This window comes from Capsicum annuum, chromosome 7 (genome assembly GCF_002878395.1).
Source record: "Capsicum annuum cultivar UCD-10X-F1 chromosome 7, UCD10Xv1.1, whole genome shotgun sequence".
Taxonomy (NCBI): Eukaryota; Viridiplantae; Streptophyta; class Magnoliopsida; order Solanales; family Solanaceae; genus Capsicum; species Capsicum annuum.
This window is the reverse complement of record NC_061117.1, coordinates 108,864,795-108,936,883: the sequence shown is the minus strand read 5'-3', so window position 1 is coordinate 108,936,883 and position 72,089 is coordinate 108,864,795.

The window sequence follows — 72,089 nt, the reverse complement described above, 5'->3', positions numbered from 1 at the left end:
AGGCATGTTTGAGATGCCTGAATTTGATGCTTAGTTCAGACAGTACCACTGTGAGTGGATGACTAGATCTCCCAGCTAGTACAGTCCTATATTAGTACAAAAGTTCTATGCAACTTATTAGATAGAACTCAAGAGGTTATAGCCATAGGGGCATTCATGAAAGGGTAGTGACCCTTTGGTGACTTTGATGATTAGAGGTGCTAGGGTGAGCATATCTACATAGACTATTTCTAGATTTTTGGATGGGCCAGAGTTCCAATTATAAACCAACACAGCTGAGATTGACTAGCGTATGGAGGAGATGCGGAAGATAAAATTAAAGCAGTTTAGTTTAGAAGACAAGATTGCTCATTTTTTATGGATGTCCAGAATTATTGCTATGGAGAAGGAGAAGGCTCCTTGAGTGGCTAGAAGAGTTGGCTCTTTATCTTGGATTACGAAGGTGAGCCTAAACTTAATAGAGAAGGCTAAGTAGACGCTTGTGTATCATATATTGAATCCCATATACAAGGAGAGTATATTGAGTCCATGCAAATCCACCATAAATACAGGCATCATGAAGCTCTATGAGTATTATGTAGCCAAGTGGATAGCAAGTGAGATCTGTAATAGGGCGGTGAGCCCTGATACTCCCCTAGCATTCTCGTGCTTATTGACATTGATATATTTATATAAGGGAGTACTAGATATTCCATGAGTTGATCAATTTATCTGACCATGTAGTACTATATATTTAGGCCTTATTTGAGAACAAAGTAAAGAATATAGAGAGAGTGGGGTTCGTCCATTGGTGCAGTGAGATATTAGAGATGAGTTTAGAGAAATGGAGACTCGATTTAATGGGTTTGAAAAGTGGATTGTCTAGAAACTAGTGGGTGTTTAGTCTCTCAATTTTTTTGTCATATATATGGGGATGGTTACGCTCCAAACCGTGATTGAGGGATGCATACCAGACCTTTTTCGTCGATGCCCACTATTAAAGAGATCGTTAAGAAGGATGTGCCTAATATAGAGGGAGTTGGTGGGATAAACACTATTACTGGAGTTGAGGAAGTTAATAGGCCAAAGAAAAAGAGGAAGAGAAGCAAAAAGAGTGAGAAACTCCATATTTGAGCCTAAATTAGTCCACATATAACCTAAATGACAAATCAAATGTGAATAAGTATCCCTTAATCCCAATTTTTAGCCATATAGACTTATTTTATTATTTATAGCGTTCACCTTCCCATTTATTTCATAATGAACCTATTTTGTCCTTGGTCCTCTTTGAACATTGTACATCTTAACTTTGGCAAATCACCTAAGTTGAGGGTGGCTATTATAGGGGTGCATGATATAAAGTGTGTATAAAGAAGGGTAAAATAAGAGAAAATAAAATAGGGTTGGGAGTGGTAGGAAAAAAAAGAAAAGAAAAATTGAAAAATAGAGAAGAAAGAATAAAAGACACCACACCCAAATTGAAAGTGTATTAAAAGAATAAAAAGAAAGAAATAATAGTGGAATAAAAGAAAAGTTTGTTAAGAAGTGGGCCCAAAAAATTAATTGTAGTGCCAAGGAGGCATAGTCACTTTACCCCATATGTACCATACCATCACCCAAGCCTTTGGTACATGCTTAGTAAAGTCCTATTGTGATCCTAATTTGACTGTCCAAAAACTAGGGTGAATAAAATAAAGGCAAGCCGATGGTATTCTATGCACACTATTGGAACTTCTTTCTGAGTGTAAGTATTTTGTGACGGTCCCTGCAATAATGTGTAAACTTTATTTGAGTGGGACTTCTTTGATGTAAGGGTGTATGAGTTGTGTTGCTAACTACTAGTTTTTTTTTTGGGTAATGTAGTTTGTATATATGTATGGATGTCTGTTACTAATGTAAGTACATAACCTTATTCCTTTGTGTCATGTTGTTGTGCTTCATGGATCCACATAGTTAGTTTTGGAAAGTAAAAGTAGGAGGGGGTAATGCTTTTGAGCTTAAAAGTGAAATTAACTGTCGTAGGCACCTTAGGTTCTTCCTGGTTAAGCATTGTGTTTGTAATGTGTTATTGTTGTGCCTGAAGACATGAAAATGTTCTTGTATTGTGTTATAGTTTTTTCCTGAAGACATCCAACCATTCTAAGTGGTGGTTGTTGATATTCCATGGTTTCATGGAACTTTCGATGCTTAAGACGGGGAAATTATGTAAATACTTAGGCCTTTATGTTGGATCTAATGTGTGTTTTGTGTATGTTGCAGGTAAATTAAGGTTGGTGGTAATATAGATCAAAAATAGATGAAAAATCTCTAGAAAAAGATGTGTGGACTAGGTAACAAGTTGTTTAGTCACCTAATAACTCATGACTCAAGCGTGATGTGAACATTAAGGAAGGATAAATTTTTTAGCAAAGTGGAGACTGAATACGACTTATGATGAGTGATAATGAGTCATGACGTGGAATCATGCATATTAACCAAAAGCCCTGAATATTGACAAGTGACATTCTAATGGAAACGAGTGAAGCTCACAAGTCATGATAGATAATGACTCATGATGGAGAGCCATTCTGAGCATGGAGAAAAAATACTAAAATATGAAAGTCACTAGAGTCATCACGAGTCCTAGCCAATGATTCATTACATCTCATAATGAGTAATGGCCACTGAAGACAAAATAGAGTTATGAACAAAGCTAACGAGTTGTTAACAGACATAATGACTCATTGCCAGATGCGTGACCACTGCCGACCTAGTTTTCCAATTTTTATTTTGTTAGGTTTCCTTTATTATTTTGAGACTCTATAAATACCCTTTGGGTCATAATGTAATAGTTTACGTACTTTTGACATAATTTTACACACTTTATACTCGTGTTCTTGGTTTTTGGGATTAATCAATTTGATACTTTGGATTTTACTCTTTCATTCTTGTGCAATTAATTCTATGCTTTCTTCATTGAATTCCCTGAATTATTTTATAACCATGAGTGGCTAACTTGTTTAACTAGGGTTTTGGGAACCCTGGTGGAAGAACGAAGTAGGGGAAGTGTGAGATTCAGCTAGATCAATATTTACACATATATTGTGATTTCCTTCAAATTAATTGCTTTCTTATAGTGGTGGCCAACTCTAAAAACCAGCCAGTACTCGTGATCATCTGCACAAGAGAGTTGAGATTGGGCAAAGTGGATTACGATAGTGATTTAAGGCTATCAACCCTCTTCTAATAGATTGAAACCCACAAGGTGATAGCTAATATAGGATCGAAGACAAGGGATAGTAGAGTGTCACCTTGAGACTTACAAGGTAAAGGGTGACATTTACCTATGAGCCCACAAAATAGTTTGTAATACAAAGCTTGTTAGATTCTACATGTGAGATGATGAGATAGTTGGATGTAGCACTTCAATTCATTTACTTTCAAAGAATCCAAAATAACAATTCAACTAAGTTGAATGTTCTTGATGTTTAAGTTGGTACTTCAATAAGGCTCAAAATTTCCTATACTTCTGGATTACATTATGTTCAAAAATATAAATTGGCCTTGTTCTTGAGAGTTTTAACTTTGGGAGAGTTGGATTCTTTAAATGTAAGTATAGGGGTGAATTTGGGGTCCTATTTAAATGATAATGAAAAGGTTTTGGAGAATGGAGGATGACTCAATGTTTCAAATGGGTAGAAAATCAATAATGGGATTTAATTTCCCATTTAATATACTGGTTTTTGATCGGGTCGACCCGGACGGCCCACTGGTTACGAGTTGTTGACTACCCCATGATGACTGGAACCTTACTTGGCTCTCTAGTTATAATGACTTATCGTAACGAGTCATTGTCCCTGACAATGACTCGTTTTGAGAGTTATATGACTCTAAAGACGAAATACCTGGGAGTGGCCTGAGCACCATCATCCTACGACCTTGATAAAGAGTTATTAGGAGTAATCATAACTCATTAAGAGAGTAGTGGGGACCTAGTGCAAGAAAACTTTCTTGTCTTTTTCTACAATCTTCAGCCCTGCACACTAAACACACAAATTACTCTACAATTTAGTAAGTACAAGAAATAGGTCACCTCCCATGAAACACTTGATTTAATATCAAAACACGATATGGCTAGTTTGGATACTCAAACTTCACCAAATATCCCATGGGTCGCCTCCCATGTAGTGCTTGGTTGAATGATATGGCATGACGCAATAGCCTTGGTTACTCAGGTTCACCAAGGCCCATATCATCACATACTTTTACCTCATCTTGTTTTCCGAAATGGCGTTTCATCCTTTACCCATTTATCTTAAATAGGGGTTCACTATCATGCTCCAACTAAATAGCAGCATGTGGGAATACCTGAAGCACGGTAAATGGTCCATACTATCTAGAATTCAGCTTTCCAGGAAACAAGTTGAGTCTAGAATTATACAACAAGACCAAATCACTAGGCTCAAATACTTTTTTCTCAATCTTCTTAACATGATAAAGCTTAATTCTTACTTTGTACTTGGAAAAACTCTTATAAGCACAGATTCGGAGTTCATCCAACTCATTCACCTTGTTTAGCCTCAATGGTGCTGCATCATGCCACTCCAAATTTAACTTTTTTCAACTCCAATAGTTTCTTATGCTCAAGTTTGACTAGAAAGTGGCATGCTTTGCCAAAAATAAGCTGATATGGGGAGGCACGTATGGGAGTCTTAAAAGCTATTTGATAGGACAGCAATGCATCATCCAACTTCGTAGACCAGCCATTACTTGATCTCTCTATTAAAGACCTAAACTTGCCCATTCATCTGAGGATGGTAAGGTGTTGCCACCTTATGCTTTACACCATATTTCTCAAGAAGGGACTTAAAACAGAAATTGCAAAAGTGAGACCCACCATCACTTATGATCACACGTGGGGTGCTAAATTAAGAAATGATGTTTTTTCTCAGAAAGCAGGAGACACTTCTACCTTCATTGATGCGTAGCACTGCTGCCTCCACCCATTTAGTTATATAGTCAACCGCCACTAAAATATATTTCTTTCAATAGGACCTCACAAACGGACCCATGAAACAATCCACCAAACATAAAATACCTCTAAATCTAAAATTGGTGTCATGGGGAGTTCATGGTATAGTGAAATATTTCCTTGACGCTAGCAATTGTAATAGGATGATGTATGGTCATGATAATCCTTGAAGATTGTTGGTTAATAATGCCCACAATGCAGAATCTTGTGGGTTGCACGGGTTTTGCTATGATGACCCGTAACTAGTGATGAATGACAAGCCTCAAGGATGCTCATCATCTCCACCTCAAAAATACATCTCCAAATAACATCATCCACATAAATCCAAAAAATATAAGGTTAATCCTTGAAAAACATCCTCACCTCATCCATAAACCTATTACATTGCTCGAAAGATAAGTCTTCTAGTACAAGAACACTTCCCAAATAGTTGAAAAAATCAGCAAAACACGAGATTAATTCTTGAAATGCAGCCAAGAACCACTGAACTGGAAAAGTATCATCTATGTCAAGCTCATCCCCCTAGTTTTTTCATTGCCTTTTCCTCAAGGCAAGACAAGTTATCAGCAACCTGGTTCTCTGTGCCCTTCTGATCTATTACCTTAAATTCACATTCTTGTAGAAAGAGAACCCAATGTATCAATCTTGTCTAGGAATCCTTTTTCTACATAAGATGCCTCAAAGCTGCATGGTCTGTATGGACAATGACTTTGGTCCCAATCAACTAAGATTGACTCTTTTCAAAGGAAAAACACACCGTAAGCAACTCCTGCTCAGTAACTGTATAGTTCTTTTATGTGAAGTTTAATGCCTCGCTAGCATAGTAGATTAGGTGAAGGATCTTTTCACACCTCTGTCCAAATACAACACCTAAGGCCACTCCTATCGCATCTCACATTACGTAAAATGGTAAAGATCAATTAGGGGATACAATAATAGAAGCCAAAATAACCACTCCTTAAGGAACTCAAAAGACTTGAAATATGCATTATCAAACATAAAATTCACCTCCTTGTCTAAAATCTTGCAAAGAGGATTAGAAATCTTAGAAAAGTCCATGATAAACTGCCTATAGAAGACAGCTTGACCCAAAAAATGTTGGATACCTTTGACTAAGATTGGGGGAGGCAATTTTTTAATCGTCTTAATCCTCTCTCTATCCAAATCAATCCCTGTTTTAAGATTTTATGCCCAAGTACAATACCATCCTTTACCATAAAATGGTACTTCTCCCAATTCAATACTAGGTTTCACTCCTCACAACTCTGGGGCAAACTTTCCAAATAGGCCAAACAGTCATCAAAAGAGTCCTCGACTACTGAAAAATCATTCATGAAGACCTCTATTGTGTCCTTCACCTTGTCAGAAAATATTGACATCATACATCTCTTAAAGGTGGTGAGAGCATTTCATAATCCAAATGGAATCCTCTTGAATGCTAAAGTCCTATAAGGGTAGGTAAAAGTAGTATTTTCCTGATCCTTAGGAGTAATAGAATTATGATTGTAACCCGAGTACCCATCAAGAAAATAGTACCAACCCCTACCTGCTAACTTGTCAAGCATCTGATCCATAAAAGTAATAGGGAAATGGTCCTTTTTAGTCCAAGTGTTCATCTTTCGATAATCCATATACACTCATTATCTAGTAACAGATCTCATGAACATAAGTTCATTCTTCTCGTTAAGGATCACAGTAATCCTACCCTTCTGAGGAACACTTTGAACTGGGCTTAACCACTTGTTGTCCAAAATGGGTTAAACCACTACATCATCTAAGCACTTTAATTTCCTTCTTTACTACTTCCTACATTAAAGGATTTAACAAACACAGATGCTCAATGCAAGGAATGTAATCCGTCTTGAGCTATATTTTATATTAACAAATATTAGTGGGATCCCCTCAATATCTACAATGGTCCATCCAATGGCCCTCTTGAATCTCTGCAACACTAATAGAAATGCCTAAACGTGTACCTCTATCAAATTAGCAGCAATAATTATTGGTAAGGTGTTGTCGGCCCCTAAAAATTCATAGTACAAATGTGATGAGAGGGCCTTAACTCTAAGACAGGTGTCTTCTCAATAGATAGTGAATCTAGAGGAGTGATTCTATTCTTTAGATCCAAATAAAGCTTCTTCAGAACATAATTGTATGAACCTCTACCATATAATATGCTCACCATCTCGTCATACTCACCGATGCCATCGCTATAAAAATTCATGATAACGAATGCTAATGCTTCAACCTCTAGTCTCTCCTCACTTGGATAAGTCACTTTATCATCATCAATAGTATTAATAAGGAACACCACTTTCATATCATTTGGTTGTCGCATAGATTGACTAATATTAAAAGTGACTTGCTCATTGTTGAGTTTGTACTTCATCTTCCCCATCTCCATGTCAACCAAGGCCTTCCCGTGGCTAGGAAAGGCCTTCTATAGATAATAGGGACTTTAAAGTCCACCTCTGAATCTAAGATCATGAAGTCATCCAGAAATATAAAGGATGCAACCTTCACCAACACATCACACAAAATACCAACTGATTTCCCAATAGTTCGATTGGCCATCAACAGTCTCATGGATGTAGGTTTGTGTGCCCCAACCCCAAATGTCTGTATACCACCAATGGCATGAAATTGATACTAGATTGTAAATCATGTAATCCTCAATAGATATTAAAGGACCCAAGAGTGCATGGGATGCTGAATGTTCTAGGTCCTTCATTTTCTCCACTAACGATAGGGTAGACACGGCACTACAATGATGCACATTATCCATGGGCTTAAATCTTACTATCGATTCTAAGTGATTATGTCCTTCATAAACTTCGCATAGTCATGCATCTGCTCTATAGAATCTATAAGAGGAATGTTAACATATAACTTCTTTCGCATAGACAAAAACTTATAGCACTTTCCTTCCTCTTTCTTCTTCTCAAATGTCGAGGAAAAGATGGGTAAGGATGTGGGATAGTATTCAACACTAGCTTCTCTACCTTACCTTTACCTTTATCCCTAGCAACTTCTTTCTCAACACATGTCGATAGTTTTAATGAATTTGTATTAGTCATTACTTCCTCTGACTCTGCTTTGGTTGCCTCATCTACATTAATGCTATCATTCTTTAGATCATCAACCATGATCAAGGGTGTCAACCATTGTATTACCACTTTGAATGGTGATGGCAAGACAGTGACCATCGTTCTTAGGGTTTTGCACTAAATTGCTTGGAAGGGTACCCGACTACCTCTGATTTAGGTTGCTGATATTTTACTGAATTATTGATCCAACTGTTTGATTATAGTATCATGCTATTCTACTTTATAGTTCAAACCTAAAATACTTGCCTTAATCTCCTTAAGGTAACTTTCCTGGTCCATGACTTGCTTGGACAATATCACCTCCATCCTTGATTCACTATCTCGACTGCCTATTTGAACATATCTATCCCCTTTCTCCTTGTAGTAATCCTTATGTCTCTATTCATCATTTTGTTCTCTACTCTGATCTCTGTACCTATCCCCATTTTAGTTACAACCTTTGTTTCCTTGCCCCTTGTCTCAAAAAGTAGCTAATTCTCTGTCCAGATATTTTGCCTCTTATTATAAATAAAAATCATATGATCTACAGGCCTTACCTTATGAGCCCGTTGCATTTACCTTTTCAAAATTCAATACTGTGAACTTTTAAGAAAACAACACAACTATTGTCCTTAGTTAAGTAACCTCTTGTCCCACTGTGCTATCGATAACTTTGTGCTTCCTGGAGGCACCAATAGCATAAGTTCCAATGCCTTTCTTTGCCTCCTAAGTATTCTACCCTTAATTGGTGAGAGAGATCTGACCTATCATATCGGATGCTACCTTCCAGTGCAAGAACGTGAATGCCCCACCAAAAACAGTGTATGTCATAGCTCTAGAAATAGTGTATAGGGCTCTATGGAATAATTCTAACAAATTTTGTTCCAAAATTAGATGTTAGGTAGCATCATCAAATTCTTGTTACACCAAAACCATGCCTCATAAATCAACTCAGAATGCAAATACTTGAAGTTATATATCTCATCTTTCAATTGTAGCATCTTGTCTAGAGAAAAAAATAGTATGAATCAATCTCTACAACTCGTTCCAAGTAGTAATGGATCTATAAAGAAGTTCCCCTAACCATAATGTATCTTTATCGGCTAAAGAGAAAGGGAACAACCTAAGTTTGAGAGCCCCCTAATCTACCCCCGGTATAGTGTATGAAGGGCAGATCCAGATAAAGTTTGTGAGGTACATATTTGCATCATCAGTTGGAAATCCCACAAATATACCCTATAGGTTCAACAATGGTATCATAGCACTAATGACATCGAACTTTATATTCAATGGAAATACAGGAGGAATGATAGCTCTTATCTCAACAGGCTCAATGCACCCCAAGTCCTCCTTTGGATCTTTATCTGGTTGCAATAACTTATAGGTTGTGATTACTTGAGCTCTACCACCTCTAAATCTATCTCTATTTCCATTAAGTGCAGCTCAATGATCTGCCTCTTGTCTCTACCTTGCTAGATTTGCCTCTCAAGCTACATACTAAAAATTTGCTTCCTTCCTCTAGTTAGCAATTTCTGCTAATAGTTGCTCCATTTGTTGATCAATAATGTCCTGAACTCTAAAAGGTGGAGGGGCGGGTATAATATTAGGATCATATTAAACCCCTTCAATATGGTCTTTACGTATACATTCTGTCATCGTATAATTAGGGTATAGAATTCTCTCAGGGTTAGGATTTAGTGGGAGTAAGGAATTGCATTCACTCCTACTGTTAGGAATACACCTAAAGAAGAACAAAAAACTAAAACTAAAAATTGCAGTAATTTCAATCTACAACTCTATAACCATATTCCTCTACAACGATGCCAAAATTTTATGTAGCGCAAAACTAATCCTCCAAGAAAGTATATTGTGGTCGATGTCAAATAAAGTAAGCCAACTAGGTTGGGGTCGATTCCATAGGGAATAGGTCAAACTCGTAGCTCAAACTTTTTTAAAGTATTCAAAAGTGAGGAAAAGTAAATAGAGGGTTTGCAATAATCAGTACAAGTAACAAACTAAGAATGCTTTTGGTTGTAAAAAATTTAAGGTGAACACTAGGACTATGTTCCCCCTGGCTTTCTAACTCCATAAGTTTCTCATGTTTCACTGTACTATCTCACCGTCTCACGTGCAGAATCTGATAGGCTAGGTATTACCAACTATTTTATGGACTCATAGGTAAATCTCACCCTTTACCTTCAGAGTCTTAGGGTATCACTCTACTATCCCTTGTCTACGATCCCAGTTTTGCTATAACCATATAGGTCTCAAGCTATTAGATGAGATTTAATATCCTTGAATCACTGTCATAATTCCCTTATCCCAATCCTGATCTCTCTCGTGAAGATGACCTCAAATACATGTTGGTTCTTATAATCGGCCACTACTAAGAAAGAAATTAACTTTAAGTAAATCACAATACACGTGTAAATATTGATCTAGCCAAATCTCACACTTCCCTGCATCATTCATCCACCAAGTTCCTACAACCCTAGTTAGGAAAGTTAGTTTCTCATAGCTATGCAACAATTCATGGATTCAATGAAAAAAGCGTAGAATTAATTGCACAAGAATGAAAAATTAAAATCCAAAATCTCAAATTGAATAATCCCAAAAATAAAGAACAAGAGTATAAAGTGTACAAAACTATGTCAAAAGTATGTAAACAATTACATAAGAACTAAAAGGCTATTTATAGAGTTTCAAAATAACAAAGGAACTAACAAAATAGAAAACTAGGTCGGCAGTGGTCACGCCTCTGGAAATGAGTCATTATGTCTGGTAATAACTTGTTAACTGCTATTGTAGATATTTTTTATCTTCAGTGGTCATGACTCATTCTAAGATGTAATGAGTTATTAGTTAGGAGTCGTAATGACTCCAGAGACTTTCAACCTTTAGTATTTTCTAATCCATGCTAATAATTACTCTCCATTATGAGTTTTTATCTTTCATTGCGACTCTTGTGCTTCACTCATGCCCAGTAGAACCTCACTTGTTAACTTTCAGGACTTTTGGATAATGTGCTCAGAATGATTCCATGCCATGACTCGTAGTCACTCATCATGAGTCATATTCAGTCGCCACGTTTCTCCTAAAGTCAATATCACTCACTGTTCATGTGATGACTTGAGTCACGAGTTGTTAGGTGACTAAACAACTCATTAGCCAATCCATACTTAGCTTTTTCTGGAGCTTTTTCATCTATTTTGATCCATACCACTTTCAACCTAATTCACCTATAACATATACAAAACACACATTAAGTCTGACAAAAAGGCCTAAATATTTATATATTTTCACCATTTTAAGCATCGAAAGTGCCATAAAACCATGGCATGTCGTGAACCAGTTATCTTTTCATATTGAAAAGTTTGATAATAATTTATAATGTAAGCTTTTTTTCCTATGCTGACTACAAATGAATTTTCATAAGATTCTTTTTTGATTATTTTGGGAAGGGTCCACAACTATAGATTGAAACACTTCTATCATTAATCTAGCGATCATATGAATTCCTAATTGGAAATTTTTAACCTTTAACTATTTTTAGTCAGGCCTAAATTTGCTAGCAAATTATACTAAATATTATCTTATGTTAAGATCTTTTAAACTTCACAATTATTATAATATTTTTTTAGGAAGTGACATCCTCCCTAGATGGTTGCTACAGATGTATTGACCATCCAGGTCAGTTTCATAAATTTCATATGTTTCCCTGTTTTGGCCCTTCACATAGTTAGTATGGAGTATTTTTGTTGTGCCAGTCTAGGTTTCCTGTTCTTGCATATTTTGGTTACGTTTAAGTAAGATTTAATATTTTGGAGGTTTTAAACTTGAGAAGTTTAACTTCATTCAACATTCATATCAAAGAGACTCAGATAGGATTTTTAACAATTCTAATAGCTCAATAACATGGATTATGAGTTAAGGGGTGATGTGAGGCTATAATTCATGATTTTATACTATAGTATGCCTTACATCTTAGTTGTTTCATATGATTTTCATTTGAATTTATACTAAATACACTTGCATAGCTTGTCTTGGTGTGTAGGATGAGGAGTGATGGAATTGGCATTATTTTGGAGCATAACTGAATGATATTAGAGTGTTGAAGTCTAAGTAAAAGTTGTGGATAGTGATACAAAGATTCTTCAAGATTGTAGATTAAGATAGGAGCTTAACAGAGGTGGAATAAAGGAAAAACGAAAAGAAAATTTACTACAAAAGGCCCTGGGTGCCACCCTAAGTGCCCTAGGCTAAATGGAAAAACCAAAATTGTCCAACTTAATGGCCTATGACACCGCCCTAGGCATAGAAAAGGGAAAAAAAGACCTATGATACCTAGTTTAACCTAGATAACTTAGATCCAACCCAAAATGCCCTAACACCCTATATATACTGCCCTTATTCTATTTATATTATAGATTACTCTTGAAAGAAATATTAACAAGCCTATGGTATGGTACTCGTGTGCATGATCTACTTTGAGAGTGAGATTGATTTATTTTAATCCCTTGTTTATAACATGATTGCATCATGATAAAAGGGATATTCTTGTTGTGAATTCTTTCGATCACATTTATTGAAAACATTTGTTAACCTAGGCTGATATCTACAAGCATATGCTTGATTTGGTATAAACTAATGAATACATGAGGCTTGTAGCTTGTGAATTTAATGTTTGATAGTATATACTTGTGTCAATACTTTTCAATATCATGAGAGAAAGATAGTTTTCCAAAAGAAGTATGTGTTTAATTCTCTAGTAGTACCATTTGTAGAAAATGTTGGATTTTGTATGTGTACATAATTTGCTCAAGGACGAGCAAGGTTTTAGTTGGGGGTGTTATGTAGGAAAATGGTATTCAACTTGATAAATCTTGAAAAATTAAAAAAGTTTCAAATTTAATTAAAATAGATATGCCACATAATATGATTAAGGAAACTTAAGAGAATATTTAAAAACATAAATATTTAAAATAGAAAAGATTGCAAAGTTTAATAAATTTAGGTGAGTGGTTCAAAATAATACTCTTGAAAGCGTTTTAAGGCACTGAGAGTATTTACTAACTTGTGATTATTTGATCTATTCGAAAAAGGCAACAAGAGTAACTGTGAACTCATGGTTATTCAGTCTATTTGAATATAACTTGTCTAACTTTGATAAAAATGGGTTGTTTATTAATTCTTTTCAAGGAAAAAGTTTGAACATGCATAAAAGAAGTAAGCAATTTGATTTCTTTATTATTTGAGTACACCGTTAACAAATTCAACAATTTTATGAAAAGAGTAAACTTGGTTTAAGAGAAAAATGATTTGAATTGGATCCATTTAGTGTAAACACTTATACCAACTTGCATGAGAATTCTAATTGCTAGAATGAATATCTGTACAGAATTTATATACAATAAATAAAGGAAAAAAACGGATAAAGATTGGGTTGCTAGCCCGTTTCATGGTTGTATCTCCAATTTGAATGGGCTTCGGCCTATTTACTGTTTCTACACTTGACTGTATACTATCTTTGTGTGTCATATACATGATTTGACACCAATCATTTAATCATGTTCTTTTATTTTAACCCGTATAGTATATTCTCTTTCATGGATATGCTTCTTCTGACATTGTTTTCATAGTATATCATATGTATAGCCTGTATATTACAACATAGCAGAAATCCTTTGGGGTCTTGGTTTTGAGACTTAACTCAAAATGATATTGGGTTCAAACAACCCATCGAGGAAATGCAAGAGGTGGAGTCCATTTTGACTCTAATGGGAAGTTCATGTACAAAAGAATAAATAAGGGAATAGGAACAGATGGAATAAGAATTAAACCAACATTTCACAAAAAATTATCACATTAAGAGCCTTTAATATAAAACAAAATATATTCAAGATTTAACATATAATGGAATGGAAAGGGAGAAAGATTACATACAAATTCAGCTAAAAAAAGATGAAATAAATCCACATAATCAAGCATTTAAGTTTTTGATAATGCCTTATGATTATAACAAAATGAAAATATTATGTGATATTAGTGTCCACACAAATCAAGATTGTAGTGCAGACACATAATAGCATAAGAATATAACTAGAACAAGTTTTATTTCTGAATAAAGAGAGAATGAAATCAATATTTCCATACATAAACTAGCACTCATGTTACTCATTCAAACCAGTTGAAGCATTTTTATTACTAGAAAAAACACCAAGAAAAACATGTATCTTAAAGATAAAGAATTATTTAGAGACTTTAGGAAGTTGCAAATTGTGGTCGAGTTTTATAATCTAGTAAAACAGAAATTAAATCTCAAAAGAAGTTTAAAGAAAGCAAGGTTCTATTAAACATATTTATGACCTTGATTTAGAAATAACATGTAAAGACCTAATTTTTTGTGATTTTTGTGAAATATTTATTTCTGTGTGATTTGACCATTTACCTCTTGATACGTATCAAAATATGAAGATGGAAACTACCTAAGGAAACAAGACGCAAACAATACAAGAAAAGAAAGATAAATTTACATAAGAAACTACAAGGAATTAAGAAAGAACGAGGGTATCAAACTCAAAGACACCTAAATCTTATAAAATCAAACACCAATTTCTTACGGTTACCGAAAAGGGGATTAGATCTTCCTCACAACCACCGTTTCTAAGAAAGGTTTAAAAAATGCTTTTCCAAGCACTCAAACACTCCCATAGAGTCTCATGAATACATCATGTAAAAATAATCATCAAAAACTAAGTTAATGAAATGTCTAAGGCACCTATTTATATTAGTTTCCTTTTCAAAACTACCCTATTATAAAAATAGCCCAAAAGTGGCTATTATGGAATAACCTACAAGGGCTCTTTATTCCTTATGCCAAGGCTTTACAAAATACGTTCCAATCTCCAAGCAATTATCTACACATGGGATTATGGGTTTAGGAGTTTAAAGAAGGTCCTCCTAGTGCATTGTTGAGATCTTTGGTTGAGATAGCTCAGACCTCTTTGTGTTGACCTCAAATGATGTGATCAAAATCTTTAAGGCCGGTCAGGAGAAGATCATCCACTCCTTCTCGAAAAGGATTCGACCTCGAATCCATACCTTGAAAAAGCAAAGAAAGGATTTCATCATGTCAAGGTTACACATGCTTTAAATATAACCAAAGATCCTTCTTGTTAAACATTAGAAATCTATTGAAAAATATACAAAGGAGTTGGCTATGAAAATCATCAAGAGGTAAGGAAACCACAATGGTCATAATGGCATCACTAGATCCAAAAGGTAAGATTACCTTTACCTAAGAATCCATAAGACACAATTGCTTCATCACCAATTTAAAAGACCACATCAAGAGTGGTGCCTCAATTGATACTAAAGTCCAAGAAAAGCATATAGCAATGTCACTCAAACAAAAGGACCAACCAACAAATATACTACCTCCATATATGGCAAATCCAAAATTATCATGGATGTCATCATAAGCATAGAGGTAGTATAGGAACGAATCAAGTGTAAAGACTTCATCCAAGGTGGTATCATCCATAAGAATTCTGTTTGGCTCAAAAGATATAGCACATAAAGCACAAGATGATGGAATCAAGACATTTAAGAATATATGAATTCTTCCTTTTAAGCCAATCATCAACTTGGCATCCACAAGTTGGAATTTATGCAAAATGAGCACAAGTGTGTCAAACAAGGATGCACATGCAAAAACAATACACAAAGGAGGCAATGACACATTTGCCCTCAAGTTCTCAAGCACCTTTGAAAAGGAGGTTATCGTCTCTACACACATATTAAAGAAGGGTATCACACAAATGGAGTTTATCCAAAGTAGTTTCAAAAGAAGACTTTTACCTTGACCTAAAAGTGATAAAACATGGGTCAAGACTGGAAGCACACAATGGTGAACTCTCTTGGAGCTTCTCATGCTCCTCTTCTTTAAAAATTCTTCATCTTGGTTGGAGTTCTTTCCCTTGCACAAGGTTGGTCCCTCGAGTGGGTTGTGAATCCCTAAGAAAGACTTTCCATCATAGGTAAGGATACCAACACCCTCATTAAAACTTTGCTTGTCATGTGGACTAAGAAATAAGTTGGGTATGCCAACATCACCATATTTAAATTTAGCATCGGGGTCGAATGGAAAGAGTGGCCATAGACACAAGTCTAGACAACAGTTCTTTTCCCCATAGGTTTCACCCAAATTATAACACATACTCGTTTCATTAGTATAATCATCATCAAAATCAAGAAGAGAGTAGAGAAAGGTATCATTCAAGTCAACTTCAACCAAGGTGTCACCATGTAGATACTTTCCATTAGGTCCAAGATCAACACCATGAGAATTCTCAACAATAGGGTCACACAAAGTAGAAGAGGAGACTATGTCCAAACAATGGATACTTTCTCTTTCCATGGAAGAATCCTCAAGTCGACACATACCACCACTAACATCAAAAGGATTATTACTTAGGCCTTCACAAGAAGCAAGCAATTCATCCTCACATGTATAAAATAAGTATGGGGTTTCAAACAAAGGATCATAACCACAATAATTTTCAAAGTAATAATCACTTATTGGGTTTCTTAAACATTCAAGCAAATAATTGTTATCATCATCCAATTGATTATCCCTTTCCAAGACCTCACATTTCTTTCCCTTAAAAGTACTTTCATCTTCCAAAAATTTCCATCTTTAGGAGGAATATTGTCACACCATAGTGGGTTGGCATATAGGATATAACCTTCAAGACAAGCTATACCTTCAAAATCATTATCATCACTATGTTTATTAGGAGTGATTAAACCATCTTTGAACAAGATGTTATACCTAAAAAGAGAAGGATCTATCCCAGGGGCAGATTTAGAACATGCAAGTTCGCTATCTAAAAGGCATCCATCAAGTTCCAAAGAAGTTTTGTACACATAATCATCCCTATCAGCAAGACAATCCATAGAATTTTCTTTATAAAACATGCTCTAGGGGTCACTCCTATTTTCTTTACCAACACTTTCAAGTTCTTCACTCACTTGAGGACCATTGATTACAATACACATATCCTCAAGTGGTGGACTATTTTCGTACATAAGTTGATCAACACAATTTCCACAAGATGATGCACTATCATTCAACAAAATGGCTTCAACACTAGGTGGACACAAATAGATCTTACAAGAAGATTCAATTCCATCATCAATAGGATCAGCTAATGTATCCACACGCACAATGGCTTTAACAGTATGTGGACACAAATCAATCTTACAAGAAGAGTCAATTTAGTCATTAATAGGATCAACTAGTGTATCCACACTCACAACATGTAATCATCAACAAGATTCAAAAAATCAATAGACTTACATATATGTAAGCTACTACTCACACTCAAAGGGATACTAGCTACATAATCATCACTCATATGAACAAAAGTGTAAAATTTAGATATTTTACCTTCAAGTTCTTCAGCATATTCTTTTTAACCTTGGTGTGAAGGTCCTCCACAAGATTTGTAATCATCTAAGATTACCCCCATCAAATCTTCAAAGGGTTCCTTCTCTTTTATAACTTTTCCTCCTCCACTTTCCATGTTGGTACCTACACAAATGTCCTTATAAATAGAAGGACAAAAAATGTTATCCTGATTTGGTGGAGCCCCCTCACTTCACTCCCTTCAACCTCTTATTTTTCCTCTCTTAGATTACCACCTTACACATCCTTACTCCTCCCAATATTGTGTCTCTCATTTTCATTTGGCTTAGAGTATGTAGCTATCTTGCCTTGATATTTAGGAATGGTAAGTGAAAAGAGATGGTTTCCCCATTGGTCTAATATTATCTTAGTCTAATTTTGCACATTCAAGACTCAATATTGTGCAAACCAATCGGCTCCCAAGCATAAATGACTATATTCCAATGGGATGATGTCATACCAAGCCTCTTCATAGTATCTATATCGTGTGAAGAAAACCTTCACTCTCTTGGAAACCCTATAGGCACACAAGGAATATAGGAAGGACAAGGATTTTTGAGGTACCCCTAGATAGTTAACCAAAAAAGGGGTGATGTAATTTGTATGACACCGATCATCAAGCATAATAATATATCTCGGACTTATTGCAAGCCAAACAAGCTACATTTGGCTTTTCTCATAATATAATCCTTGAAGACTCTCTCACATTGCCATTCCCAATCAAGGTAACTTTGGGATCCTTTTCTCTTTTAAAGGTAGATAGAGTAGGAAGACAATGACTCCTACTATATGTGTCATTTCTACCTTGGTTCTCGCTTCCACATGTTTGGGCACTAGAACAAGAAGAATTAGGTATAGTACCCTTAGACTTTGGAGATGCATACTATCTTCTTCTCATAGGACAACCTCCACTATATCTAGTATAACCATTCACATCACTTTGACTTTAATAAGAAGTACTATAAGGCGAGGAATATCAATCTTCATACTCCATATGTTCACTCTCACCACAGCTCTTATAAGGTGTATAAGGGAGAAGGTTATACTTTACATTGCCTTGATATTTTGAGTGGGAAGTGTAGGCCCTCTTACTTGCCCCATCTTCTTTATAAGAACTCTCACAAGGCTCTTCATCATCCCCATACTAACTATAAGAACTAGGCACTTCATTCATATCACTTTCTCCTTCAATATAGTAACCCTCATTCTTGTCCATGTCTTGATAATGTCTATATTCATAGCCCCCATAATCTCCATCATTGTCGTAGCCATAATATTCTTCACTACAATCATAGTCTCCCATGTCATAGTCACAATTATCTGAGGCTATTGAAGATATGTTCCCCTTATATCACCTTGTACCTACAAAATGAACAAATAAGGTTACTAGTAAAAGCTCCTCACCAACACTCATATGAACTCACCTTTGTAATCTTAACAATTGGAGCGGTGAATGTTGAAAGTTGATTATACTACAGTGGCCAATAAGGTATCAATAAATACATTTTAGAAGACGGAATGGATTCTTGTTTTATCAACTCAAGACACAGAAAAAATCTACTTATGAAATAGAACCAAAGAAGTTACGATGAACTAAAATAAGAAAAGCACACAAAGAAAGAAGACATAAAAAATGGATACAATAACTAATTCAAAACTAAGTAGGTGATTACTAGTTATTAATTAGAATTAGAATCAAACAAAAGAAACTTAGAATCTAAATATGAGCTTTAAGGTAATTTAGACGGTTGATGATATGGTTGCCTTGAATTTAACATTGAATGTTGGTAAGTTTTGGAGATTTTCTTGTTTCCAATTTGAATTCAATCAGTCTTCATCTTGGAGGTATTGAAATTGGCTATGGATGGAAAAATACAAAGAATTTGGACCTTTCAATTATTATTTCAAGCTCAAGAGAGTTTGAATTCTCTTGTGGTCCCCTCCTTGTACTTTTCTTTGTCTTCTTCCTTGAGAATATTCCCTTTTGATGCTTTTTAATCCTTTTCTTTATTTGAAAGACTTGGATTATCCTTGGAATATTCTTTGAGACAAATAATTTCCACACCTTCTCTCACCTTTTTTTCAAACAAACAACACTTTTTGAATGTTCTTCAACAATATATGAAGATGATGAAGAACACCAACAACATTCAAACTTGAACCCTAAGCAAATGGCCTCGGAATTTAATATTTTTTTATTTTCCAAGATCACATTTGACTCCCAAACACAACCAACATATTTTCAAATCCAAAACCTCAACAACAACCTTCCAAATTTGAGATCCCACCTTCAAGTTTCTTCAACTCAAGCTCAACAATGATGGATAACTCAAATCAACCCAAAAATAGCTAAAATTAAAGATATAGACTCTATTAGTGTTAGGGAACAAGGATCTAACACTAGAAACACCAAAACACACAAAAATCTAAGACCTAAAGTTTTGGCCTAGGGGTAAAATGGGAATGCTACTGTTTTTTGAATTTTCAATTTTGAAACTTCTTTTTTGTCGATTTTCAAGAGAAAAAAACTCAAGATTGACTTTGTAGGAATGAAATTAAGCTTAGCTCTGATATCAAATGATAAAAATCAAGATACAAAGATAGAAACTACCTAAGGAAACAAGACGCAAACAATACAAGAAAAGAAAGATGAGTGTATCAAATTCGAAGAACCCTAAATGTTATAGAATCAAACACCAATTTCTTATAGTGACCATAAAGGGTATTAGATCCGCCTCACAACCACCATTTCTAAGCAAGGTTCAATAAATGTTTTTCTAAATACTCAAACACTCCCATGGAGTCTCATGAATACATCATATAAAAATAATAATCAAAAACTAAGCTAATGCAATACCTAAGTCACCTATTTATATTAGTTGCCTTTTCAAAACTAGCCTATTATAAAAATAGCTCAAAAGTGCCTATTTTGGAAATAACACAGAAGAGATCTTTATTCTTTGTGCCAAGGCTTTCCAAAATCTATTCCAAGCTCCAAGCTATAACATCCTATACTTTGCTTGTACTTGTTCTAATTATACAGAACTTTGTATAGACTTGTGGTATAGGTAACGGATAAGATTTGTTATGCGAGTATTAATAGTGTAGATGGAATTATAGATGTTTCCCGTACATTTTAATGTGATACGACCAAGTTAACATTGATAAAACTATTTAAACTTAGGATCATAAGCTAGTATTTGAATCTAAAGTTTAAAGTGACCAAGTATATAAAAGTTTTAAGTAAGATCCAAGGGAATAAGAACTGAAAATGGAATATTTTATTGAAGTGCTTGCTTGACTTAATTAAGCTAGTTGGTGAGTCACCTACTTGAGATATATGGAACAACTTAATGGACCCAAGATTATGGATCAAATTTGATCCTATGTTAAGGTACTCATTTGGGCCTAAATTAAGTAAAAGAAAAGGAAATGAAGAAATGGACCAACACTTACTTCTAAAAAAGGCCCAAGTTAATTGAGCCCAAATAAGAACTTAATCAAGTATGTGCATCACCTACTTTGACCTTTTGAACAACTAGATCTCTTTGAGTAGGTGCATCACCTACTTTGACCTATTTGACCAATTTTGAGGTCCAAAATGCTACTAAATAGGTGGCCAAAAATAGGGGATTTATAATGCTAAGTGGCTGGTTATTTCCTTTAATTCTAAGTCACAAAATTACCATATTTAATAAAGGTCTCTCTACTTTCTCTAGAACAACAAAGATCTACCCTATTCTTCTTCTAAGGTTATTGAAGAAACCCCCAACCTTTGCAGGACAAGGCAAGTAAAAACACTTCTGGTTTAGCTTAATTATCTCATAAAATATTAGGAAATAATGTTATAAGTTCTTAATTATTAAATTATGGCAGAATATAGAACAAGCTTCTCGCTCACTTTCTTTGTTATTAAGAGATCTCTTTTCTTTTTGGGTTTAAAGTGTGAAGGAAAGTGAAAGTTGAAGTTCTTGAGGAGTTCAAATTTAAAGGATAAGTTGCATAATTGACGTAAAGTGACTTCCCCATTTTGCTCTCATTATATATGAATTTGTGAAAGAATTATGGAAGTGTTGTTATTGAGAACTCAATAAATGATGAGTTCAATAACTGATTGCTACAACAAAATGGATTTGGGGCTGTTTTGTGGACTATTTTGTGTGTATATGTTGGGGGCTACCAAGTTGATATTGGGGAAAGGTTTAATTAGTTTATATTGAAATATAGAAGAACGGTGTGGTGGTACACCACCGAACTAATGGTAGTATACGTCTACTGCCTATTTTGTTTTGTGCATTGTTTGGAAGGTATAATGAACCTAAAGTTGTGTCAGAGGATCTTATATGACTATGTATGGTATGTAGATGTAATTGGATAAAATAAGGGTTAAAATAACATCCTTGATTGATAAATTAATGGCTTACTGCCCAGCCACTATTTAGGTAAAATTAAATCTCCCAAATGTGTTGGTTGAATGCTAATATTAGTTTACCATATATTTTACTATAGATAAGTAATCCAAAAGGCGGGAAGTCAAGTTGGGTTAGTATAGGAGTTGTACGACCAGGTATGTAAGTCATACTCTATTTTGCACTCTTTGGCATGAAATCGGACATTTGTTCCATCAAGTAAGCTTCTAAGGCTATCCTATGACAAGTGATACTTAATATCAGCGTATTATATCCCATGTAACCAATAACTTTGTTCCCACTCTCTAACGTGTTAAAACACCTCAATACGTGCTTATTATTAAGCCTGCATGTCTATTTTCACTAAAAAATTTCAGGAGTTCTCTGTTTACTCAAATAAGACCCATGTGTTATTTTCAGCTCCTAAACACTTCATTTGTGTGCCAACATCTCCCTACTTTATTGTTGTTGTATTCAGTACCCATTTACATTGCTTCTTATTAGTAGATTACTGTTTTAAGGTACCATAATGTTATCACCACCAAAGTAACAATCTCAAAGGCTAAATAAACTATGTAATGCAAATCTATATTAAATGGGTGGTCATGGAATAAGCCTAGCATGGGAAAATCCTGATACTTTATTTGTGCAGAAGCTCAGGGGCATAATCCTAGCACGGGTTGATCCCAATATTTATTTATGGGTGGAAGCTCAAGGGCGTAAGCCTAGCATGGCCAATCCCGATTTGTCTATTTACCACTGATTAGCTGGCCATTTGTATCATATGACTTACAAAGATTATAAAGTTAGAAAGGTAAAATAAATAAAGGAATATAATGTACCTAACCCTACAAATATATATAAAGGTGTCTGCTAGCACTATTTGTACACTTATATCTGGTTTTCATTGAGCTTCTATATCATGTGTGGTTACTTTTAGCCTTACATATTCAGTACATACTTTTGTACTGATGCCCTTTATAGGGGACCTATATTTCATGCTTAAGGCACAAGTTATTTTGTAAATACACCTTCTCAGTGAGAAGCCCAGGATATCCAGCCGCTCTTGGTGAGCTCCAGACTGTTTTGAGGCTTTTCAAGTCTATTTTATATATTTTGGTATTTTACAGTAGTCAAGAGTAAGGTGGGGGTTTTTCCCAACCTTAATTAGATATCTATGTATCTTTTAGAGGCTTTTGTAGACCAATGTAAAGTTAAGCTTGATAGTGTCTTATCTTTTTTAATGTTATGGCCCTAATGGCCAAGTCTAGTATATATATAGTTTTAAGCATGTCGTTTGTTTCTCATCAATGTATTATATCCATGTATGGTAAAACCTTTGGTTATTATAGTTACCTACATAAGGAGTACAAGGTCATGGATTGATTCTCTCGGGCCTTCATGTCGATGGGTGCCAGTCCACCCCAATAGGATTTGAGGTGTGACAAAAGTGGTATTAAAGTAGGTTGTCCTAGGGATTCTACAAAGTTATGTCTACGTAGAGTATTATTTATAGGTGTTTTGTGCACCACAGCTATAAACAGGAGGCAATGGGATATTTAGGGGTTGTCTCTTTTTTTTTCATATGTTAGATCATGTAATAGAGCTCATGTTGTAGGTAAAGTCATACTTAGCTATTGAATCTATTTTTTTCTCTTTTATTATAGTAAATATTTTGGTTACAAGAAAGAGTAAGAATACAAGTAAGCGAATAGATATGGCTGTCAAAGAAGGGACCAGTAAGTCACCACCTAGGAAAGTTAATCAAAGTGAGGCTCAAGCTAAGTTTGTATCATAAACTTCTTATACTCCTCAATCTCCAGAAGAGTTAAGAAGGAGAAGAACTGTATCCTCAAATCCACCTATTAATGATACTGAGCAACATCAAATGAATATGGTGCAATTGTTGGCTTGTGTAGCTGCTAGACAAGATCAAGGAGAAACTATTCTAACCTCAGGTTCTAGTGGTGCAGATAGGGCAGCTAGCCTACAGACATAGGTTTCCGTAAGCTAGATCCTCCCACATTCACCGGATCAAATATTAATGAAGACTCATATGACTTTATTAATCAAATCCAAAGGGCTCTAGATATCATGCATGTATCAGGTAAAGAGACTGTTGAGCTAGCAGCATATAGATTCAAAAGGAAGGCTATATTTTGGTATGAAGACTAAAAATGATCTAGGGATATCGATTCACCTTCGGAAATGATATTTCTTGATCATTACCTTTTATTTGAGATCTGAGAGGCTTGTGAAGATATGTTCCTAAATCTTCACCAAGGAAATATGAGCGTGAGGAGGTAAAGCCTCCAGTTTAACTCTTTGTCTTGGTATGCTCCTAATGTAGTAACTACTATGGATAATAGAGTTCATCGATATGTGGATTGATTGGATCTATATCTGGTTAGAGATTGTACTATTGCTGCACTAAATAAAAACATAGACATAGCCAGGACACAAGCTTTTGCAGAAAAAATAGAGGATCGAAGGCAAAGAATAAGAATACAAAAATTATAAAGAGAGTATTCCGAGAGGGCCAAATCTACGGGGAAGTTTATGGAATCCCAAGAAGAGTTTAGGCCTCGGTTTTCTAATAGACCGCCTAGGCCACTATCTTCTTATTCTACATCTAGTGCTCCACCATAGTTTTAAAGGTATAAAGGCAACCAGTTTGGGCAAAGAAGTGAGAGTCAGAGTTCATGAACAATGGGGTATCAAGAGAAAGGGAGTATGATCCAATTAAGACCTCCATGGTGGCCATGTAAATAATGTCAAAAGCTTCATTTAGCTACATGTCAGTTTAGGAAAAATGATTGCTTTTGGTGTGGTATGTCGGGGCATATAAAGAGAGAACATCCACAAAGGGGCATAGGTGGTATGACATGAACTACTGGATCAGTCGTTGTATCATCATCATCGATACCATATGTAGGTAGGGGTGTACAGCTTATGGGTTATGGTAGAGGTGCTAAAAGAGCAGCTAACTCTAGAAGAGTTCAAAATTGTACATATGCTTTAGCGAATCGACAAATTTAGAGGCTTCTCTGGATGTGTTTACAGGTACATTGTCCATCTTTTCACAAGATGTATATGAATTAATTGATCCGGATTCTACATTATCTTATGTCACTCCATTAGTTGTTGGAGATTTCAAAAGAATACCAGAATTGCTAGTCAAGCCATTTGAAGTGTCTACGCCGATTGGTGAATCTATTATAGATAGGAGAGTGTTTTGAAATTGTATAATAACTATTTCTAGTCACAATACAATGGTTGTCCTTGTTGAGTTAGAAATTGTAGATTTTGATGTTATAATAGGTATGGATTGGTTGGCTTCTTGTTATGCCACAATAGATTGCCGAACTAAGAGGGTATATTTCTATTTTCCAAGAGAGCCAGTCCTTGAATGGAGGAGTAATATTAGTGTGCCAAGAGGTAAATTTATTTCTTATTTTAAGGCAAAAAGGATGATTTCTAATGGTTACATATATCATCTAATTAGAAAGAAAGATTCAGATGCAGAGTAACTAACTCTTCTAACTATTCCACTGGTAAATAAATTTCCCGATGTACTTTTTGAAGATCTTCTAGGTTTGCCTCTAGAATGATAAGTGGAGTTTGGTATTGATGCGATTCCAAGTACTCAAACAATCTTAATTCCTTCATATAAATGGCCCCAAAAGAATTATAGGAGCTGAAAGAGAAGTTTAAAGACTTGCTAGAAAAAGGAATCATAAGGTCTAGTATGTCCTCTAGGGTGCACCAGTGTTATTTGTGCATAAGAAAGATGGATCATTGAGAATGTGTATTGACTACCGACAACTGAATAAGGTAACTACTAAGAACAAATATCCCTTCCGAGAATTGATAACGTATTCGACCAGTTGCAAGGTCCAAGTATTTTCCAAAGATTGATTTGAGGTCAGGTTAAAACCAAGTGAGTCTCAAAGAGAAGGACAAACCCAAGACAGCTTTTAGAATACAGTACGGTCATAATGAGTTTTTAGCCATGTCCTTTGGGATAACTAATGCACGCACAGCTTTTATGGATTTGATGAATATGGTGTTCAAGCCATTCTTAGATGTTTTCATGATAGTTTTTATAGATGATATTCTGGTTTATTTGAGATCAAAGAAGGAAAATGCCAACAACTTACGACAAGTGTTACAGATTTTTCATGATCGTAAGCTATATGAAATGTTCTCTAAATGTGAGTTTTGGTTAAAAATATATGGCATTCTTATGTCATATTGTATCTAATGAAAGAATAAAGGCTGATACTCAAAAATAGAAGTTGTGAAGAACTAGCCAAGACCTACAACACCTATAGAGATTCATAGTTTCCTTAGGTTATCATGTTATTATAGAAGGTTTGTTGAAGGATTTTCTTTAATTTCTGCACCTTTAGCAAATCCAACATACAAAGTATCCAAGTTTCAATGGAGTGATGCATGTGAAAGAAGTCCAAGATTTGAAAAATAAGTTCACTTCTACACTTATATTGGTACTTCCAGAAGCCGCAGAAGAGTATCCTGTGTATTGTGATGCTTCAAGAATTTCCTTAGGGTGTGCATTGATGCAGCATGGTAAATCATAGCATATGCCACAAGACAATTGCTGCCACATAAGAAGAATTGTCCAACACATGATCTGGAGCTAGCAGTGGTTATATTTTCCTTAAAGATATGGCATCACTACTTTTATGGGATTCATGTTGACATATATACTGACCACAAGAGTTTTCAATATATCTTTAATTCAAAGAACCTAAATTTGAGGCAGCGAAGATGGCTTGAGCTATTAAAAGACTATGATGTTGATATCTTGTATCATTTAGGAAAACCAAATGAGGTAGATGATATGTTATGTCATAAGGCTATGGTGGGAACTTATGGTCAGGATACAAAACAACAAGGGATGACTAAAGATCTATACCAGCTAGTTAATTTAGGGGCTCACCTTCTTGAAACTCCAGATGAGGAGCTTATTATGCATAATGCAGCAGAATCTTCAATAGTAGCCAAAGTAAAAGAGAAGTAATATGAAGATCCTATTCTATTATGGATTAAGGATAATGTACAATGTGGTATGATAAAGGTATTTGAGCTTATACAAGAGGGAGTACTTTAGTGCCAAAATAGATTCTGTCTGCCTAATGTTAGATAGGCTACGAAAGAGGATTATGATAGAGGCACAACATTCAAGGTATTCTATCCATCCAGGGTTTACTAAAATGTCTCAGAATATGAAAGACATGTATTGGTGGGGTGACATAAATAAGAAATTTGCAAAATTTGTAGCCAAATGTCCAAATTATCAAAGAGTTAAAGAAAAGCACCAAAAGCCTGGGGATTATATGCAATGTATGGATCTTTCAATCTGTAAGTGGGACATGATCAACATGGATTTCATCACTAGTTTGCCTCGCTCATCTCAAAAGTTTGATTCCATAGGGGTGATAGTTGATGGTCTTACCAAATTAGCATATTTCCTATAGATTAGGACCACTTACATAGTCGAAAAGTATGTGAAATTATATATCAAAAAGATAGTTTGATTACATGGAGTACCAGCCTCTATTATATTAGATAGGGGTGCTCAATTTACTAAAAAAATTTTGAAGTTTTTTTGAAGAAATTTGGGAACACAAATTAATTTAATTACAATTTTCCACCCTCAAATAGATGGACAAGCAGAACGTACTATTCAAACACTTGAAGATATACTACGATCTTGTGTATTAGACTTTAAAGGTAGTTGGTATGATCATTTACCTCTAATTGAGTTCATCTATAATAGTAGCTATCATTCAAGCATCAAAATGTCACCATATAAAGCTTTGTATGGAAGAAAGTGTAGATCACCAATTGGATGGTTTTAAGTGGGTGAAATTGCCTTGATCGGGCCAGATCTTGTTCATCAAGCTATGGAAAAGGTTAAAGAAATCCAACAACAGCTAGAAATAGTCCAAAGTCAACACAAGTAATATGCAGATATTAAAAGAAGGGGGCTAGAGTTTCCTATAGGTGATTGGGTATTCTTGAAGGTGTCACCAATGAAGGGGGTTATGGGATTTTGTAAGAAAGGAAAAATAAGTCAACATTATACAGGCCCATATAAGATTACTCAGAGGTTTGGCCAAGTAGCTTATGAATTAGAGCTACCATAAGAGCTCTCAATAGTTCATCCAGTATTTCATGTCTCAATGCTTTGAAAGTGTATGGGTGATCCATCTCATATTACTTCTACTAAAGATGTATAAGTTCCAGAATATCTCACTCATGAAGAAATACCTATTGCTATCGTAGATCTACAAGTTAAGAAGTTAAGGAATAAAAAAATAGCTTCTGTAAAAGTGCTTTGGAGAAACCAACAAGTAGAAAAGATAACATGGGAAGCTGAAGAAGCGATGAAATTCAAGTACCCCCATTTGTTCAAATACGAAGAAAAAGTTTGAGATGCTGAATTGAGGAAATAATAAGTAAGTGTAATATATAGGTACTATGTGATAACATGAGTATTAAACTTAGTCTTGAACTTGTTTTGGTTGGACAATTATGCTAACATTCGAGGATGAATGTTCCTAAGGGGGGAGGATACAACATACCATATTTTGCTTGTACTTGTTCTAATTATATGGAACTTGGTATAACCTCGTGGTATAGGTAACGAATGAGATTTGTTATGCAAGTATTAAAGGTGTAGATAGAATTATAGATGTTTCCCATACGTTTTAATGTGATCCGACCAAGTTAACTTTGATACAACTATATAAACTTGGGATCATAAGCTAGTATTTGAATCTAAAGTTTAAAGTGACCAAGTATATACAAGTTTTAAGTTAGATCTAAGGGATTAAGAACTAAGAATGGAGTATTTTCTTGAGGTTCTTGCTTGACTTAATTAAGCTAGTTGGTGATTCACCTACTTGAGATATATGGACCAAGTTAATGGACCCAAGGTTATGGATCATATTTGATCCTATGTTAAGGTACTCATTTGGGCCTAACTTAAGTAAAAGAAAAGGAAATGATTAAATGGTCCAACACTTACAACTTCTAAAATCCCAAGTTAATTAAGCCCAAATAAGAACTTAATCAAGTAGGTGCATCACCTACTTAGACCTTTTGAGCAACTTGGTCTTTTTAAGTAGGTGCATCACCTACTTGGAACCATTTGACCCATTTTGAGATCCAAAATGTAGCTAAATAGATGGCCATAAATAGGGGCTTTATAAGGCTAATTTTCTGGTTATTTCTTTAAATTTCAACTCACAAAAGTACCATATTTAATAAGGTTCTCTGTACTTTCTCTAGAACAACAAAGAGCAGCGTTATTCTCCTTCTAGGGTTCTTAAAGAAACCTCCAACCTTTGCAAGCCAAGGTAAGAGAAAACACTTATTGTTTAGTTTAATTATCTCATGGAATCTTAGGAAACATCCTATAAATTCTTAATTATTAATTCATGGAAGAATATAGAACAAGCTACTTGCTCACTTTTTCTTTGTTACTAAGAGATCTCTTTTCTTTTTTGGTTTAAAGTGTGAAGTAAAGTGAAATTTGAAGTTCTTAAGGAGTTCAAATTTAAAGGATAAGTTGCAAAATTGAGGCAAGGTTACTTCCCTATTTTGTTATCCTTTTATATGAATTTGGGAAAGAATTATGGATGGGTTGTTACTAGAACTCAAGAAATAATGCGTTCAATAACTGATTGCTACAATAAAAGGGATTTAGCATTATTTTGTGGACTATTTTGTGTGTATATGCTGGGGGTTGTCAGGTTTGATGTTGGGGAAAGGTGTAATTAGTTTGTATTGAAATATAGAAGAAGGATGTGGTGGTACACCACTGAACTAATGGTTGCATATGTTTGCTGTCCATTCTGTTTCATATATTGTTTGGAGGGTATAACGAACCCAAAGTTGTGTCGGAGGATCTTATAATAATATGTATGGTATATAGATGTAATTGGAGAATAAATGGGTTAAAGTAACACCCTTGATTGATAAATTAAGGGCTTACTACCAGGCCACTATTTTGGTAATTTTAAATAGCTCAAATGTGTTGGTTGGATGCTAATATTAGTTTACCATATATTTTATTGTAAATAAATAATCCAAAAGGCGGGAAGTAAAGTTGGGTTAGTATCGAAGTTGTATGACTAGGTATGTAAGGCATATTATATTTTGTACTCTTTGGCATGAAATCGGACATTTGTTCCATTAAGTATGCTTCCAAGGTTATCCTATAACAAGTGATACATAATAGCAGCGTATTATATCCCATATAGCCAATGACCTTTTTCCCACTCTCTAACATATTAAAACAGCTTAATAAATGCTAATTATTAAGCCTGCATATCTATTTTCACTAGAAAATTTTAGGAGTTCTCCGTTTACCCAAATAAGACCTATGCATTATTTTCAGCTCCTAAACACTTCATTTGTGTGCCAATAGCTACCTTCCTTATTGTTATTTAATTAAGTGCCTATTTACATGTTTCTTATTGGTAGATTATTGTTTCAAAGTACTATAATCTTATGAACAGCAAAGTAATAATCTTAAAGGCTAAATAAACTAAGTAATACAAATTTGTATTAAATGGGTGCCAGCTCAGGGGCATAACCTGGAATGGGCCTATCCAAATACTATATATGTGGGTGGCAGCTTAAAGGCGTAACCCTAGCATGGGTTGATACCAATGTTTATTTATGAATGGCAGCTCAGGGGCATAAGCCTAGCATGGTCCAATCTTTATTTTTCTATTTACGACTGATCAGCTGGTCATTTGTATCATATGACTTACAAAGATTATGAAGTAAGGGGGGCCTGTATTTCATGTTGTAGGTACAGGTGCTTCAGCAAATACATCTTCTCAGTAGAAGCCTAGGATATCCAACGGCTATTGGTGATCTCCAGTATTATTTGGGGCTTTTCGAGTCTATTTTATTTATTTTGGTATTGCACCGTAGTCAAGAGTAAGGCACGGCTTTGTCCCGATCTTAACTAGATATCTATGTATTTTTAGAGGCTTTGTAGACCAATGTAAAGTTAAGCACGATAGTATCTTATCTTTTAGATGTTATGGCCCCAATGGCCAAGTCTGGTATATATATAGTTTTAGGCATGTCGTTTATTTCTCATCAATGCTTTATATCTATGTATGGTAAAATCTTTGGTTATTATAATTACATGCATAAGGAGTACAAGGTCATGGATTGGTTCTCTGGGGGCTTCACAGTTATAGGTGTTTGTCCACCCCAATAGGATTGGAGGCGTGACATAAGCAATTATCCACTTGTGGGATTGCTGGTTTAGGAGCTCAAAGAATTCCCTACTAGTGCATTGTTGAGCTATTAGATTAATCATGGCTCAGACCTCTTTATATTGGCGTCGAATAATGTGATCAAAAGCTTTAATACCGGTCAGGATCGTATCACCCCTTCCCATAGTTTCTTTATGATATTAATGTGGTGTGGAAATAATTGACATGTTCCCAATGAATTTTGGTGTGATTTGTGATATATTATCATTTTTGGTGGTTATGAAGGCTTTATAGTTAACTTTGGTCAACATTTATTTATCTGTGTATTAGATGGAAAATGGATTGTGCCAGTAGATTTGGAACATTAATTTTATGTTCGTAACATGGTTTGTGTGGTTTTATAGATTTTATATCTCATTTCGACCATTGGATTGGAAAGTTGTAAAATTAGGTTTTGGGGGTCAACTTTGTGAAAACAATATTTCTTTGAAAATTTGATGTAGGCATTAAGTCCAGAGCATTGAATTTAGTCTTCGAGCATAGTTAATTTGAGTTCTCGGTAATTTAGATGAATCCCTAGGGGTCTAGGGAAACTTAAAATTCTCCAAGTATCTACTTGGTGCACCACTTAAGCGACATGTTTGTCACTTAAGAAACTTGGCTTGACATCCAAAGTGTTGCCTAAGTGACACCAGGCTCGCTTAAGCGAGTTTTTGGTTGTTTGCATGACAAGGAGGGCATCACAAAAGTGATGGTTACTTAAGCAACCTAGTGGTTACTTAAGCAATGTGTGGGTGGATTATATCCTTCATTTTTGTGATTTCTTTGCCATTTTTGAGACTTGGAGTTTTAAATTTCAAGTTCTTTGGCGATTTCTTCCTTTTTTGAGCTTGAGTAAGCTCCAAATCCCTATTTTAATTATTCTTGATCAATTCTTGTCATTTAAATCCTTTTAAAGCTTGAAATGAAAGGTGGAATTTAGGGATTTTGGCTCGGAAGACCTAAAATTGGTAATTCTTTGATTAAAACCCATATTCTAACTCATTTTCACTTAGGTTTTCTTATATATGTCCCTTTAATCATGGGTAATATATTTTTGGATAAAAATTTTGGTTTTATCCTTCTTTTCAAAAACTTATTTCAACGGTCCATTTTGGACCCAACCTAAAAATGGGCAATATGGATATCATTGGCTTTCTTTTAATGCGTAGATTTTATATTTGTGTATTTTAGTTACTTTTGGGTCCATTTCCAAGGTTAAAGCTCTATGTTGAAGGCTTGGTCATATTAGCATATGTTATTTGAGGTAGGTTATGGCTTAACTTTCTTTAAACTAGGCTGGGTAGTTAATATTAGTAGAAAATCATGTTACAGGTCTGGGAACTAATCATGGAAATGGAATTAATATTGTTTTGTACCTATGTAGGGGCCTTTGATGTTATTTGGTGGTTTTGAGATACTATGTTCTATATGTGATTGTGTAGGGTCTTATATGATATTGTTGGCCTTATGTATGTATATTTGGTTATATTTGTTCTGATCAGAAAGCCTAAATTAGAATTTATGTGGTATCTATGGAATATTATTATGTATTTCGCTCTAATGGTATATATTTACATTGGATTCATGGATTGTTGGCATATTTAGTATATTTTGGCTTACATGATTGGTATATTGGTTGGCATTAGAATTATTGTTCTAGTTGATTGTGACCAGTGTATCCTCATATTATATCCACTGGTGAAACATTGGTAACACTATGGAAATACTAGAAACACTGTCTTGTGACATCTTTATAGACCTTCTATCAAGGGATATGCTGGAGAGGAGTCATGGATATTGGTATTAAAAATTGAATTGTATATGGGTTGTGAAACCCCCCGCCCCATGGGTCCTACTCGAAAGCATAGCTCGGTAGGTGTATATAAAGGTTGTGTGGCAACATCGAGCAACATTATTACCTCATCATTATCTACATAATAATCATTGTATTGCATATATATTGTGTTTATTATGTGTTGTGTTATTGTCCTTAATATGATATCTGTCTAATTATACTTCTTTCCTACACTTGTATTTGATATACGTGTATATTTGTGTTTTCTTCTCGTATCTGTGTATACTATAGGCGTATATTATAGAATTGTTAGTAGAGGCAGATGGACTACCGTTTGGGACGTTTCTGATTGCAGGACATGTGCCTATAGTGTGTATTTTGTATGCTTTATTTTTACTTTTTTCAATCGGTCTATGTTACCTACTGAGTATAACTGGACCATACTAACCCCTACTGCACTCTTTCAATGCAGATCCAGGAATGAGTGCACCATATGATAGCTGATTCACGTGGTATTTGGAGTATATTCTATGTAGCGGCCGATCTATGCTTTCAAAGTTGACCTACTATTTCTTCCTATCTATTTCATGTCTTGTGTTGCATTTAGAGAAATATTTTGATCTTTTTGGACTTTTATTTTATTATTTAGACATTCAAGGTGTATTTAGTAGTTCTTACACTATGACACTAGGTTTTTGGGATATTTTATGGTATCTTTGGTTATGTATTTCCGCTTTTACTATATATGTGTGGTTTGACTCTATTATAAAAGTCTTGCCTTGGGTTTTGGTATTGATTTCTCAAATATTACTTTAGGTAATAGGCTTGCCACGATAAGTGCCATCATAACCCTTGATTTTTGGGTCATGAAAATTGGTATTAGGGTAGCCAGGTTTCATAGGTCTCATCAGTATAAAAATTGGGTGGCTAGTAGAGTCACACGGATTGGTACATAGTCATTTGCATGTATCTTTGAGAGGCTATAAGATATCTTTAGGAATTTCCCTTTTTTCCTTCTATATCGGGTAGATCATTCATATTTTTGAATTCTAAATAATATCCCACTTTTTTGCGTAGATGTGGAGGACTAGATCCTGTGAGGCTAATGATGCAGAGTTATCATCCGAAGGTAGGGCTCGGTATAGAGGGTGAGTTTCAAGATGTGGATGGGCCCGAGGTAGTGACTAGCACGAGGATCTTCCCCATCCAAAGGTAGTACTAGGGGTCTCTCCCCTAAGACTTGTGTTGAGCATGCTAGAGACATGGTGCCTGCTTCTATCCCACGGAGTTCTTCTACCACAGTCTTGGAGGGCTTGCTGAATTTCTTGTTGACCCGCTTAGAGAGTGCTCTTTTGAGTGCACATGGTGTTCCTCTAGCTCCAAGCATTGTACCTCTTTCTGTGACAAAGTCTACCTATGGTGTTCCTCCAGTTCTGAATATAGATCCTCCAGTAGTTTCGATATCTGTGTATAGTACTCCACAGACTCCAAGTTTTTTTTATCTTTCTGTACTAGTGTCTGAGTATGCTATTTCGAGACCAGGAGTTCAACCTTCTCCTATGTTACATCCTCAGGTGGGATCTCAGCCATCTAGATTTATTATGCCTCCTATTGTTGCAAGTATAGTTATGTTTGTGAGGATCAAAAGAGGTTTGAGAGATTCATTCGTTTGGGTCCTCCTAGGTTTAGTGGTGCTATAGGAGAGGATGATATAAGTTCTTGATTGATTGTCATGAGAAGTTGGGTAAACTTGGTTTGCTTGGCTCGCAAACCACTAATGTTTCTTTATAAAATCCACCAATGTTTCCTTATAAAAGATGGACATCGCACAACCACTATACATTTTTCTATCCATGATAGAATAACCACTAGAGTAGACACAGAAATAGGGTTGAAAATATCTTTATGACCAAAACAAAAGTGTACATCCACATAAAGAGTCACATAGGATAGGGTAGAACCCGCATCAATAAAATAATAAACATCACGATAGAAGAGCTATAATATACCAATAACAATGTCAGGGGATGCCTTAAATTACTTACTAGTAGCAAGTGCATATAGATGATAATGTCTAGTGTTGGTACTAGAAGTAGTGCCATTTGGTGCAGGAACCAAAGAAGTGGCAACCGGAACCTTATTAGCCCTAGTGGACACCTTAGCCATAGGGATATCTTGCTACATATGACCGAGATGACCATAATTATAGCATCAATTTCTCCCCTCCTCACAATAACTACGGTAAAACTGCCCATAAAATGGCAGGAAGGATAAAGTGGGGCTAACTGAGCTCCACTAGCCTATGACTAGGCGCCATTTACCTTAGGACTACATCTAGACTGGAAACGACGATCATCCAAAGTCTTAGGATACGGAGCACTTGCCGTCAAATTTTAATTAAAAGCTCCCCAATTCTTCTTCTTAGACCACTACTTACAAACTCTCCCACTATTCTGCTGACCTCTAGCCCGCTTTGGATTTCTAAACTTCTTGTTCTTCCTCTTTCACATCTCTACCTGCTTCTTTTGTTCATCCTCTACCTGCTGCATATAAAATACTATCCTGGAGATGTCCATATCATTGTTCAACATTACAGCCTTACACTCCTATACCAAGTCATGGCACAAAACAGAAGCAAACTTCCTTATCTTGTATCTCATTTTAAACAACTCTAAAGCATAATGAGACAACTGCTGAAATTTCAAGGCATACTTCTTCACACTCATCTTGCCCTGCTTCAAGTTTACAAACTTTAAAGCCTTAGATTCCCTTAAATCTTGAGGAAAAAAATGATCAAGAAAGGCACCCGAAGACTCATCCCATACCGATTGCTCAACATCATTCTCTTTGTAACACCCCGTATTTTGGGCTAGAATAAAAACCATGACTCTGATGCGTAGATAATCCCAGAGCCTTAAATCCTGTGTCAACATGGCATGTTGATATAGTATGTGAATCTATTTGAGCATGAATTTAGATCATAGAGGTCCTTCAACTCAAGAACGAGTTGTAACTATTTCGATAGATTAAGTTTTAGTGGACGTTGTAATTTGTGTCAGCTTCCATCGACCATAACTCTCTGTATATGTCGAATTAGAGAGCCAACTACATGTCAAATGATAGGTCTTCCAGTTAAATTTCCAACGATACCAATTTTTCTAAAATTCGGCACCCGAGCAAGAAGTTATGGCCTTTCAAAGTAGTATGCATCGCCTAACCAATCGCACATGGCCACTGGAAAGCATATGCTATAGCATATGCGGTGCCTATGTAAATAGAGGCGATATCATATGCGGTGCCTATGTAATATAGGCGATATCATGTGTGGAGCCTATGTAAATATAGATGATATCATATGCGGCGCCTATGTAAATATAGGAGATATCATATGCAGCACCTATCTTATGGTTTCAAGTGACTTAAACACTGCGTTTTTGGGGCAAAATGGTCCTTTTTCCACCCTTATTCAGCCATAAACACGAAATTCAGTCCCCAATTCTCCAAAATACATCCACATTCATCTAAAAATTCTCAAGAACACTCCCAAGGGTTTTAAACTAAAAAACCCAAATAAATTAAGACTCAACCGTGGGTTTTCAAAATTGATTAGAGATTCGAAATCCCCAATCCACAGGCTTCAAGAAGCACCCATTATTTTTCAAAATAGAGGTACGCGGGATTTTCCTAAATTCTCATGGGCACAGAAAAATCATGTTTTAGAATGGGTTTTTGAATCTATGTATATATTCATGTATTAAATGTTTTAACATCATTGTTTTGGTCTTTTGACCTTTCCCGAAGTGATTTGAGAATATGAATTTATGAAACCATGTAGTTAAGAATGAATTCTTGTTGAAACCATGATTTTCGGGGAATTCCCTCTTATTATAAATTTTTTAGATTTCTCATAGCATGAATTGTTTTGCAATGCATCCTTGAAAAGCACTATAAGAAATGATTAAACTCTTGTTATGGTTTAAAGATGGTCTTAAATCACTAAAGAGGGAATCTAGCATGAATGTTTAATGTTCATAATGCATGTAATGAAATAGTGCTTGGATTTGCTAAAGTCACTAGACCACCATATGTTGATAAAGTTTTTGCATAATTTTGACTTGAGTTTTGAAACACAAAATCTTCTATATCAGTTGCATGTTTTTGGCGGTCTAAATTATGCTTTAAATGAAAGATTTAGCTTAATGTATTATGGCTCAGAAATCATGACTTGCAAGTCTTGGTATGACGATACAAATTCAGACTAATGCCATATCAGAATCAGATTAATAGATATTTCAGACTATCATAATTTTAGACATTCAGAATGTTGCATGTACAAGAAAGGTTAAAAATGGGCATACAGAGATGTTACGTGGTTCCCTGAAGAGGGTGTTCAAGAAACTCATTGCCTAAAACTGTGGTTTGCCGACTTGGTTATATTATTATAAACTGACTTAAGTGTCGTGTGGCATATCAGATACAGGAACTCCAACCCTTGTGGCATACTCAGGTCGGAGGCTTCCCCGCTGAGTCAATGGCGGATTCCATATCTCCCATAGAATATCAGACTTATAGAGGATACCACCTAACTTAGAAGTAATACACAGATCAGAATTTGAGATTTACTAACAGGTTACATATTTTCAGAAGGTGCCCATGTATTTTTTAGAAACTGTTTTATCCATAATATTTGATGAACATTTTCTCTCACGTATTATATATATATATATATATATGTTCAATTACTCTATTTTGGATTGCTTTACGTGCCAGTACAATTGTGCTGACCCCCCTTCCTCCTAGGTACTGAGGTGCAGTCTAGGGGTCCAGATCCTCGGTAGAGTCTACAGACAGAATTGTCTTAGAGTTCAGTTGGTGAGCCTTCTTTGCTTCGGTAGGCCTAGTCATTTAGGTATTTATTTCAGTATGGCTTTTGGTCTACTGGGGCCCTTGTCCCAGTTATTCAGATAGTATGTAGTGATTTTGCAGACTATTATAGATTTTTATTAAATATTGTTGGACATGTTTTTAGGACCTTAACTGTTTTAAATTATTGACCATATTTCTATATTATTGTGTCTATTCCGTATTACTTTTATCATATGAATTATGTGCGTGATTACTAGATAGAAAGAGAGCTTTTCGGGCCTTTGGGTTTGGGAATGCTCGTCATGGCCAGGGCCTCGGTTCGGGTCATGACAAACTTGGTATCAAAGCAGGGTTCATGGTACCAGGGTGCCTATGAAATCACGTCAGGTAGAGTCTTGTTTATAGGTGTGTAGCGTGCCACACTTATAAGCAGGAGGCTATAAGGCATTTAGGAATGTCTCTCTTTCTTCATGTTCTAGTTCTTACTATAGAGTTAGAATGTTCATCCTTCATACTCTAATTCATGCTATGGTGTCACCCATATGAAAAAAAAAAATCTATCCTAATTTCTTCCTCACTCTGGTGTTTCCAGATATTCTTCGATTATCTAGCAAAAATTTTAGAAGTCCCACAAAGGTCGGGAGAGGAGTTCCCTAGTGTAAAATTGTGTCCTCGTTTTTATGAGGCGTTCAGTTAAGAAAAGAGTAAGATGTGTATTCTTGAGTCATTGAATATTTTGTACCAAGCTTCTATCTCTTGTAATCTTGATATCATTGTGTTGTTGAAAAACAAAAGTCTAGTGAAGCCGTGTGAGGCCTATTTCGATTCACTAGCAACTTGCTGTTCATCTTGTTGTTCTTGTGTTTGTTGGAACTGTATTTCTACCCGATTAGTAGTATAAGTTAGAGTGTCGGTGTCATGACCTATTGGTAGTGAAATTAGACCAAGAAGTTTGTGATATGAAGTCATAAGGTTAGAGGTCAGAGTGAGGGTAACTTTTGTGATTAAATATTTATAGCTGAATAACCGCTGATTGAGAATGATTTACCCTTTTGTGGTGGTAGACTAATATGATAGTACCATTTATTAATTATATGGTAGTTCGTGGAGAAAGTGTTGACTCAAAATGTTATTTGTTTTCTTCCTTTCAAAATAGAGAAAGAGCCCAGAGTGGATACTTAAGGTGGTTATAGAAGCCCAGAGTGGATACTTAAGGTGGTTATAGAAACCCCTTATAGGCTATGAATGAAAATAGATAGATTAGCTAGTAAGTTGTAAGTATAGACTCATTGTCATATGGGGTATCTGAAGGTATTCTAAATACCCATTGGGATAAGTGTAATGTGAGAAAGCCGTCTAAGTAGATAAGATTGTATGGTTATAATATATGCTTAAGGTTGATCATGTCTATTATGTGACCTTACCCCTTAACCTTCTCCTCATTGGTAGTTGTAAACTAATACTACTTGTGAGAAAGTCTGTAGTAGATTTTTGAAGTATTTGGGTAGATTATCCCAATTTGAAGGATTAGTATATTTATATTATGTCGCACTCTTCATTGGTGGTAAATGATTGATGCTAGACTATAGGCTTGAACTTAAATGGTGTGGTGGTGAATAGTGGCAAGAGATTGATGATACATGTTTTGTGGGATTAGATTTGTAAGCTTGATGTGTTGAAATAGTACGTGGTAATGGATTAGGACAAGGAAAATCGTAAGGTCATGATCGATTATTGTGGTTATGAAGTTCTAGTTTACTAGTGTTTCTTGATATTTATTTCATAGTTTCTAAGTGAGGATTGTGTGTAAGGTTGGTTGTAAATCATGTTTAGAACTAGACATTAAGTTTGAAATAATTAATGGCCATGGAGGTGGATGTGATGATTCCTTGGTTAATGATACTAGTTATATGGAAGTGATCTATAGGCTTGAACAGTGTATACAAGTGCCTAAGTTTATTTGATTCGTAATGAAGTATGACGTTGTATATGTGATGTAGAAGTATGCCCAAGGTGGTATGAAGCTGTAGTATTTTTCTAAGGCTATTACATGTTGTGTGTGGCTACTAGTACTATTTAGTTGCTAGGTGGAAAAAGACTAGCTAGATGGTATATGGTGTTCTAGATAGCCAAGTTAAGGACCTTTGATTGATAGCGTTGAGCCTTTTGATATGAGCTTGATTCTCATGGTAGAGGAAAATAATTTTGAAGTTGCTATGTTGGTAGACTATGATAGAAATAGAGTGGCTCATTGAAACTTGGTGATACACATGTTAGGTGTTATAATCTAAGCTCGAGTCCTTGATGCTAATAGAAATAAGAGTAGAGGCACTAGAGGGTGTACACTTCAACTTTGGGGATACTCATGAAGATTCAAAGTTAGTAAGTGTTCGAGTAATAGATGATAACTATTGGGGTTACAGAATGATAGAGTGTGCCTCGGGAGGTAGTATTAGAAGTGGGTGTTCCACTCTCATATGTGGTATTTCGGGTTAAGTTTTATTAATATTGCGTATTGTTATATTTCAGAACCCAGAGTGCGGTGAGTGCAGTTAAGTTTAAAGTCTAATAAGGTATCTCCCAAAAACTTAAGATGATGGCTTGAAGCTAAGGAGGAGATGACTAAACGAATAACCTAGTAAGACTCTCAGATTCTTGTAGTGATGCCATGATGATATAGAACATCAAAAAGTAAGGGTGAATCTAACCCATTCCTATCTCAGTATTTCTCAGTGATCCTAATACCTACTCATACTTTACGATTTAGTTCCATGATCAGTTCACGTTCATACATATGATAGAGAGTCATGTACTCACGCTTTATAATGTGCTCCGTTTCCATAACTCATGTTTTACGCCAAATGATTGGCGAGATTCAGCTTATAGCCATGAATACCCTAAATTCAAAGCGCTTTGGTGAGTCCCTGTTGTTGTTTTGCTATTCCTCAGGCCTCATATGAGTGCCAAGCTTCATATAGTATCATTCTATGCCTCCAGATCTTATGTTCTAACCTTTTTTGTGACTTCTCCTTATGCGATGATAGTGGTGGTGAGTAATTATTCCTTGTTGATGGAAGATCATAGTACGCTTGTTTAGATAAGGCCATAAGTATGAAGTAAGATTTGGGGCCAAGTTTTTATTTTGTGATGGTTAGTAGAATTTTGTATGTGTATGTTCTTGGGGTAGCTCGTGAGAGTGATATTGATAGTGGTTTAGAGAATATGTGAAGTATGCCTTTATAAGTGTTTGCTTTGAAGTTCATATTTGGTTATAAAGATAGGCTTGAATGACATGTTGAGATTGTTGTAAAGGAACGCTATATGCGCTAGCGACTTCATAGTAAGAGTTCAGAGTAGTCATTAAAGTGGTAAGGTATGTTATACTTAGGATGTGATCTTTAAAGGAGATATAGAAGATTGCATCATATGGTTTAGAATAATAGCATGGTCTGGCATGTTGTATTTTTGTGACTTAGAGTTAGGCTTGATCACGGCAAAGGGATTAAGTTATTATCGACATTAGTAGAAAGATTTGTCAATGCTCATATGAGAATTTTAAGCTGAGTTGAATGAATATGGTATTTAAGAAGAATAGTATAGTTAAGTGATATTCGAGAAGTGTGCTAAGCTTGAAAGTAAGAAGTTGTAATGCCAAAGGCCTGGTAATTCTATCCTAATTCAGGAGTTATATGCCTATGTTCCAGACTGCAGAGTAGTGTCGATATGGTGATTCTCAGTTGGATGTCTTGTGTAATCCATACCCAAGATTCATGACTCCCTATTACTGCTAGAATTTCTTTAGAGAATTGTGATGAAGAGATACTCCAGTTAAATATGAGGGTGTAGTATAATTCAGTCTATATGGCCAATAAGTCAGTTTAGCAATTAGATTCGCATAACTTGTTTTCTCGTCTTTGCACTTATTCATGCTACTCGAAATCTCAGACATGCTACTATTCCAAGATAGAGTATACCAGTAGTTACGAGTATAGCCCATTTCATGTATCATGCATTAAATTCAGATTCCAGATGTTCATTTATGATTCAATTCATAGGTGCCCTGTGCATCGCCTAAGTTTTTCGAGTATCTTAGTGAATTGAGCATTCATAGAGGGACATAGGGTACCAAGGGGGAGATACCCCATTCAGTTTCATGCATAGATTCTTATTACAAGCTTCACATCAGTTATTATTGCGTATTTAGCCATACGTTCATACATTAGTTCAGTCAGATATGCATGCATTCGAAATGCATGTTCAATAGAAAAGTTCAGCTTATCAGTGTATTCAGTCATGCATTCATGAGAACAACTCGGTCACAGATCCATGCATCAGATATGCATTATTCATTATGAGAATTCAGCCTATGAGTAGCTTCAGTTGTGTATCCCATGCCTCGAATATGCATGTCCGGCATAAGCATTTAAAACATCAGTAGTTCCAATCTTATAGTCATATTTCTAATCAGTGGATTCTTTCTTAGGGAACATATCATGTCCGTGTTATCCCATACCCTTAAGACTTCAACATTCTATCCATCATTCGAAGACAAATGATCCCAAGGGGGAGATAATGTAACACCCCGCATTTTGGGCTAGAATAAAAATCATTGCTCTGATGCGTTGATAATCCCAGAGCCTTAAATCCTATGCCAACTTGGCATGTTTATGTAGTATGTGAATCCATTTGAGCATGAATTTAGACCATAGAGGTCCTTTAACTCAAGGACGAGTTGAAACTATTTTGATCAACTAAGTTTTAGTGGATGTTGTAATTTGTGTTAGCTTCCATCGACCATAACTCTCTGTATATGTCGAATTAGAGAGCCAACTATGTGTCAAATGATAGGTCTTCCAGTTAAATTTCCAATGATACCAATTTTTTTAAAATTCGGCACCCGAGCAAGAAGTTATGGCCTTTCAAAGTAGTATGCGTCACCTAACCAATCGCACATGGCCACTGGAAAGCATATGCTATAGCATATGCGGCGCCTATGTAAATAGAGGCGATATCATATGCGGTGCCTATGTAATATAGGCGATATCATGTGTGGAGCCTATGTAAATATAGGTGATATCATATGTGGCGCCTATGTAAATATAGGAGATATCATATGCAGCGCCTATCTTATGGTTTCAAGTGACTTAAACACTGCGTTTTTGGGGAAAAATGGTCCTTTTTCCACCCTTATTCAGCCATAAACACGAAATTCAGTCCCCAATTCTCCAAAATACATCCACATTCATCTAAAAATTCTCAAGAACACTCCCAAGGGTTTTAAACTAAAAAACCCAAATAAATTAAGACTCAACCATGGGTTTTCAAAATTGATTAGAGATTCGAAATCCCCAATCCACAGGCTTCAAGAAGCACCCATTATTTTTCAAAATAGAGGTACGCGGGATTTTCCTAAATTCTCATGGGCACAGAAAAATCATGTTTTAGAATGGGTTTTTGAATCTATGTATATATTCATGTATTAAATGTTTTAACATCATTGTTTTGGTCTTTTGACCTTTCCCGAAGTGATTTGAGAATATGAATTTATGAAACCATGTAGTTAAGAATGAATTCTTGTTGAAACCATGATTTTCGGGGAATTCCCTCTTATTATAAACTTTTTAGATTTCTCATAGCATGAATTGTTTTGCAATGCATCCTTGAAAAGCACTATAAGAAATGATTGAACTCTTGTTATGGTTTAAAGGTGGTCTTAAATCACTAAAGAGGGAATCTAGCATGAATGTTTAATGTTCATAATACATGTAATGAAATAGTGCATGGATTTGCTAAAGTCACTAGACCACCATATGTTGATAAAGTTTTTGCATAATTTTGACTTGAGTTTTGAAACACAAAATCTTCTATATCAGTTGCATGTTTTTGGCGGTCTAAATTATGCTTTAAATGAAAGATTTAGCTTAATGTATTATGGCTCAGAAATCATGACTTGCAAGTCTTGGTATGACGATACAAATTCAGACTAATGCCATATCAAAATCAGATTAATAGATATTTCAGACTATCATGATTTTAGACATTCAGAATGTTGTATGTACAAGAAAGGTTTAAAATGGGCATACAGAGATGTTACGTGGTTCCCTGAAGAGGGTGTTCAAGCAACTCATTGCCTAAAACCGTGGTTTGCCGACTTGGTTATATTATTATACACTGACTTAAGTGTCGTGTGGCATATCAAATACAGGAACTCCAACCCTTGTGGCATACTCAGGTTGGAGGCTTCCCCGCTGAGTCAATGGCGGATTCCATATCGCCCATAAAATATCAGACTTATAGAGGATACCACCTAACTTAGAAGTAATACACAGATCAGAATTTGAGATTTACTGACAGGTTACATGTTTTCAGAAGGTGCCCATGTATTTTTTAGAAACTGTTTTATCCATAATATTTGATGAACATTTTCTCTCACGTATTATATATATATATATGTTCAATTACTCTATTTTGGATTGCTTCGCGTGCCAGTATAATTGTGCTGACCCCCCTTCCTCCCAGGTACTGAGGCTCAGTCTAAGGGTCTAGATCCTCAGTACAGTCTACATATAGGGTTGTCTCAGAGTTCAGTTGGTGAGCCTTCTTTGCTTCGAAAGGCCTAGTCATTTAGGTATTTATTTTAGTATGGCTTTTGGTCTGCTGGGGGCCTTGTCCCAGTTATTCCGATAGTATGTCAGTAAAGATTTTGCAGACTGTTCCAGATGTTTATTAAATATTATTGGGCATGTTATCGGGCCTTTAACTGTTTTAAATTATTGACCATGTTTCCGTATTATTGTGTCTATTCCGTATTACTTTGATCATATGAATTATATGCATGATTACCAGATAGACAAAGGGCGTTCGGGGCCTTTAGGTTTGGGAATGCTCGTCATGGACAGGGCCCCGGTTCGGGTCATGACACTCTCTCAACTATTTTTACTCCTCATATCCATATCTTTCAACTGATGAGCAGCAAACTCCACACCCTCTAAGTCTGTAGCATCCATCACCCTGAAAATCATCTCCATATCATTAATAAACCCTTGAGGGTCTTGCTTAACCTTAGAGCCTATAAAGGTTGAGGGATTTAACCTTATAAACTGGCCAACCCTAGTGACCTCAAATGAATGAGCAACAAAACCAATGCGATCATACAGATGAGACAATGAGGCCACTAAATTAGAAATCATATGAATAGATTGATGGAACTCCACATCGGAGATATCTTCCTAAGGTGGTTGATCATAAGTATCACCAACCTAGAAGCTCGAGGAGCACAAGTAGGGACTAGTGGAACTCCACATAGGGCTGCACGGTCAGAAGTACAGACTATAGACGAGGTCTACACTCCATAAAGAGGGCGAGTTATGAAACGTAGGGGTTGCACCACACTATGAGGGACCAGGTCCCTTAAAATCAGTAACAGGTAATAACACAGTAAAGTTGTAAGAAATCTAAAGCTTTGTAGGAATTTAAAAACACAAAGATTTAACATGGAAACCTCCTTTCTCAAGGGAGTAAAAACCATGGCTTTCTTTCACAAGCACTTTAGCAATCCACTATAATCAACCTCTTAATTATAAATTTGATTTGAATCTAACTCTAGACTCCACCTACTTGTAATAACTCTAATACAAGCCTACATTGACAACTCTAACAAAAACACACCTCGATACTGATTAACTCTAACCAATGTTTAACTCACGCAACTCTACCTAAGCACTCTCCAGGAAAAAAAGGAAACATTACTATTATAACATGAGTAATTCAATTACAAACCAAGACTCGAATCAAGAACACACATACATTGTCAGCATACAAAGAATGGAACTTGAGCAATATTACAAAATTGAGTTTTCACCTCTTTCACTCTTTGAATAATCAGGATTGCGAAAACAACTCAATTGAAAAGCATTATTTTCCTTTTATAATAGAATAATGATTAGGGTAGAAATCTTATTAGGCCAAGTTTCCTGAATGGTACACATCTTACCTACACAATTCTTACACTAGATGACAAAATTGTGCAGTCCATGTGACAGTTATATATTTCTATGAAGACCCAGGGACCTGGTCCCTTGTTATTTCTTGATCATCATCAAACCAAGATATAGCAGTTTGCCCCCTTTTTGATAATGACAATCTACAGAACTTGGAGTGTCAAGTTCATTCACGTTATTTAGTTAGAGTGATTTCCACTACTGTCAGTGAATATTCACCCTATCATTGTACACCATGCTTCCTCTATCAATATGCCATAATGCTAAAGAAAAGTTCTTTCCCCTATCACTATGTCACACCATCATACTTCACTATCACTTAACACATTCAATATGTATGCACTTGGTACCTGGTCCTTTACACATCATGAAACACACACACATGGTCCCAACCACATAAATTTAGTATTTTCCCTTTTGGCATTATTGAAAATGATAACAGTAATCCAAGAGTAAAATAAGCACAAGTTTGTTAACTTATGGCCATTGGGCAATACTAACATGAAGAACAACTATAAAATTAAGAAAGAGATAGATGCAACACACAAACTAAGATTCATTCATATCTAAAAGGTAGGTATCATTATAGTGCATAATTTAAATATTACAAAGAAAAAGCCACAGAAATCAAGAAAGATTAATAGGTAAAGGACTTGGGAAGAGGATTTGGAAAAGTAGAGTCATGTTATTGTTCTATGTAGCATGATAGTGTAACAATTCCTTAGTTAGATACCTTATCTATTTATTCAATCTAAGAACCTCATCAGTCAAAGTTGAAACTCTCTTTTTTAGTTCAACATTCTAAATTCTAAGCTCTTCAGCGACACTTGGATCCTTTTTGGAAAGATGTTGAATTGTCTCTTATAATTTGATAATATCTTCATCCTTAGCAATTGAGTTGAACTTCAGTTCTTCTATTTCTTTGTTGAATTCCTCTTAAGAGATGTTATCTGATTTCTTTCCAACACACTCAATTTTAATCAGAGTCTTCATACAAAATAGTTGTATCACAGTTCTAGCGGTTCCATATTCATAGACAATACCAAAATGATCAAACACTTTGTTCAACCAATATCCATAAGGCATGCCATATTCTCCATTTTTCTCATGAACAGCTTTATGCATATGCTCTATCATTATGGCTGGTATTCAAATGAACTCAAACTACTAAGACACCCTATTATATAAATATCAGTAGTAGAAGTAATTTTCCTCTTTTGTGATCTAGGTAGAATCACTATGTTACCAAAATCAAAGATTAATTGAACCTCACTTTTGAGTGATTTCCTATTCACTGTCGCCATATATTTTTCTTTAATCTTTAGTGAATTTTTCATGAACTCTATTGATGTTTGTTGCTTTGAGACAGTCCTTACACACTGATAGAAATTTGTAGAATTCTCCAAAGTGATACAGCATCAAGATTCATCTTCTTCCCTTGAACTATAGCAATCATCTTCAGTCTATCTTCGAAAAATCCAATATGGAATAAAATTCCTTAACTACCTTATTAAAAACTATGGGATAGGTCCTTCCATAAGATGGATCCATCCTTGATGTTTAACAAGCTTAACTAATATCATCATACCTAGTTCTGTTAACACATTTAAGTCGAAGATATTCCCAGTTAGTATTTTTTGATTTTTTAAGAATCTGTTTCTCACTTCTGTAGACACAACCTTTTTTTTCTAGTTTTCCCTTTTTAGAAATACTGATGGGTTCTTCTTCAGTCATTTTTCTCTTCTTAGAACTAGGTTCTTCAGAAGTTTGCTCCTTCCCAGCAAAACTTTTAGATTTATCTTCAGGAATTCTTATTTTCTGACTGAAATTTGTTTTGTAGGACCAAACAGACTCTTTCTTGGGCTATTCACAGCATCATGAAATTTTTAGCAACCAAGCATTACCCATTAATATATTTATAGTAAAATTATTAGGCTTCGGGGATGATTCTTCATCAACGGGTAAAGTGAAGAATGAGTTTGGCTTTGGAAGAGTAGGACAAAAAGATTGTTTTTTAAGAATACTTGAGAGAGGATTTTTATCTATGCTAAGCTTAGAGTCCTTTGAAAGACACTACAATGAGGAATTTGTAGCTTAGGAGGTTGTTTCACCCATAAAGAGTTTTCTCTAATTTGAGTACATGATGATCAAAATTTGCATCTTCAAAACCTAGAGGTTGTTTGATATAGACTTATTCTTAAAATTACCATATATTAAAGTACTTTTAACATCCATTTGGAAGAGTTTAAAACCCATATAGGTCGCAAAAGCAATAAAAATCCAGATAGCCTCTATCCTTGCTACAGGGGCAAATGTCTTATCATAATCAATTCCTTTCACCTGGTTATAGTCTTGAACAACCACCCTTGCTTTATTTTTGTTGATGGTTCATTGTTTATTCTACTTGTTTTTGTATACCTACGTGGTTCCAATAATAGTTCTATCAACAGGTCTGGGAACCAGGTGCTAAACTTTACTTTTTTCAAATTGTTGAAGCTCCTCATGTATTGCATTTATCCAATTAGCATTTTTTAGAGCTTTTTTCACATTTTTAAGCTCAATTTGGGATAGGAATGCTAAGAATGCGATGGAATTTCTAGCTTGTGCTCTTGCTTGGACTCCAGATTCAAAAGGTATAGTATATTCTCAAGTCGATGAGAAGATTTGTGCCTCTAGTTTGACCTTTTGAGATTAATTCCACTAGGACCAGGTCCCTGAGGAGTTTGACTAGATCCTTCTTGTTGTTCTTCAACTAGAGATGGGATTTGTGACTGATATCTTAGATCACCATCACTCCTATTATTCTCATCTACATAATACCTCTTGACCATCATCTTCAACAATATCATCTCTTTGAAAAGGAATGGGTTTTTCAATCTCTAGTTCTTCACCATCACCTGGATTTATTAGTTTTCCTAACTCATCAAAGACCACATACACATGTTCTTCAACACATAGAGTTCTTTTATTGAAAACTCTATATGTTTTGCTTGTTGAGGAATAGCCTACAAATACTACTTCATCATTCTTGGAGTCAAACTTTCCTATATCATTCTTCCCATGGTTTAGAACAAAGCATTACACACAAAAGGTCTAAAGCAGTCAATCTTAGATCTTGTTCAGAGTGATATAATCAAGCATCTATTTTTCACATAGAAAGTAGTATTTACAGATTCAGACCAAAAGTTCTTTGGAAGTCCACCATCAATCAGCATAGTCCTACAAATCTCTATGAGGGCTCTGTTCTTTCTTCCAACTAGTCTATTTTTATTAGAAGTCCTTGGAGAAGAGAAGTTATGACTAATTCAGTTTTCAGCACAAAATCTTACAACTTGGAAGTTTTCAAATTTAATTCCATGATCAGCTTTGAATTGAGCAATCTCATAATTCAATTTCATTTGAATTTGTTTGGCAAAGGCAACTAGAACCTCATAGGTTTCATTCTTTATTCTCAAGAACATTCTCTAGGTGAACCTTGAGTAGTCATCCACAATCACAAACACATTCTTCTTTCCTCCTCTACTTTGGACTTTAACAGTTCTACATAGATCTATATGCAATATCTCTAGGGGTCTCGAAGTACTCACCTGCTTCTTCAGCTTAAAGAAAGACCTGGTTTATTTGCCATTAACATAGGCATTACAAATTTTGTTGTCTGGAAATTTTAGCTTTGCCATCCCACAGACTAGGTCCCTTGAAATCAACTTCTTCAGCAAAGAAGAACTTACATTCCCAGTCTTCTGTGCCATAAATCAGCATCTTCACTTTGAACACTTAAGCAGGTTTATTCCCCATCATCCACAGACTCCAAATCAGCCACATACATTTTTTGATTCTCTTGGCTTTGAGAATAAATTTCCTAAATTTCAAGCTTGAAATAGTACATTCATCAGCTAAATATTTAACCTCATTGCCTTTGTCACAGATTTGAGAAACACTTAGAAGATTGTGCTTGAGCCCTTTCATATAGTACAAAACTTTTATTGCTTGATCAAATAATTTTCCAATCTTTACTACACTATGAATATAGCCCATTTTATCATTTCTGAAAGAGACACCTCCACCTTGAAGTGTCTTGAGAGAAAAAAAGTAGTCAGTCCTCCCTACTATATGCTTTGAACATCCACTATCCATAAACCTGTTTTGACTGCATTCACCTACTCCTACCGAAAAACATGGTTATTTGTTAGATTTGGGGACCCACTTGAGTTTGAGTTCCCAATAGTATGAAAAAGGTGTGATCAAATCTTTCTTGACCCATCTAGGTAGAGAATTCTTGTTTATATTTTTCAGGAATATGAAACCCTTAGGATGATAATTTTCCTGTTGAATGTAATTACCACTACTTATTTTAGCTCTAACCAAATATTGAATGTTTTTCTTCAAGTGTCCATCTCTTCCATAATAAGTACATAGAGGTTTATGGACCCTATTTCTAATACCATAAACAATTTTCCCCTAAGTTCCAGGTGAATGGGTCTTGTACTGATATCCAAGCCATTTACCATTATTGACACTTTGACCAGTTAGATTGGAAAGAATTTATGACGATGTGGTCTATTTTAGTGATTTTGATGGACTAGGTCCCTTTCTAACTCTTCATTCAAGTTTAATCTGAAGCATTGAATCTTTTTTCATCCCTTTATCATCAGAGTCATTTGTTTTCTCTGGTTGACTCAATAAACTCAGATTATCAAATTTCAACTTAGCAAATTATTCTTATATTTCAAAAATCTAGAGAGTTAAAGCAATTAATTAAAGATCCTAATTCTCTACTTTCTCTTCTAAAGCATTTTTCTTAGTATTCAGTTCATGCACAAAATTAATCAACACATTTGTTGGCTTCTTTATCTTGCTGCAGAGTAGTTATCTTAATTTTTCTTAATTTTAGAGAGAGTTGCCTTATTTGCTTCTTCATTTTCATTGTTTGCCGTGAGAGAAGACAAGGAATTCTAGGTAACTTCATACTCCTCCATAGCCAATATGGATACATCATCATCCTTTTCAGCATCATTAGATTCACTAGAGCAATCTCCCCACACTGCTAGGGCCTGCAGTATTGCATAATTAGTTGCAGCCTTTCTGCTTGATTTTATAGGAACTTGGTCCCTTTCCTTTCCTTTGTCACCTCCAGCCTTAAGACTCCAGTCTTGAGATATTCCTAATAATTGTAACGGCCCGATTTGCTAAACCGGAATGCTACACGGTACTCATGACCCCAAGGGACCACAAGCTAACCCATGACTAATCTTTGTACCTATATACTGCATAAGATAACTTAATAATGTGGAAACATGCACTGAAAGGCCATAACGTTCAATAATGAACATAACTGAATGGTATAATATTTGTGTGCGGTAATAGAATACCCAAAACAAAACTGAAAATACTGAAGTCTGAACATGATAGTCTGCATCTATTCTGAATCTAGTCTAAAAGCCTCTACTGTCTGAAGAATCTGAATAAGGAGTTGATGGGACATGTCCCAAACTAACTCCAATTAATAAGTTAATCAATCAGATACTAGAAAATCATTATGTCCTCGAAGGATGAGGACTCACTTCTACTTTGACTGCTGAATCTGGAATCTACTGTTGATCTGGAACTTGTGTCTCTGAACCTATGGTGTAACATAAAAAGGAAGCACCATAGCATGAATGTGTCAGTACATAGTACTTAGTATAAATGTCAGGTAGGCTATATGACATGGTTCACATGCATGAATAATGCTAACTGACTGTCTAACATAAACGTGAGATTACATGCATAAATACATAACTGTAACAGACAACGTGATTTCATAATTTCTGAGTTTGTATACTGATAACGTCACATACTAGTAACTGATATGACTGATAACATAAAGGACTATATCAGAATAATGTTGATAACATGGGTGACTGTATCTGACAGTCCTGAATTTCATGGAATAATCTGAGCTCCATACTGTATCTGAGTTGACTGTATCTAACAGTCCTAAAATTTGAAGAACTATCTAAATTTTATTACTGAGACTGATTGACTATATCTGACATTCCTAATTCTATAACATGAAATTATGGGAAGTAGTATCTAACTGATATGCCCGACATATGCTATAATAGCTGAGCTGGGGCCCAATCTATGCCCTGATTGGAAGGGTGTCAATACCGCGCCACTGGTAAGGACAACATGTGAGTAACCCTCATATAATAGGTAACTCTATCAAGAATGGTGGGAACCCTTACATAACAGGTTAAGACACCTCATCTACCCTCATATAGAAGGCTACGATGTCTCAACCTATATTGGCTATATAGTTCTGGAATGCAAGGATTGCTTCTAGGAATCACACCCTCGTATAACAGGTAAGTCCCCATCCTTGGGTTTACTCGGTGCTATTTCCTACTCCCATCTGAATGGACACTAAACATGATTTACTAAACTAAACTGATCATGGACTAAGTTACTGAATTTCCATGGCTGACGGAATACTACTGATATCTGACAACTGACTGAGTCATGAGATCATGGAGATTTTTCCTGAGTCATAAGACTATCTAAAGTCTAAGAGTTCATAGCTTGACTGAGAGTATCATGAAAATATAACATAAATCTAGGCACACAGCTAATATTTTGGGTACAAGTACCCCCATGATTCGATAGAAGAAAACTGACATAACATGATTTACTTGAAGACTTAACTATCATCATAATACATACAACCTTTATAGGAGCATTTCATCGAACATGTAATAGACATGATCTTGTACATACATGGGGATTTCATGATATCATGCTAGTTAGACAATATTCCTTTATCTAGGCATTTAATCAAACATATGATAGGCATGATAAATGTAAACATCATTATTCAGTTCTAATTTCATCATTCAAGGGTTTAAATCTTAGGGTTGCATGAATCTGTGGCTATAGTAATTAAATCCACATAGAAACTATCAACAATCATGGAGTAGAATCTAATTTCACATCTATCAAACATGAACATGAGTAGCCAAAACATGAAAACATATAGAAAATCCATAACTTGAGTTTAGAAAAGGGATTCTTGGACTTCATGGATAAAAGGAATCCATGAATGAACACTATGCATACCTTAGTTTGTGTTTTCGTGAAGATTGATGGTGAAACCTTCTTAAAATTGGACCTTCTAAGAAAACCCTAGCTAGAGTTCTTGAGAGTATTTGAGAAAAACATCAATATTTGCGATGAATAAGGATTAAATCCCATGTTTGGAAGCTTATATAGGGGGGGAATTGACTCTTTTACCATGGACACATAATTTAATTTTCAGTAAAATTTTTCAAATTGGGCCCTTGGTGCGACGTGGTATTATCAAGCTGTGTCACTAGAAATTGACAATCGAGAAACTGCTCGGTGGCGCGACGCAGAGCTATTACGTTGCCACCTTGTCTAGAACCTGGAAGTTTGGCATGACGAGCCAGTATTGTGGAGAAACACTGGAAATTGACAATTTCCATTTGAGCTATCTCCGAGACGCGCTGAAGGCTTAGGTCAAACACTGTCTCACTAAACAGGCTCTAACTCTTTGCCCGAGTCTCGAATTTTGGAGAATTATATATCGATGGAAAGCTTATTCAATTTCCCACCTGATAGGAAGTGAAAATTATGGAAATACCATATTTATAAGAATGAATTATTATTTCAAAGAAAGTTCTAACATCCTTGAGATGATTTTTGAGCTAAGAAAAAGAACAAGTATCACAATAATCCATTTTGTTCATTGGACAGTCAATAAAATACTCAGGACTTCCACATTTGTGACAAACTTGAACATTTCCACCCTTTTGTTGCTACTTCCTTTTCTTTGAAACTGACCACTTTTGTTTATAGCTCTAACAGTTCTTGTTGCCAAATAGGCAATATCAGTGTCTTCTTTACTTGAATCAAATTTTACAACCTTCAGTGCTAGAGTTTTTCCCTTTTTGTCTCCTTCTTCTCTTGTCTTTGCTGCTTCTTGAGCTCGTGAGTCCTTAGATTACCAATGAGGTCATCCATAGTGAGAGTCTTTAGGTTTATTACCTCTATTATCTCATTCACTTTGCTTTCCCAAGACTTAGGAAGAACACCTAGAATTTTTCTCACCTGTTTATACAAAGAAATCACTTCTCCTATGCAGTGTAGCTCATTTGTGATGGAAGTGAATCTTGTATGCATTTCTTGAATTATCTCTCCTTTCATGGTGAAGGTTTCATACTGAGTTGTCAACATGTCAATTTTAGAATCCTTCACATCAGTTGTTCCCACATGAGTTGTCATTAGGCAATCCCTTATTTCTTTAGCATTTTCACACACTAAAATCCTATTATACTCATTAGGTCCTATACTATAGACAAGCAATTTCTTTGCCTTATAATTATTTTCAACTTTCTTTTAAACTTCGTAATCATACTCTCTCATGTTTTTGACAATCGTACTTATTATGTCTCCTTCTTTGACCTCTTTAAATGGAATATGAGGACTATCAAGTATTATAGCCTTCAGCTCACTATCCTCAGCTAGAATAAAGTCAAACATCGTGGTTTTCCACCACCCATAGTACTTCCCATTAAATTGTGGTGGTCTAGTGGTAAATTTGCCTTTTTCTAAATTAGGTTGAGCGGCCATGATTAATAAATCACTCTAGGTTAAAACCTTTTAGAGTTTCCTAGCTCTGATACCAATTGTTGAAATGTGAGGGTTGCACCATACTATGAGGGACCAGGTCCCTTAAAGTCAGTCACAGGCAATAACACAATAAAGTTGTAAGGAAGCAAAAACGTTGTAGGAATTTAAAAAAACAAACATTTACCATGGAAACCTCCTTTCTCAAGGGAGGAAAACCCATAGCTTTCTCTCACTAGATCTTCAAAAATCCACTATAATCAACCTCTTGAATACAAATTTGATTTAAACCTAACTCTAGGTTCCACCTGCTTGTAATAACTCTACTACAAGCCGACCTTGACAACTTTGCCAAGAACACACCTCAATACTGATTCACTCTAACTAATATTGAACTCAGGTAGCTCTACCTAATCACTCTCAAGAAAAACAAGGAAAACATTACTCTTATAACATTAGTAATTCAATTACAAACCAAGACTTGACTCAAGAACACATACACACACATACTCATCATATAAAGAATGGAACTTGAGAAATATTGCAAAATTGAGTTTTCGCCTCTTTCACTCTTTGAATAATCAGGATTGTGAAAACTGCTCAATTGAAAAGAATTTTTTTTGTTATAGTGGAATAATGATTAGGGTAGAAATTTGATTGGGTTAAGTGTCCTGACTGGCATACATCTTACTTATGTAGGCTATTTAACAGGTACATATTTCCATGAAGACCCATGGACCTGGTCATTTATTGTCAGCTGATCATCATCAAAACAAGATATAACAGCAAGTGCCCTCCATATTTTCCTCAGGTAGGACAGAGTTTCCAGTGGAGTTTCTATGAATGTTAGATCTTTGGGAAGGCATGATCTGACACGTTAGGAAGCCATGAGTTAGAGAATTTTCACAACACTAGAATCTATAGCCCAAAATAGAGCATAATAAATGGGAACATTCCTAAATGCCTTGTAGCTTCCCACTTATAAGTGTTGCATGCTACACATACATAAAAGGGACTCTACTTGACATGGCTTTATTCATACCGAATGACCCTAAACTATGTTGTGATACCAAGCTTGTGAAAACCTGAACTAGGGCCTGGTGGTGACAGGTATCTTAAGCCCACCCTGGGCCAGAGACCACCCCTTTAGCCTGTCCTACAGAGCATCATAAATAGAACCAGCTAAAGACAACCCAAAATAGTAATGAGAAAGATAGACAATTATATGTAAACTCTATGAATCAAAAAACCATCAACCCACACTTGTCCACAAAGCCTCTGAACTAGAATACCAAACTAGGTTGGTACATGCCTTCGACCATGACAAATAAAAGTCTCAATTCCTAAAATCTAAAATGAAACCTAATGAAATGGCAGAGCTTTTTAAAAGATGGAGGATCACCATTTCACATCTACTCAACCAATGAACCACATAATCTAATCTTGCACAAGAGTAAAAAACAATACTAGGACTCTACAACATGAAATAATGCAGCGTCTTAGGATGGTCAGTGGGATAAGAACTAGCATTTCCAAAACCAAAAAGAACCACATGCACACACGCTTATATATACATATATAGGTAGCTGAGATAGGGGCAAGGGTCATGAACATAAGATTATAAACTATTAACTTGGATTGTGTATCTTTATTCGTCCTAAGGACACCCACAAGCTATATGGGTTCGGCTCCCCTTCTTTATAGGTCCACAACCCGTGTTAGCCGCAAGAACTAAGCAAATCCAAATGAGAGCCATAAAAATTATGTTTGAACCAAGCACACAGTCATATAAACCCCCATGACGTCAAATGTGATTTCCACTATTGGTCTCTCAGGGACCTCCACCTTCTATGTGAACTACACAACTCTCTTTAAGCCAAAATTAAAACTGTTTTGCATATAATCCCAATCATAAACCAGGGATTCTTATATTAAGAAATTTACCACTTGGTACCTTTATACCAATTATGCTTACAAGCTTTAAAATTCATGCCCATCTATTTCGATTAACCAATAAACTCCTAAATTACTTTAAAAATTGAAAACCATGGACAATAAGGCCACTCAAATCAATTTTTATCCATTTATCCATATATGCAATGCAATGGTTTCAAAAGTGGATTAAATCATACAAATTCCACATTTAAAAGAAAAATCATGCTAGTGGATTAAGGTAAATGCCATTATCAAATAAAAGTTCATTAATTTGGGGAAACCCGTGTTCCCCATTCTAAATTCCACAATGATGCACCCATTCAGTCCCAAAAACCATCAATTTATGTATACATAAGACATTTAAATCATGGAAAATATAATTCAAGTGATAATCATCAAAAACGCAAAACCAAATTTCAAACCCACTAATTAAATCACATTAATCATGACTAAAACTTATTCTGTAGCATAAAATTCATTAGTGAGATACATGCCTAAAACACCAAAGAATTTTGAAGAAAATCCAAAGTTTAGAGCTTGAAGAATTAATTCCTTATTAACCCTAGTTTTCTCTTACGTTAAGGAGTTTAAGATAAAGAGAGTGGGTTTTGATTTGATTAATTAAGGATAATAAGGTCCCTTAATGTTTTTAGTTCGAGGGAAATAAGTTTAAAGAGAGTAAAAAACAAAAGAGCCCCTAATTAAAATATGTAGGAAAAGCTGAGTCCTATAGTCATTGGTTAGGTAATGACTCATAATGAATGGCCATGAGTCATTGCTCATACTCATTACTTAAGGATGTAATTTTAGAAACCCCAATGTTATGACAATGGGTAACTCATCATGAGTCATGACAAAGACTCATGATCAAGGTAGAAACCCAGGACTATTGTCACAATGAGTCCCACTCTACGACTCGAGATGAGTGACAACAACTCATCATCTGAGTCATGGTTAAGGTTGTGTAGACAACACTATAGAAATTTTAGAGTCCAGTACCCAAGTGTATTATAGACTGCTACTAATGATCTTTCCCTAACTAATGGGGAGTTGTCATCCCAGCATTCATCGGTGCTATGTATGACTCCCAATTGAATGACACTAAAAATTGATATATATATATATATATATATATATATATATGTTTGTGTGTGTGTGTGTGTGTGGATGTGTGTTTACATATAAATGTGTGTGTACCTTACCACAACAACTCAAAATCTTATAAGGTCAAATATAGCAGGGACTGAGTTCCCTTTTTTACCAAATCTCTTCAACCCTTTCATGGGAGAAATATTCAAATAGATAAAATCACCTACATCAAACTTAAGCTCCCATCTTCTCACATATGCATAAGATTTGTGATGACTTTGGGCCATCTTTAACCTTTCACTAATAAGTTAAACTTTATCCATTGCCTCATGTACTAAATATGTCCCTATCAAAATAGTCTCACTAACCACGAATCAACCAATAGGAGACCTATACCTCCTACCATAAAGAGCCTCAAATGGGTTCATCCAAATACTGGAGTGGTAGCTATTATTGTAAGAAAACTCAATAAGAGCATGTGATCATCCCAACTACCCTTGAAATAGATTACACACATTCCCTAAACATGTCTTCTAAGCCCTGGATAGTCTTTGCAGCCTAACTATTTATCTATAGGTAAAAAGCAGTACTAAGATAAACTTGGGTACCAAGACCTTTCTAAAAAAGCTTTAAAAACTAATAGATAAACTGGACACCTCTATTTGAAATAATGATCAAAGGGACTCCATACAACTTCACCAATGATATAAGCCAAATTGGCGCCACTCTTTTGGGATCTATGCTTCAAGGAACCAACTTAAGGATCCACGACTTGATCATCCTAGGGAATCATATAAGTTATTGGAGGATAGCTTGGTAAGGAGCTACATTTAATGATCCCATTCAAGGGAGAAAGGAGAAATATCTCATAAAGATAATAGCTTGGGCCTCGAGGCTCATAGGAATGTGGAAATTTAGTATTTAGGCTACTTTTGGGCCCAATTAGTATTTAGGTTCACTTTTGTTCCCAAAGTGTAATAAATAGCCTTTGGCATATAAATAGCTAGGACCCATTTCATTTTAAAGGAAGTTGATGAATGATAAGGAATGTATATTCTTGCAAGTGTTCTTATTGAGGCTTGTTGGGAGCTTTATGGATTTGTGAGAAATTTGGGTTGCTTGAGATTAAATTCCCATGAGGTCTACATAAGAGGTTAGTGCTTGTGGTAATTGATAGAAAGGTATTAAGGTTTGACATACCCTTTCGTTGTCCTCTTTTTATCTCTTTGTGTCAATCTATATATCTTTTAATTTATTGTTTCCATTTCCTTTGTTTTCTTGTTTTTGTGTTTTTGTATTTAGTGTTTTCCTTTATTTCTATGTTGTTTCCATTTTCATATTTTTACTCTTTTATCAACCAACTCCCTAAGATAGAGTCTAGCATAATCTTAAGCTGAATTCAAAAAGTTAACTAGCAAGAAATGAGTTGACTTAGTCATTCAATCCACAATAACCCAAATAGAATCATGTTGATGACAAGTTCGAGGCAACCCTATGATAAAGTCCATATTTACCACTTCCCACTTTCAAGTAGGAATACTGAATTTTTGAAGCATACTACTAGGCCTCTGGTGCTCAACCTTAACCTGCTGGCAGTTTGGACACTTAGCAAAAAATTCTGAAATATCCTTCTTCAAGCCATTCCCCTAATAGGCTTCCCATAAATCATAGTAAATCTTAGTGCCTCCTGGATGAATAGAGTATCGGCAAGTAATACCCTGCGATTTTTCCTAGATTAAACTCGTCCCTAGAATAACAAAGAGTAGCTTCTAGAATGAATGATGTTTATTTCTTGTGGAATTATTTATATTTTCACTTTCCATGACGTAGGAAATCAAATTAGCTTTCCATCGATATATGATTCATCTAAATTCGATAACCAGGCAAGAAGTTATGGTTATTTGAAGTTCTAGTCGCAAAATACCATCATTTAGATCCTTAGCGCACCGTGGAGCCGTGTCAAATCCTAATTGTCATTTTCCAGTGGCCCTCCATGATATTGGAACATTATGGAGAGGGAAAATTTTCCAATCGTCAATTTCCAGAGGTCCAACGTGATAATGGCGCATCGCGCCATGTGCCAAAATGGCATTCCAAAGGGGCACCGTGATGGCTCCTCATCGCGGAGTCAGCCCAGTTCCCATTTGTCATTTTTCAGTGAACCACCGCAAAGTGGATTGTCGTGGTGGCCACCCAGTTCGCAAAATGTTGTGTTTTTCAGTTTTGTTTGGGATTTTAATAAGGGAATTTTGGTCATCCTCCCAGACCGTAGTCTGTCTTAAACATTGAATTAAACCCCTCCAAAGAACTTTGTGCTTATTTCATCACTTTTCTCTCAAAAGAAAACCCTAGATCATCAAATCCCCTTCTCCAAAAAATCCAAATTCCTTCATTAATTCTCCAACAAACTCAAGATTAATAATTCCCAATTCAAGAACTCTAAGAACTCGTCCTCAAAAGAATCATAGGAATACAAGATTCAAGTTTTCTCATCTAAGATCATCAATTAAGGTATGTGGTGTTTGAACAAGGATAAACTTTCATCCTTGTGCCCAAAATTTGATTTTATTACAAATTTACTGCAATTTATATGATTTCCCATGAATTTCAAGTTAGGGTTTATACCCATTATCATTAATTGCTAGATTATGAGTTTTCCTATGATTTAAAAGTTGAATCACATGATTATGTTTATATTTCCATGCATATTGTTGAGATTTCCAGATTTTAAGATGATTTACGAATGTATACATTTACAAGTATGGATTTTGAGATGTTTTAACATGAGATTTATGCTTGGGTCATTAGACCTCATTTAAAGATTGTTGTTTCAAGATTGTTTGTGCTGTAAGCACCCCATGACTAGATTGTTTTCAATTTTTAGATAAAGATTTGACCTTTTGGTCTTAGAATAGATATGATATCAACATTTTATGTTTAGAATTACAGATTTAGCTCTACAGATTTACAGTTGGCTTTATCATAAACCATCAAATTACTTTTAAAGTGGATTTCTTAAGATTCTGAGCATAACATTGGGAGTAGTATTTAGCACCGAGCGAGAAGTACGGGTTTAGCGCATCCTACTTCCACAGAACTACATAGTCAATGTAGATACAAATTCATAATATTCCCCCTTCTATGTGGATGACTCAGATTGTGATCACACATATTAGAATATGCTATTCCGATGGAAAGGGTAGAACAACCCTAACCTTATGGGGGCTAGTCGTGGGACACCATGGATGCTCATATGGTGTATATGTCGGTTAGAAGAACCTCCCAAAAGATGTCCCCTACTCTTAAAAATGTCTATTGGCTTAAAGCCTTAAGATAAAAGCATATGTTTTGAAAGCTATGGTTTTAAGATTCTTAAAGTCTTGAGATGGAGTATTTCCTTTTCAGAACAGTTTCTAAAGAGTTTCCTTTCAGACTACAGATCTTAGAACAGAGAGAGTAATAGAAAAGCTTTTAGAAAACTAAGTGTAAAGGCTCACAAGTTTTACTCAGATTATGTTTTAAAGAAAGATAGTAACTTCAGATTTCAACTTTTAGAATTTAGATTTTAGAGTGAGTCCTTTCTACACTTGGATAATATGATTTAAAGAGAGAATACAAGCTCAACCTTTAGAACTAAATGTTATGGCTCACAAGATTTATAAAGTATGTTTTTCTTCCTATTGTTGTATATTTCAGTATTTCAGATATTCCAGCTTACGTGACTCATTTACATTTAGCATGCATTGTTTACAAATTATGATGATTGATATTATGTTTTTCTTATGCATTCACCCACATATACTCAGTACATCCTCAATGTACTGATTCATATACATGTATATGTGCTACATTGTCGAATAATGTAGGTACCAATTCAGTTGTATCACTCATACCATATTCAGACAGATTGCAGCTTCCAGACAGCAGGTAATGAGTCCTCTTGATTCAAGGGCTCGAGTCAGTCATATGTTAGAGTATTATTTTATTTAATTTATTTATTGTATTGATTTAGGAAGTTGGGTTCATGTCCCAGCTATTTATAGTCAGTATAATAGAGGCTTTACAGATGTCAGTTAGAGTCAGTTATATATTTTCAATCCCTCTTTCAGACTTTATCAGAATGTAAAAGTTGTATTGATATTGTATTTTTTTCTAGATTCGATCACTATTATGTATCAACACAGTAAACTCAGTTGTTTTATGCATATCATTCAGTTGCTTATGAGTTATGCCAATAGAAGGGTTAGCTTAGGATGACTTGTGGTCCTAAGCACTGTGTGACATCTCGGGATAGATTTTCAGGGTGTTACACGGAAACTGTGAGCTTCTACTAATATTTGTTGCCTTAAGTCATCCATATTCAGAACATATAATATGCCTTAGCAGCGAAGAACACTATCTCCCTCTTGGGAGAAAACCTCAACATTTTAATTTTGAATAGTCTCCTTCAACTTAAGCAAAATAGGATCTCTATCTTACATTTCCTTTACCTCAGCAACCAAAAAGATTTTGAACCATTCTGAACCCAAACACTACCTTCGGTCGAACCAACCAACCAAACCCCTAACCTAGTAAGTTGATAAACCTCATGAACTAACTCTTTCTTACTATCCTCCATGTGAGCAACACTACCCATAGACAATCTGCTAAGTGTGTCGGCCACTACATCCTCCTTACTTAGGTGATACAAGACACTCATATCATAATCCTTCAACAACTTGATCCACTTTCTCTGATGAAGATTTATATATTTCTAGATAAAAACATATAGAAGACTCTTATGATCGGTGAATACATCAACATGAACCCCATAAAGATAATTCCTCCAAATTTTTAAAGCCAACACGACTGCTGCTAACTCAAGATCATGAGTTAGGTAGTTTTTCTCATTAGGCTTAAGGTTTCTATAGGAATATACTATAATCTTGTCCAACTATGTTAATACATAACCAAGACTAACAATGGAAGCATCAAAATATACTACAAAACTATTTGAATCCTCTAGTAGAGTCAAAATTAGAGCGGAGGTAAGTCGAGTCTTTAATTCTTGAAAACTCTTCTCACAAGAATTGGACCACTATAATTTGACTTTTTTTATTCAGTCTGGACATGGGAGAAGCAATAGAGAAAAATCCTTTGAGAAATCATTTGTAGTAATCGGCAAGACCCAAGAAACTCCCGATGTTTGGTGGAGATATGGGCCTAGCCTAGTTTCTTACTGCTTTAGTATTTTGGGGATCAACTTGAATGCCTTTGACAAAAATGGTATGACCAAGAAATGATACTAATTTCAACCAGAATTCACACTTGCTGAACTTAGTAAACAACTGGTGATCTTTAAGAGTCTGCAGGATGATCCTCAAATGATCTGCATGTTCACCCTCACTACGAGAAAAAATGAGGATGTCATTTATGAATACTATAATGAACATGTCTAAATACTACTTGAGCACGCTATTCATCATATCCATAAAATTGCAGGAGCATTTGTTAGTCCAAAAAATATAACTACAAATTTAAAGTGACCATATCGAGTCCTGAAGGTTGTCTTCGGGATGTCGCATTCTTTGACTTTGAGCTAATGATAGCCAAATCTAAGGTCTATCTGAGAGAAACAGTTCATACCTTGAAGTTTGTAGAACAATTCATCAAAACTGGGGATGGAATACTTATTCTTGATTGTGACTTTATTCAACTATCGATAGTCGATACACATTCTAAGAGAACCGCCTTTCTAATGCACAAATAAAACTAAAGCACTCCACGGAAAGTGGCTTAAACTGATAAAACCCTTTTTATAAGAGACCTTTTAACTATTCTTTCAATTTCTTAAGATCGGATGAAGACACTTTGTAAGGTGAAATTGAGATAGGAAGAGTATTTGGAAGGAGATTTATTCTAACGTTAATTTCCCTCTCGGGAGGAACTCAGGGCAGATCTTTACGAAACATTTATAGAAATTCATTCACTACTGAAACTGACTCAAAACTCAAAATCTCAAAAATTGAGTCTTGACTTAGACAAGATAAAAGGTACACCCTTTGGAAATCATTTTCCTTGCCTTAAGGAAAGAGACTAATTAACCTACAGGCACTGAGATACAACCCCTCCATTCTAAGACTAGTTCATTGGTAAATTGAAACTTAACTACTTTATTTCTATAGTCAATTGAGGAATAGCAAGAGTGGAGCCAATCCACACCAAGAATAACATCAAAGATTTGCCATATCTAATTCTACAGGATCGATTGAAGTGACTTTGTTAAATATTATGATTGGGTAGTTCATGTACACCCATCTGCCTATGATTGAACTATCGACTGAAGTAGAAACTGAGAAGGGTTATGTAAGGATTTTGGGAGTAACACCAAAATCTACTACTATAAAGGGAGTTACAATGGAAAGTATGGCTCTGAGGTCTAACAATGCATAACATGAAGGTGAAAGACTAGTAACCACTTCAGGAGAACCCTCCTGATCTTGTTGAGCCTGAAGGAAATTAAGCCTATTCTGATGTTGGCAACTATTTGCACTAGAAGAGGCACCCTGTTGAGATGGGTGACCTACTAGAACTATTGAAAAGTTAGTCTTACCCTACTGATGATTATTCCTACCTCCCTGCATAACCATTCGGCAATCCCTTATACTGTGGCCTGACTTGCCAGACCCAAAATAAGTATCACTACCCGTGATGCACTCACCCTTGTGGTTCCTACCATATCTTTTGCAAACGTCGCTGGTGCAAACACTATTCATGCTACCCTAGGACTTAGATCATAGAACCCTATCATGTTCATCCTATCTAAACTTGGGCACTGGAGCACTGGCTAAAGATAGTGCTAGGATTAAATATCTCTAGCAAAATTGAGAGTGATTCCCACCATTTGACCTCAGCTATATGAAATTAAATCTACTAGTTCTGGCCCCCTTATTATTCCTTTCCTTCTCTTTGATCTTCTCCCTCTCAATATATTGATAATAGACCATTAACCTAGAGATGTCTATATCCTTAATAAACATGGTTGTTCTGCACTCCTTAATCACATCCTTAGAAATACCAGACACAAACTTACTCATTCAATCCCTAGAATCAACCACCATAGTCAAAGAATATCTCACCAACTGAGTAAATTTGAATAAAATACTCCTTAACACTCATATTGCCTTATTTTAAGTTGATGAAATCCTTCACCTTAGCTTCTCTTAACTCAAATGGAAAGAGCCTATCCAAAAATACAGCAACAAACTTATACCTCTCTAATGGCCCTTTATCTACTATGTTATTTTCCTTCTACTTCTTGAACCAAGTACGAGCCACCCTTTCCAGTTGGTAAGTGGCCAGGTCAGCACTTTCATTAGAAGTAACATCCATGATATCAGTCATCTTTTGAACACTATCAAAGAATTCCTGTGGATTCTTCTCAGACTTAGATCCAAAGAATATTGGTGGATTCATCTGAGTGAAATCCCAGATTTAAGTTGTCATTGTATGCACTACTGAGCTGGTTGAGGCAATAGCCTGCTAGTTATTTGAGTAGTCATCGATTAGGCTTTCATTGTAAAAGTAACCTTGAACTCAGCATGAGAGACCTGCTCATTTAGAGGGTCTTTGTGAATTGGCGGTGGTGCATGTTGGTTCCCATTCTTTCTTGCACTAGTTCTCTTTGGAGGCATTTTCTATAAATGGATTGAGGATGAGTTAGAAGATAAATTTTAATAGAGTTCACATTCTATCATATGACATGAATCATGAAAGAAATGTGAGCTTCCTAAAATATTTTGTAGCCTCTTGATCATAAGTATGGTGCTCTTCACACCCATAAACTAGACTCTACTTAGCACGGATTTTAGACACCCTAGGATATTCCAAACCTGATGTTCTAATACCAATTTTTTCACTACCTGAGACTACTCCTAGTCATAATATGGTGCCTAATATCACAAGTGACCCTAATCTAACCCTTGGCCAAGCATGCATTAGAATAATGTATAAAGTAACAAAATAATGGGTAGAAGTTAACTAAAATAACTAGTGGAAACCATAATAATATAAAATAGAATGCCTAATAAAACTAGAAATAAAATAAGGAACTACCTGACTTCCAATCATGCTGATAATCAAAAAATATATCTGAAAGCCTCTACTCATAAGTTGTTGGGAAAATTCCCTAGCTAATTTCAGCTCGCTGACACTGAAATAAACTGACAAGAAAATAAAGAACTGATAACTAGTCCTCGAATAATGAGGACTCACTAAAAGCAACTGCTAAATGTGGTGCAGGACATGCTAAGTGTTGTTTGGGTACAATGTGTCCAAAACTATATCATGACACAATATAGTGAAAGAAAGTATACGATCAATACTTTGAATGTACTAAGTATGTGATATGGGAAACTATCTAACATAAAATGAATGCAAAACTAAGTATAAACATGTGTTAAATAAAATTGAATACTAAATAACTCAATATTTGAATACTTGGTCAAGCAAACTTGAACTGAACATAAATTAAAAATAAACTGAGTACTATAGGAGCTAACAAGATAACATACCCCAATTTGAACAAATTGGGGTCCAACTTGCAACCCCAGTTGAAAGAGTGTTAGTACCTTGCCAAGGGTCCAACATTGGTTGGCGTGGATCCACTAAACTAATGTCCCAAAGGACTAGGGTGTCATACCTAAACTAATAGGGGATCCCTTGTAACCAATGGTGGCGTCTTAGTTCTGGAACTTAAGGACTACTACTAACGATCTGTGTCTAACTGAAGGGGGATTCATCATCCCTGCATTCACTCAGTGCAACATATGACTCCTAACTAAATAACATAAAAAATTAATATAGATAGATAGATAGATAGATATGTGTTTGTGTGTGCGTGCTTAATATAATAAAGTTTGGAAAATAGAAATATATGCATAATCCCAAGTCCTCAAAATATGTCATCTAGTTCATACATGAATCCCTAGGTATCGGGTGTTCATAACCCACCAGCTTGTCTAATGCAACTGAACATGATAATAATTTAAAGATGATTATAGTAGAGAATTTTATAGAACGTATCCTAAACTCACTAATTTATCAATAATGAGGAAATTTATGATGGTGAGTATGGGAAGATGCAAACCCTGTGGGAAAACATGTACTCGTGATTTAATTACAAGGTAAACTAAGTAAATTAAATAAAATTTCACATTTAACCTGGAACCTAAACTTTAAGAGAAAGTAAACTTAAAGATTTTAGAAGCCTTTGGGCCTCAATGTGTGGAAGGAACCCATTGATAAAACCCTGCATACCTGCAGTGGTTGCTTGGGAGAAATCCATAGAATTTGAGCTTGTTCTTGAGGAACCCTAACTTGTCCTTAGAGAAGAAAAATCTGTTCTTTTCCTATTATGTATTGATTTTACGACTCAATGGTAAATTTGGGGAAGTTTAGGATTTTATAGCATTCTTGGAAAAGCCAAAAATGTGGTTTAGAAGTGAATAGAATGGGAAAAGACTAAACAACCCCTTTTAAATCATACAAGAATTTCTAGGAAACAATCATCATGACTCGGGTAATGACTCATTACGACTGGTCACAAATTGTGGTCTTAGTCCTAATATGAGGATTTGAGTTCATAGTCTTTTCTGTTATGACAATGATTCCCCTCCAAATGACTCATTGGGTCTAATCATTGGTCATTAAGAGAAGTCATGGTCAGAGACCTAATTTCTTGATTTTCTAATTAAGATGACAGGTCGACCTAACAACCTGTTAGGAATGGTAACGAGTCATATGTTGGACTCATCATCGCTAGGATAAAATTTAGGATCCTTTACAATTGTGGCAACATCTCGTTATGACTAATAATGGGTTATTGCCATAGTCATTGTCACTGGTAGTATTTGGAAACTAAATCAATGGCCTATCTTTTGATAGGTCTAGAGATTTAAAACTTAGGGTATTGCAAACAGATTGTGCCATTAGGGTGAGTTCAAAGGTCACAAAACTAAATCAATGGTTTATCCTTTGATAGGTATAGAGCTTAAAAACTTGGGGTATTATAAAAATAGTCTGCCATTAGGGTAAGTTCAAAGATCACACTCCTCGAGGTAGAGATTCTAAAGGTTTTCATAGTTATCATAGTAGATTAGTGTTGTTAGACTTGTAGGGTTTAGGTAGTGAGTTTTCTATTTTAGCACCTTTGGGTGGTCGTTCTAGCTCAGTCTTACCTCATTTATTGAATCGGGTCGTAAAGGTTACTTTGTGTGTGAAGAGGTTGACTATTTGTCCAAGGACTATCCCTGTTGTGTTTTCAAGGCTACTTCTATATTTGCTATGAGAGGTAGAGGTTCTACAAGAGGTGTGTGAGGCAGAGGTAGTGGTTCCCATGGTGGTGGTCACAGGGGTACTCAATCAGGTGGTGGTCATGGACAGTGCTATGCTATACCAACCAAACTAAAGCAAAGGCTTTTGATATTGTTATCACATGTATTGCCTTTATTTATTTTACATCTGCATTTAGGTTATTTGATTTTGGATCAACTTTCTCCAATGTGTCTGCATATTTTACTTTGGGTTTTGATTTTATTAGTATGCCTCTTGTGATTCCTATTCATGTAGCAACCCTTGTAGGAGACTCTTTAATGGTGGATCGGGTGCACTAGTCTTGTGTAGTGACCTTTACTAGGTGTGATACATTGGTAGATCAAATTGTCCTATATATGGTAGATTTTGATGTTATCTTGTGTATGGATAGGTTAGCTCCTTATCATTCTGTCTTACATTGTTATGCTAAGATTGTGACCTTAACTTTGCTGAGTGTTCCAAGGATATCTTGGAAGGCCTTCATACAGGTCCCAAGAGAGTTATATCTTTCCCTAAGGCTTGTCGCTTGGTTTAGAGGAGATTCTTATCTTAATTGTCTCATATTTGTGATACTAGTATTGTTTTACCTCCTTCTTTGGATTCTGTTTGTGTTAATCGCGATTTCATTGATATTTTCCCACTAATTTGTATAGTATGCCTCCGGGTCATGATATTGACTTTACTATTGATGTTGAGCTAGGAACTAAGCCCATTTATATTCCTCCTTTTAGGATGGCCCCAGCAGAGATAAAAGAAATGAAGGATCAATTGTAAGATTTGTTGGATAAGGGATCACAACTGGACCATGTTCATAGGATTCTAAATGAGTTCCCAAGGATCAAAACCAAGTTTTAAAGGTTTCTAGTACTGTCGCATGTACTAAAACGAGTGGTCAACTGCTTTGGTGTACTTTGACCATTTGACCAGGCTGCTTTAGCGGCCATCGCTGATGGTTAAGACCAAAAACAAACCCATTTCTTATTTTTGACATTTTTGGAGCAAGAACGCTCTGATTATGATGATTTTGGATGCATTTTTCTCGTATAATCATATTCTATTAGTTTATAACTCCATCTCTCCCATTTACCAAGAACTTCTATTTTAACTTTCATAATTTTTACCCAAGTTGAGAATTGAAATCCCATTTTTGCTATTTTTGTGGCTTGGAAGCTCAGATTTGGAAGATTACAAGGGGTTTTTAAGATTTCTTCACTGGGTAATCCCATTTTCACTATTTTTGTGGCTTGGGAGCTCATATTTGGAAGATTCCAAAGGGGCTTTTATGATTTATTCCATGCATAAGTTTTTAATCGTATAATAATCATTTTTTCTCTCGATTTCATTTTCAAAACAACCTTGAATTACTTGATTTCAAAATGGGTTTTAGGGGTTTCTGACGATAAAACTTGAGAATATTTTTCTTTGATTTGAACGTCATTTTTAACTCATTTTCACATAGGTTTTTAGCTGTATATTCCTATGAGTACGAGGATCATGTTTCTAAAATAAAATTACTGTTTAACTTTATTTTTGAAAACCTATTTTAGGGGGTTCGTTTTGACCCCGATCCAAAAATAGGAAATTTGGGTATCCTAGGCTTTCTATTGATGAGTAGATTCAATATTTTTATGGTTTAGTTGATTTTAAGGTCGTTCGTGAGGGGAAGGCTTCATAGTTAGAGGTTTTTCAATTGGAAATCTATAATTTGAGGTAGGTTACAGCTTAACTTTCTTTAGACTGGTTTTGTGTAGTTAATAATAAAGTAAAAACATGCTATGGATATAAGGTTGTATCATGAAAAATATATTTAGATGATTTATGTTCCCGTGTCGGTGCATATGTAAATAGTATTTGGTGTTTTGAGACACTACTTGCAATGTTTGACCGTGTGTGGTCTTATATTATGTTATTGGTCGGGTATTGAATATGTATGTTTTGTTACACTCTTTTATTGGGAAAATCCTAGATTTTTGGAATTATGTGGCAACAATGATATTTTTTTGCATGTTTCACGTGATGGTTTTTGGATTATATATGATCATGGGTGGTTGGTTGATTTGAGTGGATTTTTGGATCACATGGTTGGTATATTGGTTTGATATTGTATATTATCAATTTGGTAGGTTGTGAGCATTACATTCTCATATCATATTCATTCATGAAACATTAGTACCACCATGGAAATACTAGAAACACTGCTTTTTCTAATAGAAAATGTGATATTTTAAAAAACCCTCTATCAATGTATATATTGGAGAGCAGTTATGGATATTGGTATTAGATATTGGTTGTATATGGGCTGTGAATCCCTCATAGTACCTACTATGGAAGCATGACTTGATAGGTTTATATATAGGTTGTACGACAACCTCATGCATCACATTGTCATTCTCATTACATCTTATATTGTATGCACCTGCTATTATTGTATATTGTGTTGATTTGTGTCTTATGTCATAAATGCATGAAACATTGGTACCGCTATGTAAATACAGGAAGTACTAACTTTTTTAATAGAAATATGACATCTTTAAAAAAAACCCTATCGATGTGTATGCCAAAGAGGAGTTATAGATATTGGTATTGGATATTTGTTGTATATGGGTTGATGAAACCCCCATGGGTCCTACCTTGGGAGTTAGTTTGGTAGGTTTATACAAAGGTTGTACGACACTCTCATGCATCTGATCATCATCACATCATCATCATCATCATGATCATCTTCATCGGTATCATCTTCTTTCTTGTATTCATATATATTGTGATCATTCTGTGTTGTACTATCAGTTTTGATGAGATATCTATCAATATGTGTTTTTTTTCTGTACTTGTATGTATGATATCTTTATACCAGTGCTCCTTTCTCATATTTGTGTGCGGTATATGTAGATGCTATATAATTGTTAGTATAGACTATGTGGGCTACCGTTTGGGAAATTTTATGATTGCAGGTGATGTTCCCATAGTTTTTGTTATTATCTATCATTTTATACTTTACTTAGTCAACCTATGATATCTACTGAGTAGAAGTGAACCATACTCACCCTTACTGCATTATTTCGGTGCAGACTCTATTATGAGTGTGCCATAGGGCAGCTGATTCAGGTGGTGTCTAGAGTATACTCAAGGTAGCGGTTGATACAGGCTTTCAAAGTCAATCTAGTACTTTTTCTATCTATTACAAGTCTTTTTTTTACTAAGAGATAGAGTTTTGATCCTTTTTGGATTATTATCATATCTTTTGACATTTGAGACATATTTAGTAATTCTTACACTATGACATAAGGTTTTGGCATATTGTATTGTATCTTTGACTATGTACTTCTGCTACTATCATATTTTTGTCGTTTGACTTCGTTCTAAAAGCCTTGCCTTGGTTTTTGGTGTTGATTTCTCATTTTATATCAGTTTGGGTGATAGGCTTACTTATCAAGGCTTGTTGTGACCAGTGCCATCATGACCCTTTGTATTTAGGTCATGTCAAATTGGTATTAGAAAAGCCAGGTTTCATTAGTATTACTAGTGTAAGAACAGGGTGTCTAGTAAAATCTTACAAATCAGTACTTAGATGCTCGTATATCTTCAACAAGCTATAAGATATCTTCAGTAAACTTTCCTTATTTCATTATATATCGTGCGGATCTTTCATACCTTGTGTTCTAAATATTATTTTACTATTTTCTGTGCTTGTATTCGAGTATGGTATTTTAATATTAGGAGTTTAGCCTTCTTTTATGTTACCTCCTTAGGTGGAATCTCGGCCAACAAGATTCACTACGCCTCCTATTATTGCAAGTACAGTTATGTTTTCTAAGGATCAGGAAAAGTCATGAGAGATTCACTTATTGGGGTCTTCCAAGGTTCAGTGGTGTTGTAGGCAAGGATACTTATGATTCCTTGATTGATTGTCATGAGAAGTAGCAAAACCTTGTTTCTCTTGAGTTTCCTGGAGTTTCTTACACTACTTATCAGTTGAGAGATGCAACTAGGGATTGGCAGAGGTCGCTTGTTAGTTGCAGACTTCTTGGCTCCCTAGATATGACTTGAGATCAGTTTGTGGCCTTTTTGAATAGGTTCATACCGTATAGTTAGTGGGATCAGATGAGAAATAAGTTTAATTTCTTGGAGCAAGGTTCCATTACTATTGCAGAGTATGAGGCA